Source organism: Hibiscus syriacus, unplaced genomic scaffold (genome assembly GCF_006381635.1).
Source record: "Hibiscus syriacus cultivar Baekdansim isolate YM2019G1 unplaced genomic scaffold, ASM638163v2 tig00110319_pilon, whole genome shotgun sequence".
NCBI lineage: Eukaryota > Viridiplantae > Streptophyta > Magnoliopsida > Malvales > Malvaceae > Hibiscus > Hibiscus syriacus.
The window spans coordinates 2,231,535-2,303,623 of NW_024062678.1; the positions used below are offsets into that span (position 1 = coordinate 2,231,535).

The window sequence follows — 72,089 nt, forward strand, 5'->3', positions numbered from 1 at the left end:
CTTTAGCACTGAAGGCAACACTTTTTTTCTGATCAAGGGATAATCCACCAAAAGTTCTTGTGTCCATACGCCCCAACAAAATGAGGTTGCTGAACGAAAACACCAACATCTACTTAATGTTGCTCGTACTATTAAATTTTAGTCCTTTGTTCCAACTAAGTTCTAGGGTGAGTGTATTCAAACTGCATGCTACATAGTTAACAGGTTGCCAACCAAGGTTCTTCAATGGAAAACACCATTCGAAATGTTGTATGGGAAAATGCCTAATCTTTCACACCTTAGAGTATTCGGATGTCTTTGTTATGCTATTATCCCTAACAATCATGACAAATTCTCCTTTAGATCAATCCCTTCTGTTTTTATGGGGTATTCCTTGGTTCAAAAAGGTTATGTTATTTTCAACTTGAGTTCCAAGTCCTTTTTTGTTAATAGGGATGTGGTATTTCATGAATCTATATTTCCTTTTCAGTTTCCAAAAAAAACTCTCCATTGTTTCCTATTTCAACCCTGCCTAGTGACCTTGATCGAGAATTTTTGCATATTCCAGTTGTGACCTCAAATGACTCACATAATGAGCAGTTACCTGTGCATGAGAATTTACCCGTACATGAATTTACAAATGACCTCAGAACTAGAAATAATGACCATATAGATTTTGGTCCAGCATGTCCAGTTTTTGACAATTTATGTCCTTCATCCTCTCGGTTATCGAGTCAGCCAATTATACCCAGTTCTTCTCTTTTGAGGCGTTCTACTCGGGTCACTAAACCACCTTCCTGGTTATCTAACTTTGTCCGTCTTCCGCAATCCTCTTCTACTTCACTGCAAGAAGGTACGACTTCATCCTTCAACCATACCTCCTCCTTTCATTTATCTTTACCACCTTTTGCTGCTTTTTTCCTTATCTTTAGTTGAACCTAAAACCTACCATGAGGCAGCCTGTGATGAACGTTGGGTAGAAGCTATGCAACATGAAATTCATGCTCTAGAGACAAATGGTACTTGGGCAATGGTTGATCTACCACCAAATAAATGACCCATTGGTTGCAAATGGGTATATCGGATCAAGTACAACTCTGATGGTTCGGTTGAAAGGTTCAAAGCCCGATTAGTTGCTAAGGGTTATAGCCAATGTGAAGGTATTGACTTCCATGATACTTTTTCACCTGTGGCAAAACAAGTTACTATTCGTACTGTCATTGCCATGGCTGCTATGTTCGGTTGGGAGCTCTATCAAATGGATGTTTTCAACGCCTTCCTACAAGGGGATCTTCATGAAGAAGTCTACATGACGCTGCCAGATGGTTTTCGCAACCAGGGGGAGTTTAGAGTATGCAAGTTGCTCAAGTCACTATATGGCTTGAAACAGGCATCTCGACAATGGAATTTAAAATTGACTGAGGCTCTTACTGCAGGTGGTTATGTGCAGAGTCTTTACGATTACTCGATGTTCACAAAACGAGAAGATGAAAAGTTGGTAATAATGTTGATCTATGTGGATGATCTTTTGATCATTGGCAACGATAGTGGAATGATAGAAGAATTAAAGACAATCCTGCACGGGAATTTTAAGATGAAAGATTTGAGGCAGCTCAAGTATTTCTTAGGCGTTGAAGTTGTACGAAATACAAAAGGAATTATTCTAAGCCAACGAAAATATGCCTTAGAACTCATTTTAGATTCTGGTTTGGGGAATGCACGTAGTGTTTCTACTCGTCTTGAACAGAATCAAAAACTCACATCATCTGAATATGACATGCACATTGAGCATCAATCTGATGAGCTCTTAGAAGATACTGGAATGTATCAAAGGCTAATTGGAAGGCTTCTTTACTTAACACATACTCGCCCGGACATAATGTATGATGTTCAACTTTTAAGTCAGTTCATGCAAACTCCAAAGAAAGTCTATTATGAAGCAGCTATGCGTGTTGTGAGGTATATACGAAAAAGTCCAGGTGAGGGTATTCTGTTTTCAAGCAAAAGTAGACCTAACTTGGTAGCATTTTGTGATTCTGACTGGGCTGCTTGTCCAATGTCAAGACGTTCTGTTACTGGCTATTGCGTTAAGTTGGGAGATTCTCTCATTTTGTGATTCTAACTCGTATGATTGAACGTGTCATGTTTTGGTATTTTTGAAAATTTATTTAAAAAATAAAAAATTTATTAGGAAAAAAAAATCAAACAGTCGCCCGCGTCCCCCCTCTCCCCCTTTTTTCCCCTTTCCCCTTCCCCTTCCCCTTGTCGTCGGCCGGCCATCCGTGACCGTCACCGCCACCTTCATCAGCACCAATGTCCACCCTCGTTGGTATTCGTCGTAAAGTACCACCGTTTTCCGTAGAGAAGTGTTCAAAGGGTCCTCGATTTTAAGCCATTGTTACCATTTTCGTCGATTCTGGTTGTTTCTGTCGTCTATAAGCCACACCGCCACCACCATTCGAATCATCATACAATTCCGATCAAAACTCAAGTGCTCGATGATGATGGTGCCCGAAAATGACCGTCGATGGTTGGTAACGAGGTTGAAATGAGATGTTTTAGTTTTTTAGATTTTTTTATAATTTCATTAAAAGTTTTGGTTTTCTTTAAAGTTTTTTAAACAATATTTTTATTATTAAAATTTAAAATAAAAATAAAAATATAATGATAGGCACCTAAAAGTATAACTGAAAAACGTTAGACACCTATTTTTAGCAAAAATTTCTTTAGGCACCAAAATGTTTTTCGAGACATTATTTAGACACTTATTTTTGTATTAAATCTATTATTAATAATTTCAGGTTTAATATAAAAATAAGTGTCTAAACTAAATTATTTTTCCCATTTAGGTGCTTAAATTATTTTTCGGCCAATCTAGATATCTATCGTTATAAATATTACCATTTTAAGTGTCTCGACCGTGACGATCGTTAAAAAATCATATTAAGTGACACGTGTCATATTTTATTAATTTTAAATATTTTATTTTTTCTAAAAAATATCAAAAAAATATTATATTTAAAATATTTTTTTATTCAAAAAAATCCTCTTACGCTCTCCCATCTCCTTTCTCTCCTCACTTTCACCCACTGTACCCAGTTCTCTTTTATCTAATATTAACATTTGATGATGGCATGTTACTGATGGTGATTTTGTCATATACGAAAGTTCAGTCGATGATACTGAAGAAAAAGGTTGGTGGCTGATGTGAGTATATAAATTGAAAAAAAAAATTCAAAGTTTTGGAATTTTTATAAAATTTTTCAAAAATTTTGAGGTTTTTTTTGTGAAAAAGTATACTTTTTTATTTTAAATAATTTTTTTAAATTACTAGAATGTGACATATGTCTCTTAACGAAATTACCGTCACGATCAGAACATTTAAAATGATATCATTCGTAACAGTAAGTACCTAAATTGACCGAAAAATAATTTAGACACGTAAATGAAAAAAATAATATAATTTAGACACTTATTTTTATATTAAGTAATAATTTAATTTAAAATTTTAAAAATTTAATATATCATTTTTTGAATTGTTCGCGAGTTTTTAAAATAAAATTTTAAGTAATTCACTTCGTCTCGTTAATAATTCGAATCGAATTCAAATTCGAACTAAAATCCAACTTATTTAATTCAAAAATTGACCAAATTTTAACTAATACGATCTTAAATAACTCGTGATCTATCTATCTAATTTACATCCCAAAGTCTTTTAGTGTAATTTAAATAGATATTTTTATGTTTTTGTTTTTCCTTTCAATTCTTCATAGCGTCTTCCTGGTTTATCTACCACTAATTGGAACAAAAAAAAAACTCTCACGCATACATGATAATCTCAAAAATCCCAATTCAATCCTCAATTTCCTTAATCATTTATGAACCCTTAAAACCGGCCATCTTTTCCCACCCCAAATTCCCTTTTAATTCATTATCTTTCTCAGTACCATGGCTGCTACTGCTCTTAGATCGAAACCTTCCGTTGAAACAGCCTCTTTAACGGTCTCTCGGTTCAGACACTTCATATCTAATTATATGCACTATGGTCGCATTGTTAGCTCCTCTTACTGTTGCGCCAACCGTGCCAAATGGGACCGATACTTTGTCAACACTCCTTATCACTTCACTTCTTTCAAGCCCGTCTCGCTTCGCGCCCAACTCCTCGACAAGGGTTCCAATTTATTGGAAATTACTAGGAATTCCCACGTTTTAAATAAGGGTTTCGATAGACAAGTGAAAGAGAAATCGGGTTATGATAATTCTACGGTCTTGAACTCTAATGGAGACCCACCGGAGGTTTGGCAGCCACCTGGAGATGGGGTTGCTATTCGGGTTAGTGGCGTGAGTTTGGGCCGTGGTGGTGGAGGAGCGGTTCCGGGTTCTGGAGGTGGGTTTCGACCGGGTTCAAAGGATGGTTGTTTTGGGGGAGCGAATTTGGGACATGATTTTCCGACTCCCAAGGAGATTTGTAAAGGCTTGGATCAGTTTGTGATTGGCCAGGAGAGGGCAAAAAAGGTGATGATTATCGGTGATTTTATTGCCGTTGGTGTTTTTAATTATTGTTGTTTTATTCCTTTTTAACAGGAAATGTGCATTAGTTTTCTCTATTGAAAGTAATTGAAGTACTTGGAAACTAGAAACTGCATTGTTTTGATTAGTTTTATAATGGTTTTTGATTGGTTTGAAATTCTGTTCATATCATCATCGTTTATTCTCTTGGTATTAAGCTGTTGAATATGCAATTCTCCTCTGACTGATAATGCACTCTTCTGCCTCTGGAGTATAACTTTTATCACTGATGAGGTGGTAAAGTTTGAATAATAGAACTGTTCTTAAAGCTGCTTAGGATGCAAACATCCTTCTACATTAGTTTTCTGGTAGCACTGTTCTTAAAGCTGCATAGGATGCAAACATCCTTCTGCGCTAGTTTTCTGTTCTAATATCATGCCATGAATCCAGGTTCTATCAGTGGCAGTTTACAACCACTATATGAGAATCTGCCATGAGTCATTACAGAAAAGGTTAGTTTAATGCCTTTGAGATATGCAGCTGTTTTCTAATTTGTTTCCTTTTTTCATTGCTACAGCTGTAAATTCATAGTGATAGATGGTTGAGGTAGTTAGTAGTTAGACATGTGGCTTTTCCCATGCGTGATAAAAGAGAAAAGGAAAGGACATATTTGAAGCAAAACACATGTAGCATATCGAAAATATTTGGATATGGTCTACGCTTATTAGTTGTGACAGTATGTAGTTATACCTGTATTGTCTAGTGAATAAGGATACTTTGAATTGAAATGTTAGTTTTCTAAAGTTGGTAGCTATATTTCTTCTATCGTGCAATGTTTTGTGTGTGCTTATGTGTATCTTAAGGAGAATGTCAGTTATTAATATGTCTCCTTGGTAAGCTAGGCCCACAGGAGATTCAGGTAGCACAATAGCAGATGTGCTAGATGATGATACAGTGGAACTGGAGAAAAGTAACATTCTTTTGATGGGTCCAACAGGGTCAGGTAAAAATGAGTATTTACTTCTATGTTTCCACGCTATGAGGTTTTCTTTGACTGAGTTGTAGGTTTATTAATTTTTCAGTGTTTTCCTCTTTCTTTTATCCATTTAAATGAGGTCAGATTCCGAATATTAGTTGACCTCCAGTTTTACCAATTATCTTTTAATACGATTGTTATTTAAAAAAAAATCTTTCCTCCTGCCAATTCTGGATTATCTTAGGTTATTTCAATATTTATTCGAATTGTAATCATTTCTTTTAGTCAATCAGGAGTCTCATATTTCCTTCTGATTTTATTTCAAGGACAGGGAAAACATTACTTGCCAAAACCTTGGCCCGTTTCGTGAATGTTCCTTTTGTTATTGCGGATGCAACTACCTTGACTCAGGCAAACTGCTGACTCTTTATTGTTGTTAAATGTCTTTGATAATTTCATGCTTAAATGAATCTATTTCCTCTTTAGCGGTTTGCTAAACATTACTGTTAATAAAAGTGTAATAACCTTTGTTGATCATGGCATTTTGTTTTGTTTTCTATTCTTTTGATGTCCTTTCAGGATTTTCTTGGTTTAGAACTGAATCATTTTATTGTACTTCGATGCATATTAACATTTAAAATAAACTGGGTTTTCCTTTTAATTGTACTGTCTTTGTTGCCGCCAAGTCTAGGATCTCTGAGCACTACTATTTAATACCAATTCTTGATGCTCTTGCTGAGTGTCCCCCCTCCATCGGATATCTCTTTGCCATGCATTAGCCATATAGAAAATCATAATAAATTTAAATTCGTTTGGGATATTTTATCGATAAAGCCAAGAGTGAACTAATGTTTCCATATAGACAATCATAATACATTTGGTTTTATTTTCTAAGAAGCCCAATTCTTCTACAAGTGTATTTTTGATCCACCAGCAACCATATCATTTAAAGTTGTTGCTGTAACAAATCAGTCACTAATCTAATTACAGTCTAATAACTGGAAATAAATGAGCTAACTCCCACGTTGTGCACAACCTTTTGTTGATTGAATCATCTACTGCTGTTTTTGACTCGCGGCTTGACTTGCGGATTGAATCATTTAAAGTTTAGTGCTTCTTCGGCTTGACTTGCGGCCTATTCCTTTCCCCCTAGATTATTTAGATTCATGCTTTCCATGCCAAATGCATGATAATGGAAATTAAAGCCTCTCCCTTCAGTCTGCTAGCTGGCCCCTTAAATTCTGTTTGCCAATCCCCCACTGCATTTGGTAGCTGACGAAGTTGAAGAACATATGATTCCTTGCATTTTTCTCTGTATGACAGAATGCATCCATTCCCCTCGAGATAAGGCAATCCTTGGTGAGCACTTGGTTTAATATAGCCATCCAAGATATGAGGGAGTGCTTAGTTTCATGGAATGGGAAATATAAGAGCATATCTCACCTTGCCCTGCTTGTTCCTTAGCTCATTTTGGTCATCAAGTACTTTACTCCAGGGAACCTCCAAACTAGTGAGAAATCCTGCTTTGTGAACTGTTGATCCATATCCCTCTGTTGCTTAGCTTCTTCCAGTTCCAGCTACTTCCTTTTTTTACTTATACCTGCCATAAAATCTTCCTTTAAGCTAGTTTTAATCATAACTTGTCTGTTTATAAAATATTTACTCATTGATCATGCCACATTGTTTGAAATTTGGTTATTTGTATAATGATGAATGGAAATAAGTGTTGTTCTTATGCTATCTGCAGGCAGGGTATGTAGGTGAAGATGTTGAATCTATATTATACAAGCTGCTTGTGGTAAATTTCGAGAACTTTATTTATTCTGCATGAATTAAGAGCTTTGAAGTGCAAATATTTGTTCATTTCACATTATATTTTAATGGCATTTGTTTTGTATCTTTACAAAAGTTAGCTTTAGCTTTGCATTAGATAGGTCTTCGTGTGATAAACTTTAAAGTAGCTTTAGTAAAAATGAAAATTTTAGAGTAAATCCAAATTTCATGAGAAATTTGTTGCGATGTACTGTTATAGTTTTATGCCTTATGTTGATTAATTACCCTGTTCTGAATTTATGCACTTCTTTCCAGGTTGCTGACTATAATGTTGCAGCTGCACAGCAGGGCATTGTTTACATAGATGAAGTTGATAAGATCACTAAAAAGGTTTGTTCCATCTTATTTGCAAAATTCATTTGCCTTTTATTGTTCTTTATTTGTCTCTTACTTTGTACAATGCAGGCTGAGAGCCTTAATATTAGCAGGGATGTGTCTGGGGAGGGTGTTCAGCAGGCATTGCTAAAGATGCTAGAAGGAACAGTAAGTGCATGGTTTACTAACTGTGAAATATTATAAATGGCCATTTGAAGTTGTGGCACCATATTTTATGATTGCTTCCTTTGGTTGTAGATCAGCTCCATATCTGGTGAACTTGCAAATTGTTATGAATTCATAAGCCTTCTAATCGTCTATTGCAGTTAATATTTAATCAGTTTGTTGATTTAATAAGTGATTCACCATCATGATATATGGAGCTTTTTTGTTGATCCAGATTGTTAATGTTCCTGAAAAGGGTGCTAGAAAGCATCCTAGAGGTGAAAATATTCAGGTATGCACACTCAAGAGTTGTAACAGCATAGATGGCTTATTTATGTTACGTGATATGCAGACCACATGTATAAGTCTATAAGATATCCGTATTGCTGTTCCTTTTCCGAGATTTGATCAGGCCTTTATCATGGCAAAGTCTGTCTGATTTTGATGGGTCATGCAATTTTGTGCTCAATTCCCCCTCTATTTGTGACCGTTTTGTTGTTTTTGTTTGTTTGTTTTTGTTTTTGTTTTTATTTGATTTGATTTTTCCTTTTTCTTTTTCTTTTTCTTTTTTCTCTTTTTAACAGATTGACACAAAGGATATACTCTTTATATGCGGGGGTGCCTTTATCGACATAGAGAAAACAATCTCAGAAAGGTAAATTCCATGTAAAAATTACAATATTGGGACCCAAAAATTTTAACTACTGCTATATTTTAGCCAACATCGGTGAATGTTTCTTGAATGCATTTCAGACGTCAAGATTCTTCCATTGGTTTTGGAGCCCCGGTGCGTGCAAACATGAGAGCTGGTGGTGTTACAAATGCTGTTGTGACGTCATCTTTAATGGAAACTGTTAGTTTCTCTATAGCATTTGAGATGATATTTATTCATAAATAGCTTGGACGCAACATTTTAGATTCTCATCCTATATGAACCACTTCTGTTTTGACAGGTTGAAAGTAGTGATCTCATTTCATATGGTTTGATACCAGAATTTGTTGGACGGTTCCCGGTTATTGTCAGTTTGTTGGCTCTAACTGAAGAACAACTTGTTCAGGTGTGTTTTACTTTGGTTTTTGGCTCTTTAGTCTGCAAAGTACGTTCTTATTAGGTTATTAACAGGATGTTGAAGAATTGATAGATCACACTATTGCAGTCATAATTTTGAATTTTTATTAGGTTTCCTGAACAAAAAGTATATGTCTTACCTTAGTCTCTCTACAAATGTCTTTGAAAAAAATGGAACGGGAGATTAATGTCTAAGCAATATTTCTTTATTGTGGTCTTTGAAGATGCTACTATTGTTAGGCTAAAATATTTCTTTCTTGTACTAGTGATTTGATTGTTTAATCCGCTTTATATGTGATTCTTACTGGCACCAATTCTCATTTAGGTCCTAACAGAGCCAAAGAATGCCCTAGGCAAGCAATACAAAAAGATGTTCCAACTGAATGGAGTATGTATTTCATATGCCCCTATTTTTAAATGCCAATTCCTATATTTAAATTGCATGCAATTTTGCACAGCAATTGGTTTCATTTTGTTCTTCATTACCTCAGGTCAGACTGCATATTACAGAAAATGCTTTGAAATCAATTGCCAGAAAAGCTATAACTAAAAATACAGGAGCTCGGGGCTTAAGATCTATCTTGGAGAATATCTTAATGGATTCCATGTATGAGGTATGCTATGATGTACTATTCTTATTTTTGTCACCAGCTATTAAGACTAAGAGTGGAGAAATAGACCCTATCATCATGAGAAATGTGTTGGACGGATAGAACTATCGTATTTGGCATGTTTTATCCTTATATGAACCTCGGCACTACCATTCCTGTTCAGCCCTCTATGGCCCCACTCTGGTGGGATTGTAATTCTGTTTAACAACCTCTCTCCAATCGAGCACGCATTCTATGCTGAACTTCTTTGCCTTGTTAGCCAACCCAGTAGAATATTCGAGCTCTGCTCCAATACTTTCATGCAGGGCTGAGCATTATTTCATCATACTTGAAAGTCATACCTAACTGATTAGTTTTGATTACATTTGGTTTGGTTTGGAAGCTAAAAGATTTCAGTTTGGATTCAAAATCAAACCACAATAGAATTTTGGTTTCCGTTTGGCTTCATAATACTATGATACCAACCCAGCCAACCTAGAACCATATTAAAGATAAATGATAGAATTATAGTGTATTTGTTTAATATTTTTATTGCTTTATTTTGTGTTGATTTTGTTCTATCATAATAAAATGATTAAATTGTCATCGTTGACATTCTTGGTGAAATTTAATCAATTAAAAATCTGAAAAACATCTATCTAAAATCTACATTTAGAGTTTTCAATCTTTATCTATCATAAATGTAACATAATAAGAGATCAAAATTTTAAAATTTTGCCCCAATAGAAGTTCCGAATGTAACAATTTTATTGGAAAGGAGGGAGTACATAAATTTTTAGATTTATTAAAAAATATATATTAACTTTATTTAGTTTAAGATTACTTTGAGGGATACATATAATGACCATGAGTGAGAGTCCTTGTCTACACTAAAAGTATGTTTTTCCCCCTATGATTTAATGTACATTGTTTTAAGGCCAAACCCAAGTAAATTATCTCATCTGGTTTGATTTGGTTTTCATTGTAGTTTGGATTCAAATATCTTGAAACCAACATATTTTTGTTTGGTTTGATCTTTATTTAAAAGCCAATTCAAATCACATTATACCCACCTTTACTTTCATGGGCATAACATGGTGAAATACAATAGAAAGTCCCGGCTCTAGGTTTTGAAACATGAATCTCCGCCTAGATTGAAGTTAAAAGAGGGGGTCACTCAGATTGTATCTCTGAACCATGGGGTGACTCTTCAATTGCTTAATTGTTTGGGGCCAAATGCTTTTGGATACCATGCACAGCTTCAATTGTATGTATTTTCTTAACCCTATGCATGCAGATACCGGATGTTAGAAGTGGTGATGATATAATAGACGCAGTAGTAGTTGATGAGGAGGCCATTGGAAGTGGAGCGAAGATTCTTTACGGAAAAGGTGCATTTGATTGTTACCTTTCGCAACAAAAAGCGAACGAGTTGAAGGTGTGTATGAATTGCTCAACTTTGCAGTTTAGGTCGGTATTTATGTGTCAGTATATTGAAAACTATGTGTTGTCGCAGACAAGTGACAAGGAGCAGGCTGAGGGCGAGGTAGAAACGGAGCTTCTTCCTTCAGTTGTTGCCGGCATGTGATGTGATTATGATGATGAAGAATATGTAGATGTAACTTAATTGTACAATGTACATAATAAGCTGACACTAATTTTAGAGATGATTCATTTTACATGGATACATACCTGCATACAATTATTACCAGTCATATTATAAAGAATGTGCAGTTTTAATTCAACTTAGCATGTCCTAGTTTGCTGCGGGTTTGGTTTCATGACGTCTTAAATCGAAACTCTTCCTTTGTTTAACAATTACTCCATCCCTCGCATTCGAGTCGATGGGGTTGGAATATACTGTATCAACGGGGTTGATTGTAATGACTATGTAGACTGACGTACGAGCGAGCAGTGCTGATGAAGACGAGTCAGAAGGATTATTTATTCTTTGATTCTTTCTTTCTCCATTAATGGGGGGCTGATTGTATTGCATCGACGGACACTTTTTCCTTTGCTGATCAATCGTTCGGGCTCGATCTGTCTGAGACAATAGATACCCCCTACCAAACTCATAAATTGTGATATTAATCTTCCAAGGTTGTCGTATCAGATCTCGGAATTAGTTGTTAACTATTTTGTGTTTTTGGGCTTAATATGTGTTTGATTTATCTTATCTGTTCACTTCGTGCATTTTATCCAAGTCCATAATTGGTCAAGAACATATGGCATGTATCTAAAATGACGCTACACGCGATTAATCGAATATCATTCAACAATCGCGTAAAAGATAAAGAACATGGTTGCACGCCATACACGCGATGTAGCTAAAAGTGTTGCTCTTTGCTCTATTATTAACCAAATAAATTTAAGTTCATTTGGAAATGTTTAAATTCCATATCAATGAACAATGTGTTGAACACATAAAAGTTTTACATTAACACGGATTAAATTATAATTTAAATAATGATAATTTATTCATAAAAAAGAAGAAATTAAATTATCTAAAGATGAGAGGAAATGAGATTGAGACATCATTATGTGGATGAAGAAAAGACATTCGACATCACACCCATGAATGTAGAAGCATCATATACTTGCCAATAGTATTTGTGATTGGAGTGGTCGATCTGCAATATTTTTTTTTCTAAGACGGCCGATCTCTAACTGTACATGTCAACTTCTTTGAAATTCTCTAATCGTCGCAACCATATTAAATGCATTTGGTTACGGGACTTATCAGATATTAGGATCTCTCCAATGATCTTCAAAATGTTTGCTCAAACGAATGTATTTGCCTCATGTTTTGAGTAGTCATCCTCTAGTGTATCAAAATTTTGGTTAAACCATAACAAATGGATTCAATTGCCATTATAATTTTTGGGAGTTTTCCCAAGCAATTTTGACATATATCATATCATCTTCCAACACTTTTACTAATCACAACACGATTATCAACCGAGAGACCTCATTATAGTGCAACATCTTCAAGAGTGATTTTGTGTTTCTCATGCGAAAGATGGAAGATTTACGTTTTTGGTCTCTATCTCTCTATGAGTATTTAAATCAGTGCTAAGTTTAGCTTAAAACTCCCAACCAACTGATATACACATAAAAAGCTAACTTGATCTAAGTACTCAGTAATGTCATCAAGGGGAGCTCTACTCACAGGGTGAATAAATGGATTGAAGATACAACTATTCTCCCGTTAAATTTGAATAATTATACAAATTAATAATTAAAATTATATTAAAAAATAACAATGAACAGAAACATTGACAATATAATTAGTTTGCTTACTATCTATAAATATATTAAAATGTGTGTCACGTTTAATTATTGTATCTCTATTTTTGTACTGTCAATAAGTGTACAAGAAATAAAAAAATAAATAAATAAATATTAACATCATGTTTTGAGAATTTTACAATTTTTGAATGTTAAATGACATGCACAAAATATACACTAAAGAAATTAATCGGAGAGAAATGTTTATTTTTAAGATAAAATATATTATTATTATAGTAATTAAAACAAAAAATATATTAACTATGAGAATATAATAAATAAAAAATATTATAAAGTAACAATACAGACATTAAGTAATTCAATAAATAAATAAAATTAATAAATTTCATTGTTTTTGATGCATTAGAATATATATTATATGATAGTACAAAACTCATAACAATAAATTATTCGGAGTAAAAAATATATTTTTAACATAAAAATATTAATATTATATAATTAAAATAATAATAAATTTGTAAATACGATAAAAATTAAAGAAATATACCTTTAAAATATTTTTTCTTCTTTAAAATTTCGAAACTTTTTTTTTACTCATTTGGTGTGAAAAAGGAAGAGAACCGAAGGATGATTTATAGGGGAGAAAAACGTATTTTGATGAGCTCGTCTTCCTCCAAAAAAAATTAATTTTTAAATGAAAAGTGCGATTAAAAGAGCGCGCCTACGTGTTTTTAAAAGTTTTGTTATTAGTTTGAAGTGATTATAAAATAGTGTATATTTGAATAATAATTCATGTTTTATTTCACTAGTTAATCAAAAATAATAAAGGATTGGTTCAAGTAGTAAATTGTTTGATATCGTTTAAGCAAGTCTCGGGTTTAAAATTTTGTATATATAAAAAATTCTTGTTAGAAAACTCACCTACTAGAACTAAATATGCGACGTGATTGATCCAAATTAATTAGACCTGAAATTGGGAGAACAACCAAAAAGGAAAAAATCAATAATTTGACATGTCTTGCCATGTTAGGAAAATTTACAATCAATTGAATGTATTTTTATCGTACGTGATAAAAAAATTAAAGTCATTTCTTAAATTAATATTATTTTAATATTACTTTCGTAATTATATTTAAAGTGAATATTATTCCCCGTAAATAACACTGTGTTAAGCCATTCGGAAATTTGAAAATGTTTCCCGCAAGGCCGCAAAATGGTATTAAAGATACTAAAAGCAGCGGTAATTCAGTCTTTTAAGATGTAATAATTAATTATTTGGGTAAACTACAAAAATAGTCACTTAATATTTGAGTAATATTTTATTTTCCCTACTGAAGTTTTAAAACTAACGTTTTGATCACTAACGTATTAATTTTATAACAAATTGGTCACTTAACGTGGATAATGAAAAGCTGATATGATATATTAAATTAGTGATCTGACACCGTTTTACCACAAGCTTGACTCCCTACAATTTTTTAGAAGTGGTTTTCTTCTCTCTTCTTCTTCAAATGATGAATACCATACACAACCACCATGAAATATTACAGAGGACACGGTACAACAGCCGATGGCCAAAAATCACCCTGTGGAGCATCAACACCCTAAATGTGTAGGTATTAAATCCCCATTCAGGAGATGGACAATCAATGAAATTATCATAAAATTAAAAATCAACTGTAAAGATTTGCTTTTCTTTTCAAATGAAATGCTAATTAAGTAAGCCAAAAAGCTTTTATTGAAAAATGCAATGTATGATTCTTACTTTATAAATTTACTTTAAAAACTACAAAAGATTTTGGCGATAACTGATGTTGATTTCTTGCTTGGATTTTAGTAGCCTTGATTGTCTACCGTGAAACTACTAATGCTGGTACAATACCTACCATGGAAGTTGTTTCAAAAGTTTTAGGATGCTTGCTACTCCTTTGTTAGGGAGGATTGCAGAATTTATGTTAAAAGAGGCGAATTTTTAAAATTTTAGAGGATGGTAAACTTTTAAACTTTAGGGAAGACAAAAATAAATTATTAATAGAAAATACAGAGAAAAAATATAAAATATAAGATATTTTGAAAATTTTAATGGACGGTTGCCTCCACCTGCCCCTCATTCCATGTCTATCCCTTTGTGATGGTTCTGTGAGGAGTAGACTCGTTGAGAACCTTGAAGTTATTGTTGATCCATCAATATACACTAGCCTTGGTTCACTGATAAATGGATTTGGCTCATATGATCCTTGTGCTTTTTCAGTACTCGAGGTAAGTAATGCTCAACTGTAATTTACCTGTTCTTTGTACTCATGATTTGGAATTTGGAAATAGAGCTTATATCCCGCATGCATGTGTTATCTTGTTTTATAGGAGGAAGGGATGAAGTATAGAATTGTCCCGAGCCACCACTATCTCCTATTTTTTATTATTAAAATATATGAGTAAATATTAAATTACGACTCTAAATTTTAATTTATTTTGATTTTGTTCTTCATCTTCTATGATTAATTATATTTTATCTATTCATTTCTATGATTATTTATACTTTGTATCTTTTAAGTTGACATGTTGACTCCGTCCTAATAGAAGATTATTTCTTTCCGGATTGTTCCATGCATATCCTTTAAATAAAGTCCTATTGTTGTAGATGCAAGAGAGATGCAAATTAATACACGTGCATCTCTCCTCTGGTGTAATGTAATAAAAACCTCCATATCTTTAAGGAACTTACTTTTTCTTTGCCTACAATTAGGCTAACTGCTTCCTTATAAGAGTGCATTGGAAATTGGAAGTTTACTCCGAATTTGAATGTTTGAACTCGGCCTTCATAATTTCCTTTGATAGTCTATGTAGAAATTTGAGTTTATAACATATTTAGAGAGTTGATGCTCCACCAATTAAGGTGATTTTCGGCCATCAGCTATTTCATTGTGAGTTTTGTAACATTTTTTAATGGTGGTGTGTTATGGTATACTCATCACTTGAAGAAGAAGAAAAAGAGAAGAAAAAACACCAGTAAAATGTTTTGGGGAGTCAAACTTGTGATAAAATAGTGTCAGGTCACTAATTTAATGTGTCACGTAATCTTTTCATCACCCACATTAACATATGTTGACATTGAGTGACTGATTTGTTATAAATTGATAATATAAGTGACTAAATAGTTAATTTTGAAACTTCAATGAGAAAAACTAAAATTTACTAAAAAATAGTGATCATCAGTATAATTCATTATTAACCCATAAGAACTGAGTAAATAAAGAGTTAAACTTGGGTAGTGGGAGTAGCGAAGGAAGGCTGTGTAAAGGAAGGAAACATAGAATCAACGACGACGCTTCTTTTCTCCCATTCCTTAGTTCTTCAGGTACCGCCACTTTTAATTTCACATTTTTTTATTGAGTACTATGGATAGTTCTTTATTATGGATGGAGGAAGTATTCTCCATTCTAGGAATTGATGCTTTTGCTGGTTTTTTTGATAATTCTGTAGAATGTCTGGAATAATCGAAATTCCTTTGTTCATTCTGACAGGTTGCAACCGACGAGGCTCTTGGTGACTAATGCAAAGATACTACATCAGGACTATTTAAGGTCTATTAGTGTGGGAGATAAATACACATCGGTCTGTAAATTCTGCTATACGATGGACTCCACCTTTGGAGGGGTTATCAAAGTGAATGTTGATGGTGCCTTTGTTGCGGAGCGCCGACTGTCTGCAATTGGAGTTGTTGCTCGTGATAAGTGTGGACAGGTTTGTGGTGGTTTGGCCCAGTCTTCTGTTGGATGTTTTGAGGCGGGTTTTGCGGAACTATCTGTTTTACTCGTTGGTCTTAGACTGACTTGTGATATGAGATGATCTAATGTTCAGCTTGAAATTGATTCCTTGATGCTCGTCCATAAGATTACATGAACTTCTACAAATATTTCCATCATCGGGGTGAATGTTCAAGAGGCTTGTACTAATTTTTAGGATCATTCTCGTTTTTGTACTTTGTATACTCCTAGAGAATGTAATCAGGTTGCTCACGCATTAGCAAGTTGGACTTTAAATTCGGGTGGTTCTTTGTTTTTTGAGTCGGTTTGTCCAGACATTATTGCTCAGAATGTTAAAAACGATGTCATTGATCTTTGATTAATATAATTTGAACACTTTTTTCCCCTTACTAGGTTTAGAAGGGGTTTTAACGAGGCCCATGAGTTTCATTCAAAAATAAAAATAAAAATCAGATCGGATGAAATGTTTGCGAAATGATGATATTCTTAACTTACTTCTTCAAGATCTATGTATGTTTTCTTCTTCTTCTGATAATTGTGAACGAGAATTAAAAAAACAAAGAGATTCTTAACTATTATTTTAAGTCTTAGTTATTGTTACTATTACTGGTATAAGATGATAGAGTGAATAAATTAAAGGAATGTGTGTTTTCTTATTGTGTACATTTCTTTTCAATTGTGATTGATGTTTTATTCCCCAACTCTGAGTTACGTTTATTAAGTTTTCGATTTTTGATTTGTTGTTTTCATGATGTCTGATTAACTTTTAATTTGAAGGTAGGGAGTTTGAATACAGAACTACAGTAATAGTCTTGGACTGTATCGATTTGCTGATGAAAACTGTGAGTGAACATTGATACTAAATATCTTCTCTATCTTTGGAGTAAACTAGGATTCTTGGAACCTTACTATATATAAGCTCTGACTGTTTCTGGCTAAAGTTTTTCTTGTTATTGAATTTTCCCGTTGCATTGTTTGAGGGTTTTCATCGGAAATTGGTTTTTACAAGTTTTAGTTTAATGTAAACTTTCTACAGGGTAGACAATATCGACTCCCAGCGTAGCTTTATGCCCTGCAATTGAAAACTGCTGCTTTCGATGAAAATTTCCAGTATAGATATGGAGAGAAGGGATTTGCCAGGGTTCCTCTAATGTTATGATTAAGTGTCTGCGTAGAGAGTTCAATCACCCAGAAGGTTATGAGTATGATTCCAAGTATATTAAGATTGGATCATTGCAGATGTTTATTGATAATATTGGAAGTTGTGAAGATATGGGTCCTCGTGCTTTCCCAGTAGAAGAGGTTCACAAGATCTCTGTGTTGGACATAAGGTTGGCAAATGCAGATAGGCATGCTGGAAACATACTAGTCACAAGAAATTCCGAGGAAGACCGAGTTTCACTTATTCCCATTGATCATGGCTACTGTTTGCCTGAGAATGTAAGAATCCAACACTCCTAACTTCGGCATTTTTGTTAGAATTTTATCCCTTCATACAATTTATGGCTTTGCAGACAGCATTTTACATTTTCACTTTCAAGGACAAAAATGCTACATTCCAGTATATGACCCTTCTTTTAGAGAGAAAATTTTTGTTGCCCTTCCCTACTGTATTTGTTTGTGCTAATTTCAAAGGGGTTTATGATTTAGCTGTCTAGTGATCTTATGTCCACATAACATAAAACCTCCTATAGATTTGCATATTATTTGTTTTCATGTTATTACTTGAACTCCTGTTTCTATATTAAAGTTGAAATCCATTTTTTCCATGACAGGTCGGTAAATCTCTTTTGCTTAAGTTTGAGGATTGCACATTTGACTGGCTCTACTGGCCTCAAGCTCAAGAACCTTATTCACCTGATGTCATTAATTATATTAAGTTGCTGGATGCTGAAAAAGACATTGAACTTTTGAAGTTTCATGGATGGGACTTGCCGCCAAAGTGTGCTCGCACCTTTCACGTTTCCACCATGCTTCTAAAGAAAGGCGTAGAGAGAGGACTCACACCCTTTGCCATTGGAAGAATCATGTGCAGGGAAACACGGAAACAGGAGTCGGTGATTGAGCGGATTGTTAGAGGAAGCTCTGGTCCCAGGAATGAGTGATGATGCATTCTTTGAAACTGTGGCATTGATCATGGATCAGCATTTCGATGAACTAACCCCATAAGCCGAGGCAATCAGTTAGGTATCTTTGCACATATGCATTTTCTACATGCAAATCTACTGCAGACCGATGATAGTAGTCCATAGTTTTTGTTAAATGGTCATTACATAAGTTCTGTGTAATATTGGGATGCTGCTAGAACTTGTGTTTCCATCATCTTTTTCACTTTGTTCATATATCTAACTACCCTGTGTACCACCACATTTGCAAACCCTAAACCCGAACTGCCTTTAAGCGATCTTTCCGAGAACGGATATTGTTGGGGAGATTATGTTGTTTGCTTATAGCTATGTGCATAATAGTACTTAAACTTTCTCTTATCATTAACTTGTTTGTTCATTTTCTCTTTGTTGGATATGGCATTTAAGGTCAAAACAGATGATAAAAAGAGTTCATTTATCATGGCCCCTTGCGAGGGGACGGAAGACCGCCTTAGGTTAAGGTTCAATTGATGTTGGTTTCCGTCCTCCTTTCGGCTCTCTCCATGTTAACCCATTTGTGGAGGCTGTTAGGGAAGAACTGCAAAATTCTAGATTATTTCTGCTTTTGCTAGAGACTATGAATGTTACTACAGATGAAGCATTGTATCAATCAATGGTTTTGGATAAAGCTACATGAGTTTGGGCGTGTGATGTACTATTGGTGTGGTTTGGTCCAAAAGTAACGGGATAAGCATCCTCTATCTTACAGGTAAAGATTAGTTGCAGTTAGAGATGTAAAAATCTAATCCGACCTCTAAAACTGACCGAAACCTAAACGATTACCTGATTTCACATCCCTAGTTGCAGTTTGATGTTATAATAGGAGAACGGTCATTATCTAACCTGTAGCTAGTTTATATGGGTTGGTTATCCCTTTCACTATTTTCCCTTTGTGTTTTTGTTGAGAATTGGTGTGGATCCAAAACAGATTCACAAGATTTTGCAAGAATTGTCTAATTGTGCATGCTAGAATTTATGTTCTTTTTATGTTATATTCAGTATTTTTTTTATTTAATCAGATTAAGTTCAACTCTTGAATGGAAAAAGTAACTGTAACTTTATAAAGTTAGGGGTGTAAATGAATTGAATTTGAACGAATGAAGTTGTGTTCGTATTTGTTTATTTATTTTTGAAGGTGTCCATGTTCGGTTTGTGTTTGTTTTAATTTTCAGTATCATGTTCATTTATTTATTTTTGAAGGTGTTTGTGTTCATTCGTTTAACGTTTACGAACATGTTCATTTAATATTCATAAACATATTCATTTAACGTTTGCAAACATGTTCATTTAACATTATAAAAAATATTTAGTAACCAAAACTTTATTTCACCCTTTTACTTGCAAGTCAATGAACAAATAGTAAAATTACACCATTAGTTCTTAAGGTTTTTAGGCTTTATAGTTTGAACTTCAAAGTTCACATTAGGTTTAAATTAGTCCTTACCTTTATCAATATTTAAAATCTGAAAAATAAAAAGAAAATGAGGATCAAGTAAACGAGTCGATAAACGAGTTTGTTCGTGAACATAAAAAAATCGGATATATTTATGTTCATGTTCATTCGTTTATTAAATGAACATAAAATTTATGTTCATACTCATTTATTTAACTTAATAAATAAACGTTATACAAACTATTTATAAATAATTCATTAACACTTTGTTCATTTACGCAATGTATAAGATCACAATGTTGCTGGGTCTTTTTTCTCATTATTCCACCACAGCTGGCTTTGCACTCTATGGTGTTTAGGCTGCCAATTGCGAAACTTGCATCATTCTTTGGTTTTTGTGCCCTCAACATAACAATAAAAATGGATTATCTATTAGGGTAGTTTTGATGTACGATAATCTAATTTAAGATTAAGAAACGACGATAATAGGATGTCATCGAAAATATGATAAAAATATATCATTTTAAGTTGAGCGTAACCTAAAATATTACATTTTTATTAATATTTTTAGTTAGACCAAAAATATTATGAAAAATGTAATATTTTCGATTATCAACCGAAATTATTATGAAAAAAATAAAATAAAAAATTAACCGAAAATATTAAAAAAATGTATCATTTTAAGTTATGCCCAACCTAAAATATTCTTATAATTTTTATCATATTTTTTATTTCGTTCAAAATTATCATTTTTTATTTTAAATTAGACTTACATTCTTTAAACTTCTCGAGATGAGACAGCCATATGTTTTCCTAAGCCCTTGCCCTACTATTTCTAACCGTGTGACCCAGGGGACTGACTTTGTCACCAACCAAAAATCAATTCAGTGGCCAACTATTTTTAATAACTCTATTCATCCACCGACACCATCACTTTTGTACAACACTTCTTTCACCATGTAAGAAATTTATAAGTAGAAGGGATAATTAGGAAAGTAAACGAGTCAAGTTGAAATTTGGTATTGCTAAGTTCAACTTTTTAAATAAAAAGTTTAAAGTTATCTCGACTCGATTTATAAATTCGTGAGTTTAAAATTTTTAAATTTGTCTTGAACTCGAAATTAAGAATTGAAGCTCGACTCAACTCGAAAGCTTACGAGCTTATATATATATATATATATATATATATATATATATATATATATATATATATATATATAAGCTCATGGTCTACTTGATACTCGACTTAAACTTAAAATAAAAAATTAGAGTTCAACTCGAGCTTGAAAAAATTTAAACTCGAAACATTATTAGATTTAGCTCGTTTGAAGTTCAAACTCGAACTCAAACCTTAAGTACATGAAAATCTTATATTGTATTTCTTAAGAAGAACAACATATAATTATTAATATTATTAGTAATTTAATTTAAAATTAAAATTTGAGTATATTATTTTTCAAGTTGCTCTTGAGCTTTCCGAGTCAAGTTTGAGCTCGAGCCGAGTCCATTCAATTCAAATATTAATCAAACTTCAATTGAATTAAATTTGAATAACTTACATATGTCTCGTCTACGATCCCGATTGAAAATAATAACCCCTCTATGTAGTATTTGTGCTGATTGTTACTAGTAGAAATATCATTAACTTGTTTGATTCAATAATATTATTTGATAGTGATAATATATGACTAAGCAATAATATACACCCGTGAAAGTTTAGGGTAATGTCATTGTGTTTTTTTCTTCTTCTTAAAGATGATTTTCTCTTTGAATTTTATTGCTTTGTCAAATTTTTCCTCTCAAATTAGATATGTTCATAAATTAAATAGTCTGTCTAATTTTATTTGAATATAATTTAAATAAAATTAAAAATATTTAAGTTTATCTATATATATTAACATAAAAATATATTTTTATTACTTTAAAATTAAAAATAGATATTTCGTATAAAACTGGGTGGATTCAAGCTTGCATTTGATTTTTTTTATTAAAAAAACAGACATCAATTCGATCTATGAACACGTTTATTTCAAATAATATGCAAAACAAAAGTCTCTTTTTATGTTTTTTTTTTACATTTGTATGTTTAGTTTACTTTGACCACTTCGTTCATAGTGATAATTATTTTTTAGTTTATTTTTATATACTTACAATATTAAATATGAATCAGGTCCGTCCATTTACAAATGTGATATAACATATCACAGAATTCTAAAATATGAGTCTCATATTCTAAAAGAAAATGACACAATTATAGAATTGTTTTATGACATTGTCTTAGTTTTATATGTTCGATTTTTTTTTGTTTAGTAAGAATAATCGTAATATGATAAATTTTGATATTTTACAATTTTATCTTATTATAAAATATTTTAGGGGTTTTATTTTAAAAAGTAGCACATGGTCCTCCCCACATATTTTGGGACGGGCTTGAACATAATATGGAAAAATATAATGATATATATAGGGACGAACGCATAATTTTATATTAAAGGGGTCTACTTATAAAATTTTAAAGGAGAATCAACTCATAAAATTTTAGGGGATAAAAATAGATTTTCAATCGAAAAATATAAAAATATATCTAAAATATATAGAAATTTAAATCATTTAAGAGAACGATTGTCTCCATCAACTCTCCACGATTTCATTCTTGGATATATATATACTAATTATATTAATAATGTGTGCATTTGTTGTTTCAAATATTATCGAATATAATAATAATATGTTAAATGTAAATTTTATATAGAGTCCAATAGAACTATGAAGAGGAATAAAATCACAAAGTTTTTTTTTGAGAACAAAGTTAAATTAATTTTTTAAGGAGAAAATTAAAGTATAATATTATATTAACTTAAAATTTTATATTTTTTAATCGTCAAAAATTATAAAATTTTATCATTTTCGAGAGGGAAAAACAAATATAATTTTATCATTGTACCTATTTTAAATGTTATAATTCTAAAAGGATTAATGAACAATTTTATCATTTGGGAGGTCAAGGCCACTGCCAGTCCTCTAGCACCGTCCCTAATTATAAATTTCCATATCAATACCTTTCAATTTAGTATTCAAAATTAATCTTATTTAAAATAACAATCATAAGAAAAAAAATTGTATTTGAAATGCCAACCATTTATTAGAAGTAAGACATGTTTGAAGACCTCATAAGCTAACCACTCGAAAACAAAATCAGTTGGACATCAGTAACCAAGGCACTTTTATAATAAAACTTAATTAAAGTCTATACTAAATGAACAGATGTTGGCCTTTCAGACTTCCCTCACGCAACAGATAAGTTTGGAGATAATCGCTCGTCTGCGAGAAAAGAACAAATGCATAAATAGATCCTAGCAACTCACCACGCAACACAACATCATCTTTATCAAGGGGGTCTAACCAGCGACGATCCTCCGATGCTTGTGACTCCACTCGCCAAGGAACTTCCTCCACCCAAAACAGATCAGTCAAACCCAACAACTTCTCAGTAGCTAGGATATGGGCTGCCATGTTTGCACTTCTTGGATCGAATCGGTACTTACACGAACGGAAACTTTCTGCTCTGCCTTTTGCTTCCATGATTAAAGTGCTAACGACGAATGAATCTTCCGCTGTTACTTTTAATTTTTCAATGATGGATTTGGAATCACCTTCGACGACAATCTCGGAGAAGCCCAGATCCACTGCTAATGAAATTGTATGTACGGCTGCTGTAGCTTTAGCCTTGAAAACAGAGGTGATCCAGGAAACACTCCTTTTACTAGCTCCCATTATTAATCCATGGTTGTCTCTGATTATTGCACCTGTCCATGCATGTTGTCGATTTCGTGCAAAACGGGCGTCAAAGTTTACTTTCACCATTCGGGACATGGGCGCTTGTCATCTTGTGAGAGTGGACAACGGTGGTACCCTTAGTGCCATATTTGCCTTTATGAATTCAACACATTGCGTTCGGATGAGAGTAAGTACCTCCTCTTTTCTCATTAATTTTCCTTGGTGGTAATGTATGTTGCGCGCATACCATAGAGCCCAAATCACTACTAAAATTTCAGAGTGTTTTTGGTTTGGATAATGACCAAACAACCAATCTAGCCATACTAATGGATCATCTGTGGGATTAAGAGCAAACCAATTGTAAAGTAAATCTGACCAGACAGCCTGTGATAAAACACAGTCACGCACCACATGTAATATGGTTTCCACGTACGTATTACACCGTCTACACACCGGGTCATTTTTAATGAAACTTATTCTTATATAATATTAAATTTTCTAACTATATATTATAATCTTTATATTTAATCCATAAACTAAATAAAGTAATGTAATATTTTTTATGATGCACAAGTTATTTACATTCTGGTCATCTATTTTAATAAATAATCTTATATTCCTTGATCCAAACATCTCCAAACTTCTATAAAAGTAAGAGTAAAACTTATGTAATATCCAAAAAAAAAATAGATATAATTATATTCCAGACAATTAAAAACCTAAAAAAATATAAAATTTATGTTACACTTGTAGGCCAGCCAAGAAAGTGACTCCAGTTGATGGCAACCATGTTGATCCATAAATAAATTGTGCCACTGTGAACTTGGCTGCTTCAATATCTGAAGTGATAACCCTATATCCCGGCCATCTCACCCGTTGGCCGATTGCCCCACCCGGTCCATAGTTCATGTATTCGCCGTAATATAACATATCGACCGGAAATGTAGAATTCCACTCGAGCCATCCCCTAGGGTGAATGTGGTCACTCATGTACGATAACATGAATACCGTCCTAGAATACAACTTCCATGGACGGCCTAGATATGTTTGGAAGCTACCCTTGGCAGCTGCTAGATCCGGCGTCGGTAGGATTCGGCATGCATGGATCGATATGCCCGTATTCTGGTTTGGGTCCTTTCGGTTTTGGGCTGTGATGGTGTTCTTTTGAAAAGGCAAGGGTTTACGAGCGTAAATGCTACAATTTTGGAACACCACGGCGGCATTACCGAAAATGAAATCGACTGTCCCGTAAATGTCACATTCACGGTAAAATTGACGATTGGAGTGAATATATAATGTGTCTTGATAGCCAATTATGTTGCATCTGTATACTACAGCATGGTCTGCCCCGATACGTAGAGCCACTGCCTGGTGCTTGACCGGTCCAGCCCAGTTCTCGAATGTCATGTCTCTTACAATAAAACCGGCACCGGTTGCCGCTGAAAAGAATAAGGGAATAAGTAAAACAATCAACGAGACAATAAATCACCACCAAATGTTGGAATCGAAATATTTTAAAGAGAAAATAAAGATTAAAACAATTATTTAATCAAGTCTCAGATACATTTTATTTTTAGGATAAACTACGTATTTAAATACTTAACAATATGTGTGATTTCATTTGGTCACCCATAGTTAAAAAATTAATAGAACAATTGATGTGATATTTTTTTTATTTTTTCAATGATGACATAATATTACTTTATGGTGGCATATCAACATCGTCATTAATTTTTTAACGATTGGTGACCAAAATGAATGAAAAAAATAATTGAATGAGTAAAATGAAACTATATGAATAGTTAGATGAGTAAATACGTGGTTTATCCTATTTTTTATTTATATATAAGATATCCAAGAAAGAAAGAAAGAAAACAGACAAGGGGTAAAGTAAAGTTACCGAAGACAGCAGTGTGGAATGTGGTGATATTGTCAAATATACTTTTTCCACCTGTAATTATTGTTTTACTCTTTCCATCTCCTACAAACATCAAGTTTATTTTCTTCCTCCCCACCTTCAGAATACTCTCTTCGTACCTGCATACATGTAATTAAATACACTTACTAATCAAATTTGAAGGATATATATATATATATATAAAAGAGAGGTGATTTTACCTTCCCGCCTTCACGTAAATGATGGTCCGGCGAGTACTATACTCCGGTGCCTTTTTAATGGCTTCGGCGATGGTCTTAATGGTGCCGTTTCCGTCTTTTGAAACGATTATGTCGGGGCGGATGGCCGACAGAGGAGTGTCCAGTAGCTCCCTCTCTTCCCTCCTCAACCATTTCGGGAAATGTCGGTCGTCTATATTTTCTCCCGAGGCCAGCAGCCTCCTGTTCTGCGTCTGCACTCCGCCCAAGTCGTCTCCGCCGCTCGCCGCGAATATTGACAAACAGTTACTCACGAGCTCCGACAAGTCCGCCAATTTGGCAGTGACTTGATCCTTCACCGCCCCGCTTAGTCCATCAAATCCCTCCGTGCACGTGTCTTGGTTCGTCAACGCCGCACTAAGCCATGTCATCACGTCCTGAGTGGACCCGCCTTTACCATTGGGAATGACGGAGGAGAGGGAACGGGAGAGGGTGTCGACGGAATCTTCCAATAGCTCGAGGCAGTCGTCGTAAGCTGACCGTACACGTGGATCCATCTGGATATAGGAGATGGACGTAGTCGTAAAAAGAGCCCTGTTGAAGCGCTGCAGCGTGACATTGAAGGACATGTGAACAAGGTCCTGCTCACTGGCGGTGAGCGAGCCAGGAAATTGGAGGAACGAGTTGACACAAAGCTTCTGGAACCGAGTTTTGCCACAAGTCCTGGAAATAGCTTGCGTTGCCCTACGGGGGATTAGGGTTCCCCCGACCGGAGTGGCGCCGCCGCCTTCACGGAGCACAACCACGAGGCCGGCACAGACAACTGAGACAATGATGATAGTGAAGAAGGCAAGAACTGAAATAATGAGAAGCTTTTTGTTGTTGTTTTTAGGTGTGAGTTCTGCATGTTGGAATGGTGGGAGCCTGTCGTATCCCATTGCTGTTGATTTTTTATGAAAATGAAATTAGAAAAGAAATGAGAGAGTTGAGAGCGAATGTGAATGAAAAGTTGTATAAAAAGAGGGGGGGGGGAACAATGGTGGAAGCTGTGATGAATAGAAATGGACAAGGTGGGTGTGAAGTCCATGTCGCAAGCATGAGCTGTCCTTTACTTTCACTGTGATCTTTTGGCTTACAACTTCACTTCAAGTTTGGTAAACTATTCAGATGATCTTTTATGTTTTTTAGGTCTAATTTTAAAAAGAATAATTTTAGTTTTTTATATTATGAATCTGTTTGATTTTTTATCTCTTTTTTTTATATATTATTTGATTTTTGATCTTCGATTGTTGACTTAACCCATAAATCTAAGTAGGCAATTAAAATTTTCGAGAAAATAAAAAGGACCATATGTATAATTTTTCCTTTAATTTTTATATTTGTTATACTTCTCAATAAACCACAATCTTCATATAAAATTTTCGATAAACTTATGTCATTTGTCAATGTCAAAATTATTTAACAAGTCGATCACATCAATTAAGCTTACTTATATCAGTCTACAAATAATTATCATTGTCCAATATATGACACCAACACTAAAATCAATATATATATACCTCCAAATGGATGAAATAAATCTTCTAATTGTTGCACATTCTCTTTTGTTCATCATCAAATTTTTTATTATTATCGGTCAACCATCAATCGATCATCAATTATCATTTTTCGCTCAAATCAAAATAATAAATAATCTAAGATGGTCATAATCTAAATTTTATCATTTACGATATTGATCAATTATGTGTTTTATATTAGATAATTCTTAAAAACATAAGACGAGTAACATATTACCCATTTTATAATCGTAATTTGGACTTTAAAGTAGACGTCAAAGTGTGCTTATTCACATAGGATATAGCTAATAATCAAGTAGTTTTAGATTGTTTAGGTAAGGTTAAGGGTTCAAACTTTGATATTTGTGAATAAAACAAATTAGATTAAGAGATTCGCTTTTTTCTTTGTAGTAACTGATCTGGATTATTCGATCAATAGAACGGATACCAATGATTAATTAAAAATAATAATAATCAAGCAGTCCGCCATTTCACAGTGATCATTGTTTTAGCATCTAAATTTAAGCATTATTTGCCTTGGTGATTTGCAGCCACAAGAAGAGAGGGCCCATGGGCCATGGGAATTGGTTGGATAGTCTCAAATGGGTGTTCATGTTATATCCTTTTGATCAAAAGCTCTTTACTTCACAATGTGGACAACATCATATTTACGCCAAACACTATATTTAGCATCTTTTGTCTTGATGTAGGGTTAAGTTCACTAACAAACGTTTAATTTTATGGTAGAGTAGATCCGTCTATCTTCTTCAAGTGTGACATGTGACAAGTCATAGGGTCTCAAAATCTGGAGTCTATAATTTGAAAAAAAAAGCATGATTTTACTTTTAAAATAATTCGAAGGATGATACTTTTAAACGAAATGTCACGATTATAGAGTTTTTTTTGTGATATTGTCTTAGTTTTATATATTTGAATTTATTTTTGTAAGAAACAATTTTAATATTATAAATTTTGATATTTTACAATTTTGTTTTATAATAAAATATTTTAGAATCCTCATTTTAAAAAGTAGCACATGGCTTGGCATCTTTCGGGACGAGCTTGTGTTAGAGATTATAAACTTTTAAAAAAATATATTAGAAATTTAGGGGTACAAAATTTTAAAAATTCAAATATGCAAACTTAGATACATGTAGTAGGGAAGAATTAAAGTGTGTTATCTTAGTTTCCAAGAAACCCCAAACTCTCTCTTGCTTAACTAAGGATCAACTTTTCCTTTCCTTTGTTTTTGGAGACGGGGATAGACGCAAAATTTTATGTTAGAGAGGACAAACTTTAACTTATAAAATTTTAGGAGACGAACTTAAACTTATTAAATTCTAGGGGTGAAAACAAATTTTCAATAGAAAATATATAAAAAAATCTAAAAAATATGGTAATCTTAAATTTTTAGGAGGACGACCACCTCCACCCGTCCCAGTTTAGGTCCATCCCTACTTGGAGGTCTCATACAATCCTTCCACTAATCAAAAGCCACCAAAATGATTTCAACATTAACATGATCATTATAACATGCTAAACAACAACAAAGTTATATAAAATCCAGATGGAGATCATTGGAGAAAGCTCTTGGAACTTAAACCCTCCCAAAATTCCAAATGGGGTCCATGACACCATCATAAAAGATGTTGAGCTCATCATAGAGTTTATGATTCAATGATCATGAAACTCACCTTGATAATTTTAACTTTAAAGGATGGAGAGAAAAAGATAAAGTATTTTTGCATTAGCTTCTTGCTTGAGTAAAGAAAGATAAGAAGAAAATAAAGGTAAAATGAAGAAGTTTTTGGGGAAGAGAAAAGAAAAATGTTATGCCTATTTCCCTAAAAAAGTTTACGAAGATCTCCCCGATCAGCTAAGATTTTTTTTATGGGAAAATCGCACTCCAAGCTCCTCACCTTCCATTCCACGCACAATTTTTTTATCTCCAATTAAGTCAACTTCTCATCCGATTAAACTAAAATTTGACCCATGAGACCTTCATACGACAATTAATCCATTCAATTAAACTTTAGGTCAATTCTCCAACAATGACTCAAAAAATCAGGTCGTGAGAATGTTAGATTATATGATCATGTCATATATAATAAGTAAATAATTGTATGTTATTTACTATCATAAAAGGGTTAGTCCATATTAAAATGATCTAATACGAAGTTAATTATTATTCAGTAATTAAATAAAGTATATGTCACATATGTGTTGATGCCCAAATAACTAATTTCTAATTGATGATAGATTGATTAGAAATTAAAGTCATTGTGTTAGGTTATTTATTATAGTTATACCCCTGAATCATTAGTTAACTTTTATTATAACTCATCTTCAAAAGGTGAAAGTGTTTTCTCCAGAATAACTATGTACTAATTTGGAAGATGAAAATCAAAGGTTCAAGATTTTAACATTAAATTCAAGATTCTATATTTACAAATAGATTAAAGTATGCTTTCATACTTGATAATTTAACTGATTCCATCATGATTTAATTTCCTTAGTGATGACCTATATATATATTGACCTGTATACACGTGTGTGCGGTCCATATGGAACAAGCATGGTGAGTTATTAGGTAGGTATTCTTGGTTCCGGATCAATTGCATTCATTGATCAAAGGCTGCCAACAAGAGTTGTGTTTCATCCATCTTATAAGTAATTAATTGCTTAATTTGACTCCACCATGGAGGATCTGCACTTTTTTTCCCATGTGTAGCTGTCGATTCATTATTAATGAAGGCTTCTACCTTATTGGAAAATCTTAAAGGAAAAGTAATTTAAGGTTAAAAAAACATTAAAAAAATAGACGCGATCGAAATTGTGACAAAAAATATAGCATTTTAGTTTGGACGCAATCTAAAATATGACTTTATTAATAATATTTTCGGTTGCAACCTAAATATTTTGAGAAAAAAAGTAATAGTTTATATTGCAATCGAAAATATTATGAAGAATGTCACATTTTAAGTTGTATCGAATCTAAAATCTAAAATATTATGTTTTTTGAAAAAAAATCAATCATCTTATTTTCTTTGTTTTTAACTTTAAATTAGTAGATTGTACCTCAAACTATTGTAATAGTGTGCTAGTTAAAGGACGCTAACTGATTCAGACATGCATGTTGGGACATATGTAACTTTTCTTTTTAACTATACTTTTTTATTACGGCTGAACAACAAAATTGAAAAAATCTAAAATTAAATTATACAGTTCGATTCAGTCTAAATTTTTTATTTTATGATTCAGTTTAAAAATATAATTTTATAATTTTATTAAATTCAACTTTTTATGTGAAAATTGTTTATTCTAAATCAAATCAAGTTAAAAAAGTAATTAATTATCTAAAATAAATTTATTATAAAACATACTTAAAAAATTAGTAATATTTTTTATGATTTTAAACTTATATGTTTGCACTCGATTTAAACTTTAAGTATGTTTTCCTTGAGTGTTGTGTTTGAAATATAATAAACACTCAAACTAATAATATATTTGTACTTAAAAAATTATGATAAGATGGGCTTCTAGATGGTATACTCATGGGCTTATATTTAAAACTTTTATATTTTTATGATTTTATAATTAAATCACTCTATTACTGGTCGAATTAGGATGACAGTAGGTCGGATTTTTGACCAATTTGACCCGATTCAAAAACACATACTCTCCACCCGAATCTGACCCAGAAAATACATATACTTCACCAAACCTGTAGATCACATTTCTTCCATCCGAACCTGTTCCAACTCGAAATTTTAAGAGTACAAAACCGACCTAACATGACTTGACATAAAATAAAGACTTAATTAGAAAAAATATAAAGAGAGTTTTGTCCATAAAATTTATATGTAAAAACTATACTATGACCCTCGGATAAGGTCAAAAAAAATTTACCCTTCATTTAAATTCGATCGGACTTTAACCTGAATCTTTCCTTTTCTTAAAAAAATTTAATTCTATCATATCAAAATATATCGGTTTCAAATTAAATCACCATCACCTCGAGTGCGAGCTAACGGGAGAGCTGCAATGCGCTCGAGCAAAATTGAAGTTTTATAGGAAACAAACCACTGTGGGAACAACTTCATATGACCCAAATAAGTACTCCAAGGGTGTATTTGATTTAGGTATACTTTGTTCAAAAGCAATGAAAATAGCAAAGCATATGAAAAGATGCCAAATGACAGTCCAAGTCACTGCAATTTTAAAGAACTCAACTTGAACAAATAAAACTATATTTGTATTTATTTATTTATTTTAAAATATTCATTTAAATTTTTAATATTATGTTCATATTAATCTATTTATTCTTGAGATTATTCGTGCTCGATTCATTTCGTTTAATATTCAAAAACGTATTCATTTAACGTTCGCAAACCTTCGACAATCGACACTCTCATTCTACCCTTTTATTTGCAAGTCTTCACAAATTAAAGAAAAATGATAAAATTAGGACACCAGTCCTTAAACTCCTTAGGCTTCTCAGTTTGAATTTCAAAATTCATCACGTGCTCAATTTAATTCCTACATTCATCAATATTTAAAATGTAAAAAAATAAAAGAAAAAAGAGAATCGAATAAACAAGTCAATAAACGAATTTCTTTATGAAATAATCGAACATAAACAAATGTTATACGAATGGTTCACGAACAGTTCATCGAACGTTATGTTTATTTACACCCTTATCAATCAGAATCTACTAATCTCTCTATTTATATTGACATACTACTAACTAAATAATCACATGAAAAGAGTAAGGGTCAAATCACAGGCTTGCAGCAGACTTCCAGCTACCCAAAGAGCCATCGATTTTTCCGAGTAGGCCAATAACGAGAACTACGCCATACGGAATAACTATTCTAATTTGTTGGAAGTTCTCTGATTCAGTCACATTGCAACAGGGTCTCTAATAAGTATGACTTGCAATGTTCTATGGAAATCATCACACAAACATATATAAAGAAGTAAAACAGTAATGATGCAGGAAATCTCATCAGAAAACATGTCATAATTGCAGGAAAGAGCAATCCATTGCTAAGTTCACCATGTAATATACCAAAAGACTATAGACACAATATCCATCCATATTCATTTATGAAACAAAAAGAGATATTTCATCTAAAGCCTTCTAACAGTTTTATACCTAATTAAACTAAAAGCCTAAGCAGTTAGAGAAATAGACCAAAATGACCTAACTGCTGTTATGCTTTTGCACCACTATCATCATTACCTTGTGCAATTGACTGGCACCAAGCTCTCCACATAACTGAAACTTTCAAAACAGAAATCAACGCAATCAATTGCAAGCCTTCTTGTTCTTTGATCAACCGGATCGAACAAAAAGATGCTCGACTGATGTTCTCGGTCTCTAACTCCCGTATATTTGAACACCAGCTCACGGTCTCTCCATGTACCCACTGGAACCAAGGACTTTGAAAAATTCTCAACCACAACCAAATTAGCCCATCGTTTCATCCCGTCTTCACAATCACTTAGTACCCAAAACTCGAACCGATTCATATGATTACCACTAGCAGCAAAAATCAAGGGATATACAGCAACAGCCAGTAATCCCATGTAAGACACAACAACAACATTACCAGACCGAGTAACCGGTGGCAATGGTACTGTCTTAAACACCTCTCTTCCCATGTCGAAGGAGACAACAACTTTCCTATCAGAGAATCTTTGTAAACCAATGGCCACCCAATTCAAACTACCATCAACAACCATTCCATCTTTCCCTCCACATAACTGAGCTAACTCGAAACGTTCTTCTATTTCTTTCCAAACCCCCTCTCTCCATGAATAAACTTCAACCCTTAGAAAAGGGGACTCGTCATTTCCTCTAAAAGAAACAATCCTAACTAGTTTATAATCATTGTTAAAGGAATCAAAACCGAACCCAAGAAAGACCATCCAAATAGGGTTATCTCTTGAGGAAGTAATCAAAGGCAAAGGGAGATGTTTAAAGTGTTTGGTTCCAGGGTTCCACATAACGAAATCAGAAGCATAACAGGGGGAAATATCGAGACAAACCAAACCATCGACGGAACCCACGATTTTGGGGAAACTAACGAGTGATTCCTCCATGGGGGCGCGCAGCAGCTGGGTGCCGAAATTTAGAGTTGGGTCAGTGATGAGCCAGATTCCGTGGTCCGAACCAGATTGGGAGTGGTATCGGCGGATGAGGAGATTTGGGTCCGGAGAGGAGCGGCGGAGATGGGTTGCAATGAAAACAGGGTTCGAAGTGAGGTCGGCCCAGTGTTTGGAAACGGATTTGAATCGGATTAGGGATTTGACGGGTAACCGAGAGAGGATGTCGGAGATGGTAGTTTGAGGTAAAGACGATAAGGAAGCCATGGTTATGGGCCTTCTTCCTGAGCAAGAATTCATTCAACTGTTTCCCACTTTTCAGTCTTTCTTCCCCGATGAGTTGAGTTTTATGGGGTGTGAAGTAAGATTCTCTATAGCCTACTTCCCGGTATAATAGTATAAGCCATAAGCTGTTCTTAGGTTCAACTCAATATTTTTTTTTTGAGCAACTCAAAATGAAAACTCATTTTAAAATTAATTATAAGATTTACATTAAAAGAAATTATTTAATTAAATAATATTTTTTGGTGAGATTAGATAAATATGCGTCTAACTGATCACAGCTTATTAATCATATTATTTGTTAGACGCGTCTTTGATCAAGTATGTTGAATCTCTTGATTTTGATTGGTTAAAACGAGAAAACACATAAAACAATCTACGTGTATAAATAATTGATAATAAATTAACTAATATTTATACTTTATTTTAATAAATACTTGAAGCAATTATATTATTTAAATAAAAATACTTTTTTATATTAAAATTATTGAGATATATATTTATAATAAAAACGAAAAAGATAAATCCTCTCACTCACTGATGCCTTTATTTGAATCATTTCTATAGTACAATCATTGTCGGATATACTCTGGATTTTTTTTTGTAGTAGATGATCTTTATCGTAAATGTTATTGTTATTGACAGTTTATTTCATACTGTGTATTCAATATTAATTTTGTGTAAGTCATATTTCTAAAATCGTAATATAAAAAATTACTTTGATGATCTAATATGATACTCGAGTTTTATAAATATGGGGTGTTACACTCTCGTGTACCTATGTGTTCTCCTAGCGCTTTGGGTCTATATGTCAAACTTACACTTCGTGCCTATATGTCAATTGCGCGTTAGGCTTATATGACTACTCGTGTACCTAACCTATTGTTCGTCATGTTTATTGAGGCTAAGAAATACTTCATGCAAGTAAGGGGAGAGGCTATGAAATAAACGTAATCGGTGTTGCATTCCAACAATTCTTCCTTCATTTTTCTTTGTAAATAAAAAGCTAAAAGACAGAGCACTGCTTGGGTTTACAATTTTACATGACGGAAAATTGAAGAATAAAAACCAATCGAGAGTGCATGTGAGCGAAAGAGACTAAGAGGTGAATGTGTTGTTTGGGATGTCATTATATTTGATCATCCGTTGGAAAAATTTTAACCACAATGATTAAACGAAGAAATATGCCATTTATACAAAATAATTCAGCTTTGTTGGTGACTTCCAACAATGATACTTAGTTCATCTTAGTAGTATTTGTCAACTCTGCATTTCTAACTCTATTTTGTTATCACAAGCATTTCATCGAACATCTATGGTTCACCTGAAATGACCTTTATCTAACATTACACCTTTAATCGTGATGGTCCCGATAGTCACTTGGTCGGGTCTTCTCTCAATGGACCCTTATTCAAGTCAACACCTCCACATAATTCAAAGTTAGATTAGAATTTCTCATGCATCCCCCGACTGAAAAGTTACACTGTAAATGAGAAGAGAGAAGCAACAAAGGAAATTTGAGATCGAAAAGGAATTTGGGGTTTAGAATGAAATTGAGGATCGTGTTGCAAGTTTTAAAAGTTGGGGACCTAAATGCAAGCACCTGAAAAGTTCAGTGACCATATTGCAAACGTACTAACGGCAATGTAACGGCGTCAAACGACCAATTACGTCGGAGACCATATTGCAAACAGACTAAATGTTGGGGGACTGTATTGTAAACGAACTAAATGTTAGAGGACTATATTACAAGTTTTAAAAATTAGAGGACCTAAATGAAAGCTTTAGAAAAGTTCAATGACAATTACTATACTTTACCCTTAAAATATGTATGTAATATATAATGTAATTTAATATTTATTGTTATTTCGGTTAAGTAACTTGTTTGAATCAAATTAACCAATAATTTATATTTTTAAAAAATATTTATCAATTGATCTAATATTTAATTAGTTGATCAATTAGTTCGATTATGAGAGGAAATGAGAGAGAGAAAAAACATCTCATATGATTGTTGTGTCAAACTCTAGTATTCAATAGGAGTGTTAAAAAAACAAAATTGGTCCGTTTATTTGATTTCAAAATTTGAATATTTGATCTATTTTTACTTTTTAGATAATTCAGATCAAATTTCTAAAAAAAATATGAATGATTAGATTGGATAAGGATCAAAGAAATTTCAGTTTAGAATTATCTGAAAATTCGAAGAAAAAAATTGGATCTTTAGAAGATTTTACTCATATCCAACAGTTTCAGCCTCAATTACCTTTGACTTTTTATTTTTATTTTTCAGCTTTTAAATTATTTGAATTTTTAAATTATTTATTTTTCAAGCCTTCAAATGAGATATTAAGTATTTATTTTAGAATTATTCAAATATGTTTTTTATAAATATAAATTAGAGGTATAGAATATATTGTATAAAATTATAAAATGTCAAATTTATTTTTTAATTAAATTGAAATTTATATTTGGATATGAATATTTATTTTCTTGAATCAGATATAGATAATAATTTTAGTAATTTAAATATTTTAATATCTAAAATTTCATATAGAATAATATCTAAAAATACACCAAATAGTATTCAGTGAAGCATAAGATAAGATAAAAGATGCTTAAATTGAAAGGCAGAGAGTGCAATATTCATTTGTAGAAAATAAAAAAATACACGTGTAGGAAACACGTGTGAGTTCTCTGTTCTTGGGGGCTAAACTTCACGAACCAAACAGTATTATAAGTCACGAGTCAAACAGTTTGTGTACGTGTCTCTCTTTCTTTTTTTCAAGCCTTAACCACTAAGTAAACACAAATCTCAAATCAAAACATGTGAATGTGAACTAAAGAATAGAATAAATATACCACCAACGCCCAATCTATTTAAGGATTTGAACGGATAAAATTGTGTTTATATATATATATTTTTTTGCTTATTTTTATAATTATTTGTATTCGTTTAAAATTTTAATATTATATTTATATTCGTTTAGTGTTCATAAATATATTTATTTAAGATTTCATGAGTATATTAATTTAATATTTATTATAAAAAATTAAATAAAACCAACTAAATAAATTTTATAACATCCACAACAACAATAAAATACAATCTTTAAACTTTAAATTACACAATGAGTTTAGTTCATACACTTATCGATATTCAAAATGTAAAAGAATAAAAAGTAAGTGAGTTTTAAATAAATTGTTAAATTGGTTTGTTAATGAAGATCAACGAATAAGTTAATAAATGAGTTTATAAATAAATTTTTTCATCAACAAGAATGAACCAAACACATATATATTTATTAATTTATTAAATAAATATAAAAAAATATTTATATTTATATTTTTAATTTAACAAGTAAACATAAATAAATATTATACGACAATTCATATAATGAATTTTTTTCATTTACACTCCTAAATCGATTTAAAAGACGTTCTAGAAGGCCTTCCCTCTTCTGCCACGCCAACCCGTGTTTTTTTTTTTGCCGTCATCCCTCTCACATGTTTAATGTCTTCAACCAATTCATTGTAAAAATATTACTTCTTTACTTTTAGAGTGTTGAATTATTAACTTTTTAAATTATATTCAAAATAAATTATTCATTTTCAATGCATTCATGTATCTATTAATTATTTTAAAAATACATTAGTTCATTAAAGTATCAAAATTTAATTATTTATTTTAAGAACACAATAAAACCTCTATAAATTATACTCGATAAACTAATAACTTCTCTAAAATAATAATTTTCTCATTCTCAACTTGGGCGCAAGGTCTAAATTAATAATTTCGATAAATTAATAAGATGATAATTTTTTGAAAGACCCTTATATAAATTTATGGTCCATTCAATATTATAAACTAGTAATTCTATAAAATTACAAAAATAACTAGAACAACAAAACAATGTCATATATGAGATTATTTGTGTACTTTACCCAAAATTAAGAAGGTATTTATGTTTTGGGTAAACTATGTATTTAGTCACCCAATTATTTTCATTATTCTATTTTGATCATCCAATTATTCTCGTTATCAAAACAAAACAAAACATCAATTTAATGATGATTTAAAAAAAAAGTTAAATGATCAAAACGAAACCGCAAAAATAATTGGATGATTTAATACATAACTTACCCTTATATTTTTTTACACTAACCTTGTAACTTTGGTATAATGACAAAAATATCGTCAACATTTGTATAAATGGTCACTTTACTCTTTATTATTTTTTTGAGCATTTACCCCTTAACATTTCACTTTTGGTCAATTCAGACCCTGTTTGATGTAAATGTTAGCTAACTAACAATCGATTCATATATGCGAACATAGTATTTTTACATATGTTCAATTAATAATGTGACATATTTTATATCATTTAAAGGGATGATATAATATATATCACGTCACTCAAAGCGATAATATAAAATGTGTCATATCAAGAAAAGAATAACGTGACATATACCATGTAAATAATTAAACACATTTAAAAATATCACGTTAACAATATAAATTAATCGTTAGTCAACTAACGATTTCTATCAAACACAATTTGTTTTGACCAAAAGTTAAAACATTAAAGTATAAAATGTTCTAAAACAAAAAGGTAAACTACACGGGTGACCATTCAACTCTGGTCAAAAATCATTTTGATCACTGATGTTTCAATTTGATCACTGATGTTTCAATTTGATCAATCAAACCACTTAACTATTTAAATACTTCAATCAAGCTACATGTCGTTAACATTTAACGGAGTAGGTGATGTGGCAGTTAAAATATTTTGATATAATTAAACAGTTTATCAATGTTACTTATATATTCTTTCAATTTGACCCTAATTGTAATAAATTAAAATAAATTTAATCATCGAATCAGAATGTAACATGTGACATTGGTGACATTGTCACTCTCTGATTAGAATAAATCTACACAAATAGAAGGGGCAAAGGGAATCGAACCCATGACCTTTGGTTAAAATAGAAAGAGTCAAATCATTGGTCAAAGACAACCATTTAATATATTTTGGATAAGAAATGATATATATATATATATATATATATATATATATATATATATATATATATATATATTTGCTTTTGCTCAAAATTAAATTTATTATAATTAGGATCAGACTGAAAGAATATATAAGTAACAAAAATTAATTGTGTAATTATACCAAAATATTTTAACTATCACGTTATCTACTCCGTTAAATGTTAATGACAGATGACTTGATTAAAACATATATATATATATATATATAGTTGAGTGGTATGATGATTGATTAGATTAAAACATAGGTTGTCGAAATAATTTTTACACATAATTAAGTGGTACAAAATATAAAATGCAAAATGACTGTTTGTACAGGGTTAATTTTTTCATTATTCCTTTTAACTTTCCACTCTGACACGCAATCTTAATCTCCCCGCTTAAAGTCTCCACTCCCCGATTCAGTAGCTTTCCAACCCATTTCTCATGTAATCCAATCTTATTTAACACTCTCTTTACCTAATTTTGCATTTCTCTCTCTCTTTCTCTCTTTCTGCATACTCTTATATTTTTTTCTCAGTTTCTTGGGTTTTTTTCTTCTGAGGTTGTAAGTGAGAATCGAAGCTGAAGATGGAGAACAACCAGCAATCTTTTTGGCAGTTCAGTGATCAACTTAGGATCCAAAATTCAAACTTGGCTAATCTTTCCCTAAACGATTCCATATGGAGTAACGCCCATGTTTCTAAAAGGCCGGATGAGAGGAGGAATTTCGATACCAGACTCGGTGAATTTAACTCAGTCGACAATTTGAAGCCAAAGCCATCTGATTTCAATTCTTTCAATAACGATGGCTGGAAAATTGGAGTCAGTAGCATCAATAACAGCATCGGATTTGGTCCGATTGCTCCGATTGCTCCGATGGGGTCTCAGAAGAACACTGGAATCAACGGAGGGTTCAACGAAGGTGTTTATTCAAAGCTTATGAATAACAATAATTTCAACCTTAATCTAAAGGGGAAAGAGGATGATCATGGGGGTAAAAGCGGAAAGAACAGTAACAAGAATAACAATAACAGCAACAACGATGAAACTAAAGATGTGAAGAGTGGTGCCGACCAGAGGTTTAGGACACTGCCGCCATCGGAGGCTTTGCCTAGGAATGAAACTGTGGGTGGGTATATCTTTGTTTGCAACAACGATACCATGCAGGAGAATCTCAGGAGACAGCTCTTCGGTATGTCTTTTCTTCTCTTTCTCTCTGGATTTTTTATTTAGTTTCCAATTCTGATTTCTCAGCTCTTGAGTTTTTGGATAAATTCATTTCGTGTGCTATTCAATTCCTAAAATTGTTGCTGTGCATTATTTGTAGGTTTGCCTCCACGCTACCGAGATTCAGTCCGGGCGATAACACCGGGCCTGCCTCTTTTCCTTTACAACTACTCCACCCACCAACTCCATGGAATATTTGAGGTTTGTTCTTATAATTTTCTGTCAATTTATGGGATTCATTCTATTTCGAATAAGTTAAATTGCTGTCGCTTTTTTTTTTTTTGGTCGTGTTGCGTTTATGGATATTGTGCGGGCATGTAATTTTGGATGGCACCGCAATATATCGGCCGCTATTTAAATCCCTATAGACTTAATCGGAGATTTTTTGAAATCGTGACTTGTTTTTGTTGAAAGCACTAATGAGTATGATCTTGCTGTGCAATTTGGACTCAAGTGTGGCATCCCATTATTTTCTATGCAGAGTTCTTGATTGAGCTTCTAATAATCTATTTAGGCTGCAAGCTTTGGAGGAGCAAACATTGATCCAACAGCTTGGGAAGACAAGAAATGCCCTGGCGAGTCTCGATTTCCTGCTCAGGTATTTGTCTAGGCATTATGATGTGTTCATCTTCTTGCCAACAAAAGCGAAAAGGGAAAACTGGAAAGTAAAAATACCAACATTATTCCTCTGCAGGTTCGGGTTCTCACAAGGAAAATCTGTGAACCACTTGAGGAGGACTCCTTTAGGCCTATTCTCCACCACTATGATGGTCCGAAGTTCCGCCTTGAACTGAACATTCCCGAGGTAAAATTTCACTCAGATGACAAACATTGTTAGAAAGTTTCCCACCTAGCCTTCTTGGCTCTGACCTTAGTTGCTGCTGTTAAAATTTGCAGGCACTCTCCCTATTGGATATTTTTGCTGAACAATATCCTTAAGCAACATACTACGAAGGCGTACAGATACAAATACAAGAAGATATACAAGGTGAAGATTTGAATAACTAGCGAAGTCGATAGTATATTGGGAGTTTACGACGGTATCTACAGCGACTGAATCCATATCTATAGCCTGTGAGATGTAAACCATTTTGTTCATAGGCTGCCCTTGTCTACACAGCTTGTCCTATACATGAATAATAATAGTACATGCGACTTATTTATGATTGTTCTATATAATTTGAGTTCAATTTGCCAGTCTGGTGCCATGAATTCAAACCCCGAATTACACCTTCTTTCCCCCTTGGAAATGAATAATGATTAGAACTAGTTAAAGCTGCAGTTCTCAACAATTTGTTGGCCTAATATGTAAATGAAAAACAATTTCCTACATCAGGCTAATTAAAGCTACAATTATATGAGATTTATATTCATGTATATTTTATGTTAAACTATAGTAGCTTTCTTCTACACAGCACTTGTGCGGTAAAAGAAGCAAATCGAAAGCTTTTCTCTACGCCCAATCAATGTTTATAAACGTTTTCAGTATAATGAGTGGTTAGGCTATCAACTCCACAAGGTAGAAGTCGAAAAATACGAGGCCCGGGAAGTTGCCCCGTCTTTCTCAACATGATTTTTTTAACGAAGCTAATATCTTCAGCTCGAATTCTCGCTGTCGACTAATATGGGATCAAATAATTTTATAAGAATAATACCCATTCTAAATATAATTAAAAGAATAACAATCAAATGAATATATTTACAGAAATGTATATTCATTTCTGTCACGTAAGATAAAGGCATGATCAACTAAGCGCATTGTATCGAAGAAGCTCTTAGTTGGCAGCGTCTTTGGCCTACGTGGTTGAAATGGCGGAAGGCGTGTGTTGGAAGCGTTTACCATAAATCAGTTTCCAAAACTGGAATTCAATTGTACATCAATTTTGTAGTGCCTCGAGTTTTTGAGTTAGCATTTGCGAGTTGACCTGAGAGATATGAACCGAGAAAAGTTGATAATTAGAGTCTTTGGGTCAATATGGACATAATTAGATGCATCTAGGCTCGATTGGCCATAAAAGGCAAATTTTATAAAGAATAAACAAGGACTAAAAGAGTAATTAGATCATTATAGAAAAGTGGGTTGATTTCTTGAGATTTTGTTGGAGACATACATGAGGAATGGGTGAAAAGCTAAGCACTCTACATTCTTCTTCTCTTTCTTCTTTCTTCTTCCTCCATCATTCTTCAAACTTCATAGATCAAAGATGGGTGTTTAAGAATTCTTTCATGTCTCCATTAAACTTTTAATTCTTCCTTGAGCTTCTCGTAACATCATTTGTATTAAGAAAACGTTTTCATTTCATGTTTAGTTAGAAAAAAGGATTGAAGAGCAACCAAAGAAAGATAAGGTGAGTTTCCAAAACTTTTAATTCGAGGCATTTTCCTATATTGATACTACCTAGGGTATCGATACCATAAGATTGATTATCGATACGCTTAGCCTAGTATCAATACTTCCGGTCTCTAGAAGTCAAGTTTGACTTTGTAGAGGCCCGAATATCAATGAATGGTTTGTAATCGGAGGGTTAAACTTAAAGGAGGCTTAAATGAGTAAATATGATTAAAAATGCTCTTTATCATCAACATCATCGTGTCGAATCTCTGGTAAGCCACATTCTCTTTTATATTTTCCCTATTTTTTTCGCCTAATACGAACCACATGCCACTTAAAATCGCCACTTCCATCAGTCTTTTCTATTATCAAAATCCTCTGCCCTAAACAAAAATCTTAGGTCATTAATGAGGCCCAATGCAATTACCTGCTAAACGGATCATAAACATGTACCCAAGCCTGCAAACTCTACAACGCCCTTGGGCCAATAACCACTCCTACTGTCTAGGCTTATTACCTCTAACATGATTCGACTTGTAAGACTCATTTTAGTGACCGGTTTGATTGACCCATTTGATCAAGCCAGTTAACATCACACTTTGACCTATTTGACCTGAATAGTAATTCGAATCATTTGACTCGATTATTATCCAAATTCTAACTGACCCATTGAATTTTAGTTTAACCTTTGACTTTTTATTTGACTTTGACATGATTGACCTTTAGCTCATATTTGACTTTTATCACCATGTTGACGAAATTCGTGAAAGTTATAATAGTTATAATAATAACAAATTATTAGTGATGACTCAAAAAATGATTAATATAAATTTTAGTGACAAAATTTAATACTTTTAGTGATCAGTCACCTGAAGCCTAATATTATATATTACATTATGTGATAGGAATTGTAATAAGTGCTATTATGAATTTGACTTCCCCTTATTATGTCTACCTAATTACTATGTGACACTGGGTGTCGATGTTGTTTGTATATGAGCTTAATTTGTTAATTGTCTGATGACCGAGGCTAGGTGAAACTAGTAAAAGAACGAAGACTCTATCATATAGATCACAGAATGTTAATGATTAGCATGATACTTTATTGAAGACATTGCATCTTAGAGTTGATCCTCTCTGCTTCTACTGCTTATCATGCTTACTTTTATGAAATATCTCACAAATTATAATAAAGTAGAAGTGTATCGATGGCTTTTTAAAACGACATTCAAATGTTTCTATTCACAAATTAGTGGCTTGGATTTGATCGAGTACCATCTTAACAGAACTCCAAGGTTTTCGCATCAAAGTATATAACTAATACTTCAGAGGACATGTGTATTTATAGGACTTTTATACATGTATTTGGTCTATAAACTCTAATAATATTTTTGTTATTTTAATTTATATCAAATTGTCACGAAACTTCGATTTTGTATAAATGTTTTATAATTGTTATAGATGTCATTATTTTGGTATACAATATTATGATTTGGAATTACAATGAAAAAGATTTATAAATTTTATATTACTTTAACGATCTAATGTGATATTTAACCCTGTCATTTTGTGGATTAAGTTTATGGTATTTCATTTAGAGCCTTGGATGCCGATTCTAGCCCTATAATCAGAGAATTAGCATTAGTTCCTAGGCTAATTCTCTGATTATAGGATCAATAACATACAAAGAAAACACCTAGTAATCTATTAAGAACTCATGAGACCTTATTTGGAAAGTTCAACATTGGACTTAAAATTTATCCTTGAACTTTCCAAATAAGGTCTCATGATTATAGGATCAATAACATTAGGACATACAAAGAAAACTAAGAGCAATTACTACTAGCGCATTCAACATTGGAAACACTTTGAGTTATGGACCGACACAAAATTTTATTTAAGGGACGAATTTCTAAATTTTAGAAAGAGACAAAAACATATTTTCAGTGAAAAATAGATAGAAAAAACTTAAAATATATAATTTTGAATTTTCAGAGGACGATTACCTCCATATCCTCCTCGGTCCATCCCTGCTTTAAACATTACCTTTTAGTTTTGGTGAATTCTATGTTCAATAACCATAATTTCTCACCCAGTATTCATTGGTTTATGATATAAATGCAATGCTAAACATTATTAAATAATTTAAAAATAATTCTAAAAATCACTTTTTAAAAATACTTTTTATCACTTTTTTTTTTTTAAAATAATGCTACATTAGGGCTAACTGGTTTTGGAGAATGGCTTTTATTAATCGAACTCTGAATGAGAAAAAGTAATACAATCCTACATAACTTGAAACAAGGAGAAAGCTTCCTCACCAAGCCGCTACATTATATATATATTAACTTGAAAGAAAGAGAAAGCTTATTGTCCTAGTTTTGAACTTTTCAATAGACAGCGACGTTTTAGTTCTTCAACGACTAAACAAACCATGGCTGCCGATAGTGATAGGTATGGAGTTTGAACCTTCTCCTTTGTTTTTAACATCTCACTTCTTCAATAATTCTCAGATTACTCCATCTATTGTTGAATCTTTTATATTTACTTGGATGTTAATGGTTTAACAAAGCAAGCAGTGACAAATTGCTAAAGTTTGAGGGTTTAAGCAGTGTTCTTGATTGATATTTTAAGCAAAGAAATAATAAATAAGACGGATGACAATATTTTTAATCTTGAATTCGATAATCTGTTAATTCGATCATCTGTTAAGAAAAACGAAATATTCATGTGCCCTCGTCTCATTATTTTTGTTTTGTGGTTTCAGAATCGGTATTCAAGAGGAAAAATTGACGATGATGAGTGGATCGTTTTATATTGCCAAATATGGTGATTTGGGGTCTCAGGGTGAGGACAGCCACTTTATCTGTGAAGAGATGCAGACAATTGGAGTGGCGGATGGTGTTGGCGGTTGGCGAATGCGAAGTGTTGACGCCGGAATATACGCGAGGCAACTCATGAACAATTCTCTTCTTGCTACCCCTCTCAGACTCATCCACACAGTCAGGTTGATCCCATGATGGTCTTGGATGAGGCCTTCGTGAAGACGAAGGCCGCAGGGTCTTCGACGGCTTGCATCATAACTCTCCACAGGACAACGTGTGTTATTTTGGCTCCAATCTCATTGCAGAAATCATGTTAATGCAAACTGAAGTCATGAATCTTTGAATGTTTTCTCCTATGTAGATGCTGCATGCTGCAACATCGGAGATAGTGGATTTATGGTGATCAGACAAGGTGCAGCCATACAGATCACCAATTCAGCAATACTCTTTCAATTCTCCATATCAGTTAGGAAACTGCGCGAATTGTGATAAACCCCCGCAGGCACAGGTGATGAAAAATGTTGATGATTAGCTCAAGTTTACAACCGCAACATCGTGTTTAATTATTTCCTTCCACGCAGGTAATCAAGGTTGCAGTAGAAGCAGGAGATATTATTATAGCTGGAACTGATGGACTATTTGATAACTTGTATGAGAGTCAAATATCAGAGATTGCGGTAACAGGGATCGAACAAAGTTTACATCCAGGGGACGTTGCGTGGCAAGTGGCGCAACAAGCTTACAACATTTCCATGGATAAAAAGGCTGTGACTCCATTTACGCAGGATTCTAAGATGGCTGGAAAATGGCGTATTGGTGGAAAAAGAGATGATATCACAGTAATTGTTTCGTGCATTCTGCATACATAGGACCTTCAATCAGCTTAGCGTAAAGATGATGTGACATTTTAAAATCCTAGGAATTAACCATTTACTGTAGAAGTTTGGAGGCTCCATTTCTTAATATATTATTTGATGGATATAATCACATGTTTATATAGAAAATTCTATAATGTAGTGAAGAAGCAGGACATGGCTTTCAATCTTTGAATGTGAAAGCCACCAGAAAAGGACCTAAAAGAAAAGCTTTGGGATTTTACATAAACATCGGCTGTCTTTGCTTAAACTTTAATGTTCCCTAAATAAGGCCAACTGATAATGTTATCCAAGTAGTAAGACTTAAGCATGGTAGTTAAAAGAAATTGCAGTGTGTTTGTGTGTGGTTTTCAATGAATTGGAAACTTTAAAACATAAAATAAGGTTCCACCGAGATTTGAACTCGGGTTACTGGATTCAGAGTCCAATGTCCTAACCACTAGACCATGGAACCTTGTGTGAAAGGTGCCTTAATTTACGGTATATGTATTAAATCCTTTGCAAGAAGATTTAAACGAATTTCTCTATGCTTTTTATTTGAACAAGATAACAAGTATTACAAAATACCTAAAAGAAAACAGAGGTAAATAAATTGGAAATATTGGTTCCACTATTCACCAAGTAAAGCAACGAGAAAGTGAATGCAGTACTTTGGTTATTAAGTTGAAGATCTTTGGATTTATCATGTTGACAAGTATTGCATATATATTAGAAACCCATGAATACGAAGTGAGAAAATTATGGTTATTGAACAAAGAATTCACAAAAACCAAAAGACCTTGCTCAAAGTGTTTCCGATGTTAGCAGTACTTGCTCTGAGTCACGTTCTTGTTCCTGTTCGATAAAAAAAAGACTGCCTGGACCTTCCTCTTCCAAAACAATATTCAATGGTGTTTGAGGAGGGTACTTGTTTAAAATGAAGCCAATTTCCTCCCCACTGATCTCCTTTTGATTCAGAAGAACCTGCAAAAAGGAATACATAACCAAAATTAAACTGTCTTTTGTCCTGGTGGTCAAGGGTAGAGACTTGTTTCTTATCAATTATCAACTTTTACTTGATATACCAGCTAGTTCGGTTTAAATGCACTAAACATTACAAATCAAATTACCTTCACTGCTTTGAGCAAAGCCGCATGGTGACTCCTAAGAAGAGAAACTGTCCTTCCATTCATGTCGCGTAGTAGTTCCTCACTCCTCTTTGCGATTTCATCATCCATATTGAAGTTGACTGGGGGTTCGATCAGATCGTAGTTGTTGTAAAGTGATCCTTCAAAGTCTAGATGTGGGCCTACGGATTTAACGTTCTTTCTCCAAGGTGGTGGTTCTCCATGTATGACCATTGGGTTCTCCAAGTTCCATCTGATGGAAGACATAAAAGACTGTCACGAACGAAAGAGAAGAACAAGACGGGGAGATTAGAATCGAAGCGAGAGATTGGGGAAATGGAAGAGGAATTAGGTATTGAGAAAAAGGGAATCGGGGAATTAGGGATTTCAATTCCGAAAGCTAAGACAGAAGAAAATTACAGGAGGATCAGAAGCTTAATGGGGCAGAAGAGATGGGCTCAGAAATGGATCCAGTCAACAGCCCACGGGAGGAAAATACTTGGCTCTTATCTGCAAAGAAATTTGTTAAGAGTTAGTTTACAGCTGTCACTTTTAGATTTGCCACTGTACCTTGTAATGCAAATAAAACTGTGTAATGGGGAAGAAAGATATCTGATGAATGAATGAATCCTTTTTCTGCAATCTCTTCTTTTCTTCTTCTAAATCCTTCTCTCCTTCGATTTTACCTTCTCTATTTCTCTCGATTCGTAACAAAGACCTGATATTAAACACCATTTCCTTCGGGAAGAAAAATTCTAAGCATGCAGTAGTTTTTACGACAACTAAATGGTTAAAATTTTGCGGGCAAGCCAAGATGCATCTGCAAGGTAGTTAAGTGATGCCCTTGAGGTTTTCGCCCATAAATGACCTCTTCTGCAGCTCTTCCCCAACTGCTAATATGAATCCACACCTGAAGGCGATGCAACAGCTGTGGTGGCGCTCAAACATGTATGATTCATCATCAAGCCGATGAAACACAACTTGTGATAGTGTCTGCATAAATCACTTGATTATCAGTCTATTTTCAACAATGAGTGTCAATTATCACTTGAAACATGGACACAAATTTGGCACTATGGAACCCTTAGCTATGCCCCTGAGACTGTCAACTGTCGAGCATGGTGTGCTTCTGTTTTATCCAAATTTAGGTGATATTACAAGTATGCAAGAGAGCCAAGCATCTATTAGCAGACTGAGCTGAACTTAGAATCAAAGAACATTGAATATTTCTCATATGTATGCAGTAAGTGAGTACACGGCTTTATATCAGCTTAACAGTAGTTCTAGAAACTTTGTAATTGCTTTGTAACTACTCTAACAGATTACTAACATCTCCTAACTTAGCTGACCTCAACTGCTTAGTTCTAATATTCCCTCTACTTTCTCCTCCTCCTTCAGCATGGCAACACACACATCTTGGCCCTGAACATTTCAAATGCAGCTTTGGTTAAGGGTTTGATGAGACCGTCTGCCACCTGAAAGTTTGTTGGAACATGACTAACACGCAATGCTTTGGCTGTCACCTTCTCTCTAATGAAGTGGACATCCATGTCTACGTGCTTGGACTGAGTATGATAAACTGGGTATGCATGATGCCTTCTTTGAACAAGCAGCTCGACATGCGTCTGTATTCTCCTCCCCAGTCGCTTTGAACCGCCTTGATAGGTAAGCCAAATTGATTCTTGACTAGTTGCTGGAACAGTCCAAAAACAGTGATGGCTTGTGCCTTGTCCTTTAACAAATACAACCAAGAGTGCCTAGTATAGGCATCAACAAAGTTAACATAATATTTGAAGCCATTCGAAGTAACAAGTGCTGGTCCCCATAGGTCTGTGAATACAAGTTGAAAGGGTGTATCGTACACTGTTTTTGAATCATGAAAAGGCTGCTTATGACTCTTTCCCATGTAGCAAGAAACACACTGTATCCATTCCATTTGAAATGTTTACATTCAAGTCTTTACAAATCTTAACTAGACTATCATGTGAGGGGTGTCCCAATCGCCTGTGCCAAAGCTCATAGGAATTATGGGATGCAGCCGTGTCACTTGATTCAACAGCAACAAGGGCTGTTACTTGAGGATCAGCTACAAACGAATACAAGCCATCTTCTTTTTTTCCTCGAAGTAGAACAACACCGGTGATGAGTGTTCAGAATCGTTAATATATGTTCGTTATTTCTTCGATTTTGTGAAGTTATTGCTGCTTATTTGGTTGTGTTATGTCTATTTTCGTGCAGGTCCTTACTTTCCAGAATTGGTGATAAAACGGGCGAATCCTGCATTTTTTTTATTATTTGGTCACGGCTAGAGACATGGGTACGACTCTGGGCACGACGCGGTTTGACATGGCAGTTTCTAGAAGGTCCAGTCAGCGGCGGTTTCTAGGAGACTTCGTCTGCACGCCTTCTGGAAGATTGACGAGCAGAGTTGCATTAGGAGACTAGTTTAAGTTTGAATTTAAATTTAAAAACAATATCTTTTGTATTATTTATTATTTTCTTTGTTTCCTTTAGGCTTTGAGAGGCTAAATACCACTTGGGTTAAGCCTAAACTAATCATTCCAGAATAATTTTTTTCTCTCTAGTTTTTATAAAAGTTTCTCTTTTCCTTTTCAAGTTCTTTTTTTTATTTTCTTTTTTCAAGTTTTATTTTTATGCTAAGTATGACTTTTGTCATGCTTAGCTAAACTTTTCATAAGCCGAGAGGTGTCGCGATGATTCAATTCCAACGGGAGAATTGAAACGGTCCCTTAATATCTCGGAATCTCTCTCTCAATCTGCCTTATTTTTCAAAATCAAAACAGTTTCAAAATCGAAGATTGACTTTGGTCAAGAAGTGTTGCGATTAACGTGTGGGAGGAAGATTCGGCTTATAGAAAGCAATTCGACTTCCTGGGAACACTTGGCGAGATAGCTTCGCCAAGAGGGAATTGAGATCAGAATTGACGGTTATAGAAACAACAATCCGAGTCGGTCGCCACGAACTTAAACGGTATTTGATCTACGACAATAGATGTTGTTAGAATCAACTACTGAAGCCGGAATCAAAGATTGCCTTGGGTATTCGGTATACAAGATAGAGTCATAAGGATAGCCCTTGTAGACAAAGTAACCGACGTGAATCCCGAAGAGAAAATCTTATTCGATGATCTAAAGGAAATTGAATCAAGCGAAGCTTGAGGCTACTTTTACCGTATTTATTCACAATCTTCATCTTCTTTTTACTTTAATTACTTTTTTATATTTTACTAAAATCCCCCCATTTTACTGTTTCACGCCTGGCATAAATAATTCAGACAGAAATTTATAATTTTCTAAGTCCATGTGGAATCGACCCTGACTTCTCCTTGCTACGCATTTCCTTAATTTATTGATTGAGAATAAGGAATTATTTTGACATCCGAAACGACAGTTGTTAACCGGATTCTTCATCACGAACACAACACTCTCGTGCATGAAACTCAAAGAATGCATTATTATCCCTAGCAAGCTTTGAAACAGACAGAGTTTTTTGTTATCTTGGGCACATGAAGCAGATCATTTAGTATAAGGCACGAGAAGATGAACAAAGAGTAGATCTACCAACTGCCTCACATCCAATGCTACTCCATCACCGACTATCAACTTACCTGGGCTGCTATAGTCATTTGACTAAGAACTGCTCCATCAGGTGTGATGGTGAGTGGCACCCGAGTCTATCACCCATCGCTCACGGGCTGCTGTTGAGACAAGGGCTTGGGAAGAATTGAATATATTTCTCATATGTATGCAGTAAGTGAGTACACAGCTTTATATCAGCTTAACGTATTCTAGAAACTTTGTAACTATAACAGATTGCAAATAGCTCCTAACTTAGCTGACCTTAACTGCTTAGTTCTAATACATCGAAACTCTTTGAAGAAGAAAACAGGGAAAAGAAAAGAAGATGATAACATAAGGAAACCAGTCACACCTGACCACGAGGAACAATTGAAATGCGTTCACAACATTCTACTTCTGCATTTTCATATTGCCTAGCAGATGAGAAGTCATTGCAACTCCAACTTCAGTAGTTGCCCTACGAAACTGTCCCTGGTGACCCAATCAATACCAAGCTTAGTCCCACAGACAATCGGTCCACTGCATCATCCATATCTGACTGAAGAATTGATTCATGTCTTTTCCGACAGCCACTAGAGCAGCCTCTTGGATTAGTTGAGCCAATTTTGCTCCAGTCCATCCTATTAAGACAATACTTATTTTCACTATTAAAACAGAAACCGACTAGTCCAGACAACTCTGTTTCCATCTGTTTTATTAAGAAATACATGATTTCGGAAATCAAATAACAAATTAAGAAAATCCTCAAGTTGAATGCATACCAGGCAAGTTATTTGCAAAAGAAGACAAATCGACAGACTCAGATTTTCACTTTGCTTGCATGAATTTTCAAAATTTGCAATCTTCCCTTAGCATTGGAGGGCGAATTCTTATCTACATAGAAACCACCACAGGCAAAATAAAAACAATTAAAAAATAGTGATATTTGACAAAGCAATTCAGAAAATAAAAACAAGGATAGTCCTCTGGAAGAGGCTTCAGGTATAATGGATCCAATTAACAGAGTGCATAACGTAGACGCTAAAGAGTATATGCAACTATGAGGCGGTATATTTCTGAGAAAAATACATACTTGAGCAACAATAAAATGTCACACTTCACAAGGCCTTTAAATAAATACCAACTACCGAGTATTTTCCTCGAATATAGTTTTCTATTGATAAGATGTGTTAACTAATTACTTTTCTAGTCAAGTGGTAGAAATGACCTTGCGATCAAAACGACCAGGTCTAAGAACCAGGATCTAACAAGTCTCGACGATTTGTTGCAGCTAAAAATATAGCACCTTTCCCAGTATCAAACCCATCAAGCTCTATTAGTAGCTGATTCAAAGTAGTTTCCCGCTCTTGAGTGCTGCATTATACAGGTGGTCTGTTGTTACCTTGAAATCCCTTGACGTCTGACAGACAGAAAGAAAGAGAAAATAACTACATTGCTATGGAAGTTGTAAAAGACACCGAGCTTGGAGTATTCTCAATTTATAAATACCAATATTTTCCATTTTCAATCATTTGATTTAAATCAGATGCAAAATTAGTGGCTTAGTTACAATAAAATCTGCAAAGCTTATAGTCCATTTGCCTTCAAGAAGATGTCAAGTTGTCAACAAATAGTGTGGTATCAACAAGTTTCTTTCCATTAAAAAAGAAAAGGAAAGAGTCACGGCAAGATTATCATACCTAGTTGCTAAAGCATCATTCATCAATGATATAACTATGGTTTATTTACCTGCAAAAGATATAATGGATTTCTCAACCGCAAAGAACATAGCACCACCAATAGTGGCTTAGTTACAAAAAAATCTGCAAAGCTTATAGTCCATTTGCCTTCAAGAAGATGTCAAGTTGTCAACAAATAGTGTGGTATCAACAAGTTTCTTTCCATTAAAAACAAGAAAAGGAAAGAGTCACGGCAAGATTATCATACCTAGTTGCTAAAGCATCAATTTCATCAATGAATATAACTGATGGTTTATTTACCTGCAAAAGATATAATGGATTTCTCAACCGCAAAGAACATAGCACCACCAAGCATTTGTAAGTAAAAGGAATCAGCACTTAGAACATAAAATCAAAAACGCGGAGAAGTTACAGTTAACTGATTTATCGGTGCCCCAAAAGTCTGCAAGATTTTCTTTGTTTTCTAATTATCAGTACATGCCCGGAAAGTTTCTTCAAAATTAATTGGCAAAATAAGGAATATAGATTGCAAGAACTGCACCATGATTAACAGCTACATGCTGCATTAGCAAAATACGTATAGCATTATCACCTTGGCTCTCTTAAACAGATCCCTGATACGAGCAGAACCAACACCAACTAAAACTTCCACAAACTCTGAGCCTTCCATTTGGTAGAATGGGACACCTGCTTCACCAGCTATAGCCTTTACAACTAAGGACTGGAAAAGCACGAGATATATCAGATAGATGGGAAAAGAAAATTCCATATCAAATTTTGCTAACCTCTTGATAGAAAACCAACCTTGCCACATCCTGGGGCACCCTCCAGAAGAACCCCATGAGGAGGCTTTATTCCTATCTTATCAAATAGTTCTGGATTCTTCAAATATCTCACCAACTAGTTAAAAAAACAATAAGAATTAATAAGACACCGTAATCACAGAAGACTCTCATATATGTGGGGGGGGGGGGGAGAGAAAAAAATGGAAAAGGAAACAGAAACAGAAACAGAAACAAAATTTGCAGAACTCAAACAGGGAACCATTATTCTCATTCATCTATTTTTGCCTGCCACATCACTAAACTCAACTCCAGTTGAACCCTGAAAGAACAAACCTTCAAAGTAGCCTTAGAAAGGCAACACCAAACTCTGGTAAGATAAGATGAAGTAATATTTCAATACCACATCATCGGAAGCTTCTGCTTTAGATCGAGAAAATCAATGCCTTGCCATAGATCCTTTATTTTGAAAACAATATTTCCAAGCTCTTTGCAATAAACAAACAAGATTCCACAATGAACTTCGCAAAGAAGTGCAGTGTTTACCCATTTCCTGAAGTTCTTAGGTCTTCTTGAAAGTGTGAAACGGACAAGAAGAACCATGGTTAGAAGGACAATTGCTATTGGTTTTAGCATCTCAATACTAGCAGATACATCCCCAAAAGTACAAAAATCATACAACTTGGAGAAAATCCCCCCATCACTGAACACATCAACAAGATAATCCCAAATCCTCTCTGATACACTGAATATGATACCAAAGAAAGTTTAACAAATGGTTTCATTATGGGCCATGCAACATATACAGATGTTACAAATACAAAACTGGTGACAGCAAATACAGCGGCTGCTAGAAACCCTCCAACAATAACTGCTGCAGCGGTCATTACAACAGTCATCATTACCAAGCTCTACCATCACTCTGCTCGATATAGAAGATGCCACTGGATTAGGATACTCAGGTACTTTACCCACCCAAGACTGCATCACAAGTTTAAACAGTAAAGGAGATTAATAAGGAACGAAAAGATACAGATTACCCAACAACCAAGTACCAAACATGCTCCAATGAAAATGACATGCAATGATCTGTACCCTGCACAGTGCTTTTACACCTCACCAAGGAAAGGTAGTCTTGATGTTTAATCAAAGATATCACTTAACAGAATTCCACATACCAATATAAGAGTTACGTAAGATTCATGTAACCAGGGCAACTCTTCAACAACATATATGATATTGTTAAGTCGATGTAAACTTCACCATTTCAATTAAATTCAACTCTTATGTGGATGCTTTTGTCTATAACTATCACAAAAACCAAGGCAAATACACGTCAAAACACAAGTACATAGTGAACTATCCGACTTTCAATATAGCAACTTACACAGCCACCTTTTAGTTAATTTATAAAATACTCATAAGCAGTGTGTTCATGTATAACTAGAGAACCAAAGAAAAGTTAAATGATTTATCGCCGTCAGGGGCCTCTCAATTTCATATCGTTGTCCAGTGTACTCTCTTAAAAGATCCTGAGCTTCACTCTCATCTAATCTCATTGCCCTGCAAAGAACAAACAACATAGACATATAAAAGAAAACCGCAAAGAAATACAACTTGAGAAAATTGCAAGTCATGTAATATTCACCATTTAGTCCTTTGCAAGCTCTTGTCACCAGGAATATCCTTCAAATCCACAACAAAGTCCCTACACATACCAACGAATGAAACACCAGAAACCTCCTTGGAAGTCAACAATTTAACCTTGTCACTCTTCATAGCTTCCTAAAATCGTCCAAGCTCATTTTAGGCAACTCCTTCAATCCTTCTCGAATTCATCTTCCTCTGATAACTCAGACCCAAAAATCTGCTCCGGCACATAAAGCTTCCCTTTATACTCCCTCAAAATATCATTCCAAAATATCATTCAAATGCACGCAGTCATTTTCGCTACTCGTTTCACTCTGTCTTTCACCCTCATTGGTTGCATTTTTCGATTTTGTTTTCAATTTTTTCTTCAAATTTTCAATCAAACCAATATTGTTACCTTTTCTTAATCCTCTTTTTCTTTCAAAGCAAATGAGCAAGTATAATGGGCAGCTTGATTTCCATGGCGCGCAATGTAGAGAAATGAGTAAGCATGCAAATGAGCATATCTAAACTTTTTTCCGATAATATAGTGTTTAACGTTATTAATTTAAGTGTTCAATCGTAATGATCATCAAAAAAATTCGTTAAATAATATATCACATATGTATAATTTTATTTAAAATAGAAATATTATTAAGAAAACATTAGTGAAATTGTCAAATGCATTTCTCTGGTGAAAAGATGAAGAAAAATGCACAATTAAGGAAAATAAAGATGAATTGATTGGTTCTGGGAAAATATGTGGAATTGATGCAGTTTCTTTAAACGCACGGTCCAAAACATTAGTCAAATGCATTTCTCTTAGTGTTCGTTTTTAAAAGAGAGGCTCCATCCATGCAACGATAACGCATTAGCACATGATGAAGATCTCGACAGCAAATTTACAATTTCTCGACAATTTACTTCGGCCTAACAAACTTCCTCGGCATAATTCTCAAGAGCTATAGTTCAGAGCGCAAATAGATATTCAAGGCAGGCCTAGTAATCAAGTTTTCTTTACATCGAATACTCGATTTAACAATGCATATGCAACTTTCTCTGTAGGACTGTCTTCCTCAAAGCAGACCTAAACCGGGCGTGTAGGCTGAAAGAGGATGAAAATGTGGAAATGGAAGTCATCACGAAGGATCGGTTTTTTCATTTGTTGAGCTGCCTCAACATATTGATCAGCAAGTTTCTTTACTTGTCACCTTCCTTGACTAAGAAATTGCATTCTTGGCATTTATGTGGTATTCTTACCTTATCGGTGGTTTTTGCCACGGCCCACCTGTACTATTCAGCAGTTATCACACCACTCTTACAGAGTGGCCGGATATGTTCTTTGATGTACGCCTCCACCTGTAAAGCATACGAAGTATGAGCAGCAGAATGCAGGTCTGTGAAAAAAAACAAATCCTCTAAAAAAGCATCCATCACCATGTGTTTGGAGAAGTTGATATTATAGTAACAAGAAATTTAAATTGCATGCACGGGCAAGGAAATAAACCGTAGATAGAAAGAAGCTTCTAATCAAAGACTCTGACCCATAAGGTTTGGGAACTTTTTATTTTTATGTCCTTCTCCAAATTAACAAAGAGTGAAACATCAATGGGAAACAATTAATATAACCACTCAAAATCCATTATTTTAAAAACCGTACATCCAGTTATAAAGAAATTATTTTAGTCACCAATTTTTTCTATACGAATGAGTCATCGAGTTAAGTTTGTTTTTATTTAGTGGCTTATAGTTAATTTCATTTTTATTTTAATCATTAATCTTTATTAGTGATACATACCATGATATTGTGGTGACATTTGTCACTACTTGATGATGGAAAAAATAAAATATCAAATTTGTATTGAGGATGTGGTGGCACCTTTAGAATTTTTAATTTTTATATTATAAATAGTTTTATATTTTTATTAATTTTTTAACATTGCATCCTTTGAAATTTTTTTAATTTCACACCTCTAAATATTTAATAAAATTCTTAAATTTACACCCCTTACATAAATTTTATGTCTGTCTCTAAACTCAATTCCCCTTAAACACCTCCATTACTAACCACTACAACCAAATATTATATTTGTTACCCAAAAAAATAATTATATTAATTATAGTGATCATATCGACCCAACTATATAATTAGTGGTCATTTAAGTAGTTTAAAATTATTTGTTACTGAAATAATAATGGCAAACTCTTTCTTACCAAAAATATATTGATAAAAAAAAGAATTATATGTTAAAAGAAATTGAATAGAAAATTAAATAATTTTTTATAGTTGGAAATTAAATTACTTAAAAACATTATTCTTAAATAAATATTTTATAAATAATTAAGTAATCAATTTTAATTTCAACAACCTAAAATTTATAAACAATTGATATACTGGTTTGAGTTCCAACTTAAAAATATTTTGTTTCAATATTCCTTTAAAATATATTTTTTCAAACCTATAAGTATAACAAATGAAGAGTAAACGTAATGTAAGCAATTTGAAGGGTTTGGGGATCAAAGATCACCTAAACTTGTTTTATTTTCTCAAATTAACAAAGAGTGAAACATCAATGGGAAACAATTAATATAACCACTCAAAATCCATTATTTTAAAAACCGTACCATCCAGTTATAAAAGAAATTATTTTAGTCACCAAATTTTTTTCTTATACGAATGAGTCATCGAGTTAAGTTTTGTTTTTATTTTAGTGGCTTATAGTTAATTTCATTTTTATTTTAATCATTAATCTTTATTAGTGATACATACCATGATATTGCGGTGACATTTGTCACTACTTGATTGACTGGAAAAAATAAAAGATCAAATTTGTATTGAGGATGTGGTGGCACCTTTAGAATTTTTAAATTTTTTTATATTATAAATAGTTTTTATATTTTTATTAATTTTTTAACATTGCATCCTTTGAAAAAAAATTTAATTTCACACCTCCTAAATATTTAATATAAATTCTTAAATTTACACCCCTTACATAAATTTTATGTCCGTGTCTAAACTCAATTCCCCTTAAACACCTCCACAGTACTTAACCACTACACCCAAATATTATTTTGTTACCCAAAAAAATAATTATATTAATTATAGTGATCATATCGACCAACTATATAATTAAGGGGTCATTTAAGTAGTTTAAAAAAATTATATTTGTTACTGAAATAATTAATGGCAAACTCTTTCTTACCAAAAAATATATTGATAAAAAAAAGAAATTATATGTTAAAAGATAATTGAATAGAATAATTAAATAATTTTTTATAGTTGGAAATTAAATTACTTAAAAACATTATTCTTAAATAAATATTTTATAAATAATTAATGTAATCAATTTTAATTTCAACAACCTAAAATTTATAAACAATTGATAACTGGTTTGAGTTCCAACTTAAAAATATTTTTGTTTCATATTACCTTTAAAATATATTTTTCCAAACATATAAGTATATAACAAATGAAGAGTAAACGTAATTGTTAAGCAATTTGAAGGGTTTGGGGATCAAAGATCACCTAAACTTGTTTTATTTTCTAATAAAACATGGATTTGATTATTCGTTTGAGAGAAAAAAATCAACGTAAACAAAAGTTACAGGAGTAACTACTCAAATGACTATTTAACTATGGGGTTAGTGTCAATATAATTATCATATTTTCAATTTTAGCACTATGATCATATAACTATTTAAATAATTTTAATGTAGTCACTTTCGTTAAAAATAGATTGTGTAGTAGATGTGCTTGTTATTGATTAACGGCGAGGCAAAGGTCCACATTGGCTACACCGTCTGTATTTAACGGCAAATGGCTACATTGAAATCATTTAACTAGTTATGTGGTTATATTGTCAAAATTAAAAATATGATGGTCATGTCAACAATAAAACTATAATCAAGTGGTCATTTAAGTAGTTTATCCTAATTATAGTAGAGTGACTTAGTTGCCTAATTTTTAACACATCGATCAGGAAATTGTTAGAAAAATTAATTGAAAAATAAGATATTTTCAAGGATAATGGGAGAATTAAGGTGATTATACCGTAATTAAGGTGAATAAATTTGATAAATGAAATTGTACTATAAAACTTCTGAATTTTTTTATTTTGATCATTTTATTTCTCATTTTTTCTCAATTTGATCCTTATAATTTAAATAAATATTGTAACCAAATCAAAGTTGTTGACAATCGTCACCGATTTTCAATATCACAATTACAAAAAGAAATTAAGATTTAAATTATTAATAAAAATCTAAATATTTAAATTTAAACATACAATTTCAACTTCCTCAATTATTTTTCCTTTTGATCCCTGTAATTTAACGTTCTTTCAAAGTTTAATAATATATCTATAGTTTAAACGCTCACCTAATTTAATTTCCTTATACTAATAATTTCATTTAGGGTATGTTTGTTTGACTGTACACTACAGCAAAAAAAAAGAGCATTTGCGGTGTTTTTACCATAGCGCGTTTTAAGCGGCGTTTTTCGGATACAAACGCCGTAACAAGTCTAGTATATAGCTACGTTTTTAGATACAAAACGCCGCAAAAGGTCTGGTATATAATGGCGTTTTTTGGATACAAACACTGTAAATATCTAAATATTTTGTGGCATTTTATTGCAAAATGTTGGTATTGTTGGTTATTTAGCGGCGTTTTTTTTTACAAACACCGCTAATGAACACAGAATTGTCAACAATTTATTTTTTTCTTCGATTACTCCAAATCTGTTTTTCCAACCTGTTCTATTTTCCAAAAAACATGACATCAATAACACCAAACTCTATTTCCATAACAACAACATCAAATCCATTATAATAAATAAAAGTTTACATTAACGTAGTAGTAATGCAGTTAAACATTGTATGATAACATTAACAAAACATATAACATAAAGAAGGCTAAGATGGTGGATTCTGAGGTTGCATTTTCTGTAACATATGTATCATAGCTTCTAGCGCTTTTCAAATTATTGACATTTCTGCTGATATGATGTTTCTCTCTGTGCTTCCGTTGATGCTCTCTGCTTCCCTTGCTTCATTTTCGGCTTTCATGTTAGCCATTTATTGATCCATTTCAGCCAACTTTTGTTTTTACCGACTAACTTCTAATTGGGAAGACTGAGATTCGGATGACATGTACTGAGATGAACTGGATCCAAAATCTTTGGTGGGAGTAACGAATGATCCTTGACAGTGAACCCGACCATATCTTTCAGGACCTAAAACGTCATTAATAGATTGGTTTTCAATGTCATACACATTAACAAGACCTTGACTCGAAGCCGTAGCTTGATACTCCGCCCTTTTCTCCCTCATTTTTCCTAAATAATAAAGTAAATAATTAATTCATTTATAAATGTCATACTACATATATAAATAAACATAATTCAAATCCTTTATCCAATAAATGTACCATAATTTCTGTAGCTTCAGCAGTCATAGGAGTGTCATCATTCTTGTATGTGTCATGTCGAAGAGTTTGATTCGGCCAACTTTAGAAACAGATATTTTCCTACAATGTACCATAATATAATTAGTTTGAGTTAGTATGTACATGGAATACAAATAACTATGTGAATATATATAATATCTCCTCATTAGCTATACAAGCAAGCCTTCGATCCAGCCATATGCGTAAACTTTGTTGTTGCCTGCTAGCAACACAAACATGCTCTCGGTCCTACAATTTCAAACAACCCACTTTTAATGAGGATTTATAATTCGTTAAAATTATTTTTGAAAAATGCATCATACTTGTCCTTTTTATGAACTCCAAAATCTGACTGTATCTTCCCATTGGTACCTGAGCATTCCAGTGGGACAGTTTGTAGTTTCTCTTCAAGGCTGAGTTCTTGAAGTATTTCTTTTTAATGAGCTCTTGTGATATCTCCATCTCTTCCCTAATGCTTGCTTACATAATCGTCAGAGACCTCTAAGAAAAATTTATCCTATACAACAAATAATGTTCAACGTAAGTATAAATTAGTATTGAATTGTTATAGAGTATCTATTATAATGAAATTATTACCTTAACAAAATCCAACGTCTGATTTTTGTTACTATTAGGCATTTCACACCATGACTTATAATTGATCGGTAAAAGATTATCAATGCGTCCAACTATGCCTAAGTAACCGGATAGAAGACGTGCTTCTGGGCCAATAGGTTGACCGGCATCGTTTCTTGAAACTTTGACACGGTGCCTAGGAGGAGTTGATATAATTCCTTCAACGTTGTACGCCCTCTACTTTTGCGTGTTCCAACATTTTCAACTATATAAGAATTATTAAATATAAGCATGTGATTCCTCATTATATTTGTTTGTTCATGCTCTTTAAAAGCTCGAACAATCCGCAAATCACTTATTTTTCTCCTCGGTATGATATTTGTAATAAACAAACAACATTTGTAATAAGAAAACGATTTAATTACTGAATATATTGAAAGACAACATGTTAAAAGTTATAACATTATAAATAAATATTAAGATATAAAATCTTACGACATTCTTATGTAATGTCAGTTGTCATAATATCTTCATCACGTCCTCCTGAACCCATTGAAATTGTGGTGTATTAGTGATAGTTTCATTTAAGTTTTGTGCTACTAGAGGTAAACATTCTGATCTTGTTTCAATGTCATCTCTACTTCTATCCCCGCTGTCTATCAAGTCTCTTGGAGTATTATGGATCACAACATACCAACCGTCATCCATTGGATAAAATACTTGTTTTACTTGAGAAGAAAATACATATGGTTCGTCCATCAAGTGTTGACCAGTGTGAATAATCGAGAGAAATTCACCAGTAAACATGAATTTATCTCTTTTATGCCTCGATTACTGTTTACATCAACCCAGTCACACCGAAACAGCACACCTTTCGTTTTCCATAATAATCTAACTCAATAATGTTCGTAAGAATTCCATAATAATCAAGATCTCCCTCCTGCGGATTATTGTCCTAACACTAGCATAACTTGTAGTTGACGAAGTAACTACGACTCCACAATTTTGGTCCTCCTTAATCTTTCACGAGATTTCGTGTGGAACCTGAACCCATTAATGAGGAATGCATTATATCTTTTAACTATTCTATTTAGACCTTGAGAAAGCCATTTACATCTTCATTAACTTCTCTCCCACTCCAAACCTATACACATGAATGGGGAATTAATTTGCATTGATTTCAATATAAAAAACAAGACATATATTATTTATAAGTATGTGGAATGATTTAGTTGCTAAATTACTCCTCTATAGTGGCGTTTGTGAGAGAACGCCGCTAAAGCACATGTTTTGCGGCGTTTGTATAACAAACGCCACTATTTATGAACGTTATTGTGGCATTGTCTAAAAACGACGCTAAAGTATTCTTTATTGCGGCATTTTGGAAAAACATAATAATAAACAACCCTATTACGATTTATGCTAAAAACCGCTAAATTACTCCTCTATAGCGACGTTTGTGAAAGAAACGCCGCTGAAATTTCATTTTGTGGCGTTTCGATTGTAAACGCCGCTATATGTTTATATTTTGTGGCGTTACTCTCCAAACGCCACTAAAAACGCCGTTATATAACAATTTTGTTGTAGTGGTAATTGGTTTTCTGGAAATTGAATTCTGGAAAATGAAATACATTTTCTGAAAAACGTTTTCCGTCAAATTAATTATATTTTTCTGAAAATATTTCTGGAAAACGTTTACGATACGATGTTTGGAATGTTGTTTAAACATTTTTTTCCACTAGTGATGAGTTTTTTTTTAAATTATTATTTCTAATATTAAATACAATAAATATATTATTTCATAAAAACGTAATATTATTATTTTTTAAAGTATTAAATAATTTATTTATTATTAAATATTTTTTATAATTTATCAATAAAAATATTAATTAGTATATATTATTTTAAAGTTATAGTGTTATATTATATTTTAAAAATATTATTTAGTATTTTAAATATCTTTTAAATATTATTAGATTATTATAGATATATTATAATATAATATTATTCATTATTAATAATTTAATATTATTCTATGAAATTAATAATAATATAATTTTATTAATAATTTATTATATTATTAAATAAAAAATATAATATCTTATATTATTATAATATAATTGATTATTTATTATAATATTAAAAAAATATTATATTATATAATATTAATATATATTTTTAAATAATTTATAATTAATATTTTAATTAAAGTGATATTAAAATATTTTATTAATATTAAATTCATAAAATAAAATTATTTTGAGTATTTATTATTTGAGGTGAAAAGTTTGAAAAATGACTTATGAAAAATCAAACCGTAAGTCATTGTCCAAAAAACACAAATAAAATTCTGTTGATCAGAAAAATATTTTACGTTGACTAATCAATTTTACTCCAACCAAATATTGGAAAATATTTTTCGAAAAACTAATTATGTGAAACAAATACGAGATTTCGGGAAACTAATTTCATTTTAGTCAAATTTGTGGAAAACCCAAAATCTGAAAAGAAGCAAAGTTTACAGTCAGGGACTCAGGGCCCTTTAAGAAATGCCACGTGTACGACAACCTTACCGTTTTAACGGTTCTGAATAGAACAGGTGTCCTGAAATATCTAAGAAATTTAACTCTCTCTGGCAGTGACTTTAAGGTTTATTTAATGAAAGTGACCACCGAGGATTAATTAAAAATAACCGACAGTCTATGATTTAGAATTTAATTATTTTAAAATATTATTAATACTTTAATTTTACAATTACAAATTTACCATTGGTTTAATGTATATCACAAATAGCGGTAAAATTGTTAAGATAACATAATCACAAAAATGAATTTGCTCATATTAAGTGTAAAATTGTTCCAATAATATGTTTAAAAAATTTGTTCACTTAGAATTTAAAAAAAAGTTGTTCAAATTAAGTGTAAAATTATTTTTTAATTATGGCGTTGGTTTAGGGTTTAAGGTTTAAATTTAAATTTAGGGTTTAAAATTCACATAAATTACATGATAACTTCTGAAACACGTATGAATCATCTGATGATTTTTGAAATGTCACCAGTTATCCCTACTATTGTGATGCATATGAAACCGAAGAAACCGTCTTGTACTGCATACGACTTCCAAAGTCGTTGTATGTTCCAAGCAACTCCCAATAAAACATGAAGAAACATTGTGTCTTCCCAAAAAAGTCAGATGATATGTGCGACTTGCTATTGGTACTATACATTCATATTATCTCAACAATTAATTTCTCTTGTATGAACTATTTTGTCCAAACTATTATCTAAACAATTTTACCATCAAATACCTTTGTACTATTTTAAAATTGAAATTTAGCTTTTATATTTTAAATTCGTGATGTTGAGTCCCTATAATTCTTTGATTTAAAACTATGGTCACTACTACTGACTTCTATTCAATTTTAAAGTTAATTGATGATTTGAAAATTATAAAAAATAAAATACTTTTAATCCTTTGCATTTAACTTTTATCAAACTAATCTGTAAATTCTAAAAATAAATAAAAATAAAATAAAAGCTGTAAACATAGAAAATTTTAAAATTTATTTTACTTTTTATAACTTTCAGGTCAATAGTTAAATATGAAATTGAACAAATATTAAGAAAACAATTAAAATTTTTAAATAAAAAACAATTCGTAAATTCAATTTCAACATTTAAAACAATAAAATACTCTTGAGATATTTAAACCTTACAATTTTAATAAAATGTTAATATAATTTTTAAATTCTCATATTAAGAATAATAATTATACTAGTTTGGAAATTCAATAGTAAAATATTTTTTATTATAATGTGACATCTTTACTTTATTAAATTAAAATCTAAACAAACACCCATCCCAACTGATATTAAGAAAAGTTTTTAAATTTGTAATTAAAGCAGCTAACTTGTACACGTTATAATTTTTCTTAATGCCAACAATTAATTTATCTAGTAGGGATAAAATACTATATTCTTTAAACAATATCATGTGTTTAAATCCTAACATAATTTGAGGTGATTATAAGATAATATTTTTTTATAATTTTTTAATCAATTAATAACATACATATATCTTATAAATATAACTGTTTAAATTCAAATATTAATAATAGCTTAACAAATATTATTTTTTTTAATTTGTAATTAAAAATAGAAATGGAACATGGGAGGGATGAAGATATTTCTTATTCCACCAATAAACAAAAGAAAGTATAGTTGGTATGGCAGATACCGACCCAATACCTAATTTGATAATGAATTTAGTACACTTGTCCCTCTCCTCTCTTTTTCTTTAATTTTAAAGTAAGAATTAATGGTTTACTATAAATTAGTGGATGACTAATTTTGTTTCTTCAACATGTGATGTGGGACCTTTAGCCACATGAAGAATAATAAGTGTACTTCAAAGCACTCATCTTTGTATTATTGGTAACGTAACGCCATTAACTTTTCTAAAAATTAATATTAATATTTATACATTCTATATATTATTAATAAATTAGATGATATTATATCACTAAAAATAAAATTAAATAATTTTTTATTTTTATTATTATCTGATTTATTAATAGGTATAATATCAAAAAAAAATTAACATTTGATAAAATTATCATATTGACTCATATTATTTTAGAGTATTTTGATCCCTCAACATTTCATTTTAGATTAAAAAGATCCATGACGTTTGACTAAATAGTTACTTTAACTCTTATTATTTTTTAGTATTTTGCCATCTAACATTACATTTTAGGACTAAAAACTCTATTTTATAACATTGTCATATTGTTGATTAATAGTTTCTATACTTAGAAGAGTTTTTTAGCTCAAAATAAAATGTTGAGAAGCATAATATTCTAAAATAAATAAGAATTAAAATGATTATTTAATTCAATGTTAGAATATTCTTTTATCATTATGCCTTATTAATGATATATATGATGCAATAACCATAAATGTATTTAATATAAATAAAAACATTATAATATAAATTAATTATTAAAATATTAACAAGTTTATCATATACTACAAATATCAAAATATCACTACTTTTGATAAACTTTAAATGAAATCTTTTTTTGTCTATTTTTCATACAACCACCATCTCAAATAAAATTAGATTAATATGGCAAACTTTCTTGATAATAATCCATGATGAACCATAATGCAATTACCTATGTTATGGGCAGCTAAACCTACCCCATGATTTTCTTTTTCCTTTTTGGATGAAGTATACAAATGATCATCGATTATAAGGTGTTGTTTTGTTGAGTCTCCCGACTATTAAAATATATAAAATAGTCATTCAATTATAGAACATTATTTTGTTAGTCTCTCGACTATTAAAAGTTACAAAATGGTCACCCAACTATTCATTGTGTTCCAAACTTGTCATTTTTCGTTAAAATATTGACGACAGTCTAAGCTGGACATTAACATGCTGACTGAGATATGCTAAACTCTGATCTCAGAATCTCAAACGACTATCATATCTCAGGCAACATGTTAATGTGTAGTTTAGACGAATGTCAATTTTTTTACTGAAAAAAGATGAGTTTAAAACATATGAATAGTCAAATGATCATTTTGTAACTTTTAATAATCGATGAACTCAACAAAGCAACACAATATAGTCGGATGATCATTTTATAACTTTTAATAATCGTGAGACTCAACAAAACAACATCCTATAATAGAAACCATTTATGTACTTTAATTTTTATTTTTTTTGTTTTGTTGTTAATTTTGTTCTCCCGTCTCGCTTTTTTATGTAGATTTAAAACTTTAAGGCCCATGTAATTGAATAAATTCTTTTGATGAAACGTCCTTGCCTGCTGCCACAGTTTGATCAACTTTGCTACCCCAATACAAAACATTACTCGTGAACACATCATTAATAAGTTCACGTCACACGTTACGGCTCTCTCAACTAATTAAAATTAATTTACTCTTTCAATATGTGTTGGTTTAGATTAGCGCATTTTGGTTCATTTTGGTTTTAGAATGTCTCGAATTTAAATAAATTCTATTAGATTTGTGACTTAATATAAAAAGAAAGTGTTAAGTTTTCAAAAGTTTTCAAGATAAAAATACGTAACTGATGAGATCTGATCGTAACATTTAAGTCGAATTTAAGAAATTTTAAATTCATTGACATAAACAATATAAACCCTAAAATTTTAATGATAACCATTGTAGTTTGTCCTAAATTTTGTTAAATATAAAGTTGATTAGAAATTGTTATGAATAAATTGCAGTTTCAAATCGAGGAAATCTTTTAATTTAGATAACAATTTTATAAGAAATTGCTACACCGATATTGATGTTGTTTTAATTTAAAAAGCTACTCATGAAATAAATTTAAGAAATGAAAATGTCCATTAATGATATAATAACCTAAGTAATATGTATTTTCTAATATAAAAAGATAATGTATTAAATATTTTTTTTGTTTAAATAGTATGATTACTATTCTTAATCATGTCCTATAATCATCCAAATTTTATTCAATAACTACATTCTAAGTTTATAATTTCATGAGTTGTCAACTAATAGTTTTATTTCACTTGAATAAGCTAAATCAATTACGAATTTTTTTGAATCATTTCGGTGAATATAAGGTAATATCAGAATTTTTTTAACTAATTGATAACATACCGTAGACGCAGCAGCTACTTGAACCTATGGCATCTAAAAAATAATATTTACTTTTAGGGTGATATTGCCACGCTCGACGAATACGAATGAGCACCGTTAATGATGAGTATCATTAAATTAATTAAAAAATGTTAAATTATAAATTATGAAACGTATAATTATAAATTTGTTAAAAATTTAAATGAAATTTAATTAGAATAAAATATTTATAAAGAATTAGTTTTTAGGATAAATTATACCATGGACCACCTAACTATTTATCCCTTTTATTTTAACTACCGATTTTTTAATTTTGTCAATCGGGTCACCTAACTATTTAAATATTGTTAATCAAGCCACCCGTCGTTAATTATTAACGGAGGAGATGATGTGACAGTTAATAAAATTTATATAATTATACATTTAGTCCTCATTAATTACACACTCTATTAATTTGGTTCTAACTTTTATTTAATTCAATACATTTAATTATCAATTTGATGGTGACACGAGTCATTATGTGATTGATTTTTTTTTAATATTTTTATCTAATAAATTTTTATCCAATCAAATAGTGCCACGTGTCACCAATTAAATGAATGGAAAATAAAATAAATCAATAATTGTTGTTGGTAGACCAATAAATTTGTTTAGTATACAGAACATAATCTATATAATTTATAATATAGTTAATGGTAATAAATGATCTTATAAGGACTCAAACATGAAATAATTGAATAGTATGAAAATATAAAAAAATATATAAAAATATTATAATTGATTAATAAATGAATATGTTTTATTTATATTTTAAATCACATTTAATGCAAAAAATAAAATAAAAAGGAATTTAATATATTATAATTGAAATGTATCATTTTACATATTTTAGATTAATAAATTGTCTTCATTATTCTAATTTTATTCAACTGAAATTTATTATATCTTATATTTTAAAATATTATAACGTCAATCAGATTCTAATCTTATTTAACAACTATATATTAAAATAGACCAATTCAATAAAATCAAGCCCCCCTAAAATTTTCTTCAAATATATAATGAATAAATAATAAAATATAAAATTCTTACTCTAATCGGGATATAAACAAGTCAATGATAAGTTAAAATGCTAACTGCGATAAGCCCTCAACTATCAGGAAAATTCTAAGTCAACGAAGCTCTTTGTTATATTTCAATTATAATATATTAAATTATTTTTATTTTTCATTAAAATGATTTAAATTATAAATAAAATACATTCACATATTAATCATTTATAATATTTGTGTATATATATCATTTTATGTATTATTCAATTATTTCATGTTCGAGTTCTTACTAGGTCATATTCCCTTTTTTTATTGCCATTAACTATATATATTATGTCGTGATAGGTTTGTTATTTGAATGGTGCAGTCCAGTGGTTGGGACGTTTGCTTCCTCTCTTCACGTCTTTGGTTCAAACCCCACTAGCAGCGGTTATTGATTCAATTTATTTTCTATTTATTCAATTGGTGACACATGACACCATTTGATTGGATGAAAATTTTATTAAATTAAATAAAAATATTAAGAAAATTTCCAATCATATAGTGACATATGTCACCATCTGATTAAGGATTAAATTTATTGAATTAATTAAAAGTTAGCACCAAATTAATAGAATGCGTAAGTAATAAGGACTAAATGTGTAATTACACAAATTTTATTAACTGTCACGTCATCTCCTCCACTAATATTTAATCGTAGGTGGCTTTATTGGCAAGATTTAAATACTTAGGTGATCCGATTGAAAAATTAAAAAATTGGCAGTTAAAGTAAAAGTGGTAAATAGTTAGGTGGTCAATGTTATAATTTGCTCTAAAAACTAATGGTTTATAAACATTATATTTTAATTAAATTAAATTTAAATTTTAAACTAATTTATAATTATATATTCAATAATTTATAATTTAACGTTTTACAAATTAATTTAATAATGCTCATATGTTGAACTATGGTTTATAATATTTTGATATAACAAATTAAGGCAAAAAGTTTTTGGGCTTGATTGAATTTGTTCAAAGTTTTCAAAAATAATTCAAAGTCCATTAAAATATAATTTGAGCAAAAAAACTCTTTTTCTGGGTACGTAGTATCGATATTGTTCTTACAGTATCGATATTGCATGAACAATACCAATACTATTCACGTGGTATCAATACCATATGTAAGAGAAGTATCGATACTCTCTAGGTAGTATCGATACTACCAGGTAATTTTCAAATTGCTCAAATTTCAGAATGCAAAATAGATATCGATACTCAAAGGAGTATCGATACTACTTCACAAAGTAATATTGATACCATGGCCATAGTATCAATACTGGTCCAGCCAAACGGCTAGTTGATTTAAAAATAATAAAGGAAGTACTGATACTCATCAAAAGAGAGTACCGATAGTCCCTGTCCTGGGTAATTTTATTTTGCAGAAAATTAATCTCCAACGGCTCCAAAACATCCCCAACGACCACAAACACATTCCAACATATAAATACAAGTTCAAGACACTTGAAGAAGGTTACCAACACCTATCCAAGCATTCAAACACAAAAGAAACACTTTTCACTCTTTATTTTCTTTCTCTTGTAAATATTTGTGTTTTTGTGAGCTTTAACTTTGTAAACACCTAATTTGTAAGGGTTTTCTTGTTTACATCTCTTTTTCTTTTGTAAAGGGGTTTTGCTTCTAGTTTATCCAAGTGAAAAACTAGGGAGTTGTAAAGTGAAAAACTAGGGAGTTGTAAAGGTTATCTCTTTCTTGAAAAAGAAAGAACAAATTAGTGGATTTGTTGGAAAATCCTAAGTGAGAAGTTTAGGTAGTGGATGTAGACTTGGATGATAAGCCGAACCACTATAAATCTTTGTGAAAATTTCTTTATCTTTTTACTCCTTACTCCTTAAACTTTAAATTGTCAATTCACCTCTTCTTAGCACATTTTCAGTTGTTCAATTGAGCTTCATCGCAATTCTAACATCATCGTTAAAGATGACCATCCACGCTCGAAGCGTTGTAGAAATTTTCTTACTTTTTATCATTGAGGTCACTTAGGATAAGACAATCCTATATATAAATTATATAACATTTAAAATCTATGATTTTATTTATCTGAATGATTTTTTTGGAGTTTAGAAATTATGATCTATAATCTAAAATTTTAAGATGTAATTTTTTGAATAGTCTAGAGTGGTTATAAAATAGTATTTATTTAGATTTTTCTTTAATTTTTGACAACACGCATATACCTTATAGATGTAACTGTATGAACTCGAAATTTTTAGGAGAACACTACTTTAGCGCACACACCCTGGAGACGTATTTGTTTATAATCTTACTTGGTCATTGATAACATACACTCTAAAAATGTAATTACTCGAATCCAAGACCTTAAAGAAGAAGAACAATACTTTAACCACTTAGGGGGAGATTGGTTCACGAAATGTAAGATTACCTTTGGGAATAACATTACTATAGGAATATTGTATTACTTTGTTTGGTTTGTTTAGCAGGAATGTAAGATTATAATATTTGGTTAGAGGAATATAAAATTACTTAGATGCATATTTTACCAAAGTATCATTGCGATATGTGTTTTTTTAAAGTTAAACTTTAATATCAATTTATAAATATTTGAATGAAAATTTATAAAAATATTTTAATCGTTATAATATCTAATTTTTGAGGAAAAAAATTACATTTAGTATATAATTAATATAATTAGTAAATTAAATTTATATTTTTAAATAACGTTCATAAGTATCATATTTATCTATATAAAATATAATATAAATAAAAAAGTAATATTATGATATTGAGTGGATAAAGATATTTTTCAATATATAAGATCCGTTTTTTAATTACTAAAAGTTAAATATGATTTTAAATAATTACATCTTTACAATAATATTATTTTTTTCATCCCATAAAATTACAAATAGTAAATATATTGAATATTAAAAATATAAGAGATTTTAAATTCTCAAATTTATCAATATTTTAGTTAATCAAAATCTTTGTATATTAATATTATTATGTTTATAATTTTGAGTAAAACATAAAAGGTAAGAATTGAGAATGATTATTATAAAAAGATCTCATTAGTTCAAGGGAATTTTTATCCAAAGTGTTGAGAATTATATAATACTTAAGAATTTATAGGTAATGATATTCTCATCATTTTAACTAAAAAAAATTATTATTGAGAAAAGAGTATTTCCTAATAATAATATTTTCTGTAAATTAAACATGAGAATTCAATTCTGAATAATCTTTTTTGACAACCAAACGCACTCTTAAATTAATTATCTCAATTAATATATTTGGATTTTATCCAAAATCCCTCTTAAGAATCCCATTCCATTATTACTTAATTATCCCATTGTTGGTTATATACGTGAAATTTACTCATTTATCCAAGAACTTGGATGAGTAAATGGCGTATTCGGAATGGCATTTCAGTAAACTCAACACCTCATCTAATC

General features: G+C 32.0%; 4 protein-coding genes, 1 non-coding gene and 2 pseudogenes across 6 annotated transcripts; 3 read left to right on the forward strand and 4 right to left on the reverse strand.

The window, feature by feature from the left end:
- The first annotated feature begins 3,824 nt into the window (after positions 1–3,824).
- Positions 3,825–11,182, forward strand: LOC120117351 (CLP protease regulatory subunit CLPX1, mitochondrial-like). Of its 2 annotated transcripts, none has more exons than XM_039137636.1 (15): positions 3,825–4,494; positions 4,939–5,000; positions 5,391–5,491; positions 5,796–5,875; positions 7,212–7,262; positions 7,553–7,627; positions 7,703–7,780; positions 8,013–8,069; positions 8,362–8,432; positions 8,531–8,630; positions 8,731–8,835; positions 9,172–9,234; positions 9,305–9,460; positions 10,734–10,874; positions 10,953–11,182. In XM_039137636.1, the coding sequence occupies exons 1-15, from the start codon at positions 3,928–3,930 to the stop codon at positions 11,022–11,024; spliced, it is 1,779 nt and encodes a 592-aa protein (XP_038993567.1). In that variant the 5' UTR covers positions 3,825–3,927; the 3' UTR covers positions 11,025–11,182. The 2 variants fall into 2 exon arrangements, with proteins under 2 accessions (XP_038993567.1, XP_038993568.1); XM_039137637.1 differs by having other exon boundaries at positions 3,828–4,494; positions 9,338–9,460.
- A 3,585-nt stretch (positions 11,183–14,767) lies between these two features.
- On the forward strand, positions 14,768–18,791 carry LOC120117205 (annotated as a pseudogene).
- A 5,662-nt stretch (positions 18,792–24,453) lies between these two features.
- Positions 24,454–26,831, reverse strand: LOC120117352 (probable pectinesterase/pectinesterase inhibitor 34). Its single transcript, XM_039137638.1, has 3 exons — positions 25,885–26,831; positions 25,667–25,803; positions 24,454–25,205 (listed from the first exon to the last, which is right to left on the reverse strand). Exons 1-3 carry the CDS (start codon positions 26,796–26,798, stop codon positions 24,508–24,510), a joined length of 1,749 nt encoding a protein of 582 aa, XP_038993569.1. The 5' UTR covers positions 26,799–26,831; the 3' UTR covers positions 24,454–24,507.
- A 5,285-nt stretch (positions 26,832–32,116) lies between these two features.
- On the reverse strand, positions 32,117–33,945 carry LOC120117447 (F-box/kelch-repeat protein At3g23880-like). Its single transcript, XM_039137733.1, has one exon. The coding sequence runs from the start codon at positions 33,826–33,828 to the stop codon at positions 32,659–32,661; it is 1,170 nt and encodes a 389-aa protein (XP_038993664.1). The 5' UTR covers positions 33,829–33,945; the 3' UTR covers positions 32,117–32,658.
- Positions 33,946–39,280: 5,335 nt separating this feature from the next.
- Positions 39,281–41,317, forward strand: LOC120117362 (B2 protein-like). The gene is made up of 5 exons (XM_039137645.1): positions 39,281–40,046; positions 40,182–40,282; positions 40,596–40,679; positions 40,776–40,886; positions 40,979–41,317. The coding sequence occupies exons 1-5, from the start codon at positions 39,443–39,445 to the stop codon at positions 41,018–41,020; spliced, it is 942 nt and encodes a 313-aa protein (XP_038993576.1). The 5' UTR covers positions 39,281–39,442; the 3' UTR covers positions 41,021–41,317.
- A 5,178-nt stretch (positions 41,318–46,495) lies between these two features.
- TRNAQ-CUG lies at positions 46,496–46,567 on the reverse strand. Its single transcript has one exon. It is a non-coding gene; the product is annotated as a tRNA-Gln (tRNA).
- A 329-nt stretch (positions 46,568–46,896) lies between these two features.
- LOC120117207 lies at positions 46,897–56,349 on the reverse strand (annotated as a pseudogene).
- Between the last annotated feature and the right edge of the window lie 15,740 nt (positions 56,350–72,089).

Excerpts from the sequence above, each read along its gene's own strand:
- LOC120117351 (XM_039137636.1), top strand. The coding sequence starts at position 3,928 with ATGGCTGCTACTGCTCTTAGATCGAAACCTTCCGTTGAAACAGCCTCT. Across the intron at positions 7,628-7,702 it reads TTGATAAGATCACTAAAAAG|GCTGAGAGCCTTAATATTAG; the intron begins GTTTGTTCCATC and ends TGTACAATGCAG. Across the intron at positions 10,875-10,952 it reads AAAAAGCGAACGAGTTGAAG|ACAAGTGACAAGGAGCAGGC; the intron begins GTGTGTATGAAT and ends GTGTTGTCGCAG.
- LOC120117352 (XM_039137638.1), bottom strand. The coding sequence starts at position 26,798 with ATGGGATACGACAGGCTCCCACCATTCCAACATGCAGAACTCACACCT. Across the intron at positions 25,804-25,884 it reads ATTTACGTGAAGGCGGGAAG|GTACGAAGAGAGTATTCTGA; the intron begins GTAAAATCACCT and ends ACATGTATGCAG. Across the intron at positions 25,206-25,666 it reads ATTCCACACTGCTGTCTTCG|CGGCAACCGGTGCCGGTTTT; the intron begins GTAACTTTACTT and ends TATTCTTTTCAG.
- LOC120117447 (XM_039137733.1), bottom strand. The coding sequence starts at position 33,828 with ATGAATTCTTGCTCAGGAAGAAGGCCCATAACCATGGCTTCCTTATCG.
- LOC120117362 (XM_039137645.1), top strand. The coding sequence starts at position 39,443 with ATGGAGAACAACCAGCAATCTTTTTGGCAGTTCAGTGATCAACTTAGG. Across the intron at positions 40,047-40,181 it reads TCTCAGGAGACAGCTCTTCG|GTTTGCCTCCACGCTACCGA; the intron begins GTATGTCTTTTC and ends CATTATTTGTAG. Across the intron at positions 40,887-40,978 it reads TTGAACTGAACATTCCCGAG|GCACTCTCCCTATTGGATAT; the intron begins GTAAAATTTCAC and ends TAAAATTTGCAG.